Source organism: Benincasa hispida, chromosome 5 (genome assembly GCF_027475165.1).
Source record: "Benincasa hispida cultivar pf3 chromosome 5, pf3_genome.v1.1, whole genome shotgun sequence".
NCBI classification, from domain to species: domain Eukaryota; kingdom Viridiplantae; phylum Streptophyta; class Magnoliopsida; order Cucurbitales; family Cucurbitaceae; genus Benincasa; species Benincasa hispida.
This window is the reverse complement of record NC_143482.1, coordinates 68,205,165-68,277,253: the sequence shown is the minus strand read 5'-3', so window position 1 is coordinate 68,277,253 and position 72,089 is coordinate 68,205,165. Positions and strand designations below refer to the sequence as shown.

The 72,089-nt window shown below is 33.6% G+C and overlaps 5 protein-coding genes across 6 annotated transcripts; 1 reads left to right on the top strand and 4 right to left on the bottom strand.

Moving 5' to 3' along the window:
- Positions 1 to 10,261: 10,261 nt before the first annotated feature.
- On the bottom strand, positions 10,262 to 10,621 carry LOC150036375 (uncharacterized). Its single transcript, XM_090313652.1, has one exon. It carries the CDS (start codon positions 10,619 to 10,621, stop codon positions 10,262 to 10,264), a length of 360 nt encoding a protein of 119 aa, XP_090169778.1.
- Positions 10,622 to 12,911: 2,290 nt separating this feature from the next.
- On the bottom strand, positions 12,912 to 15,264 carry LOC150036374 (uncharacterized). Its single transcript, XM_090313651.1, has 2 exons — positions 14,469 to 15,264; positions 12,912 to 14,341 (listed from the first exon to the last, which is right to left on the bottom strand). Exons 1-2 carry the CDS (start codon positions 15,262 to 15,264, stop codon positions 12,912 to 12,914), a joined length of 2,226 nt encoding a protein of 741 aa, XP_090169777.1.
- Positions 15,265 to 18,426: 3,162 nt separating this feature from the next.
- Positions 18,427 to 25,417, bottom strand: LOC120077690 (protein MEI2-like 5). Its single transcript, XM_039031649.2, has 13 exons — positions 24,982 to 25,417; positions 23,811 to 23,851; positions 23,584 to 23,727; positions 23,042 to 23,496; positions 22,066 to 22,224; positions 21,842 to 21,958; positions 21,498 to 21,649; positions 21,170 to 21,261; positions 20,091 to 21,027; positions 19,903 to 19,987; positions 19,750 to 19,818; positions 19,335 to 19,514; positions 18,427 to 19,165 (listed from the first exon to the last, which is right to left on the bottom strand). Exons 2-13 carry the CDS (start codon positions 23,839 to 23,841, stop codon positions 19,052 to 19,054), a joined length of 2,535 nt encoding a protein of 844 aa, XP_038887577.1. The 5' UTR covers positions 23,842 to 23,851; positions 24,982 to 25,417; the 3' UTR covers positions 18,427 to 19,051.
- A 25,872-nt stretch (positions 25,418 to 51,289) lies between these two features.
- On the top strand, positions 51,290 to 55,575 carry MPK20 (MAP kinase 20). 2 transcript variants are annotated; one of them, XM_039032052.2, is made up of 11 exons: positions 51,290 to 51,999; positions 52,455 to 52,863; positions 53,146 to 53,273; positions 53,375 to 53,434; positions 53,634 to 53,783; positions 53,891 to 54,046; positions 54,239 to 54,450; positions 54,552 to 54,653; positions 54,755 to 54,894; positions 54,981 to 55,235; positions 55,316 to 55,575. In XM_039032052.2, the coding sequence occupies exons 1-11, from the start codon at positions 51,976 to 51,978 to the stop codon at positions 55,330 to 55,332; spliced, it is 1,653 nt and encodes a 550-aa protein (XP_038887980.1). In that variant the 5' UTR covers positions 51,290 to 51,975; the 3' UTR covers positions 55,333 to 55,575. The 2 variants fall into 2 exon arrangements, with proteins under 2 accessions (XP_038887980.1, XP_038887979.1); XM_039032051.2 differs by having other exon boundaries at positions 54,981 to 55,575.
- A 978-nt stretch (positions 55,576 to 56,553) lies between these two features.
- LOC120077934 (uncharacterized) lies at positions 56,554 to 57,481 on the bottom strand. The gene has a single exon (XM_039032054.2). The coding sequence runs from the start codon at positions 57,463 to 57,465 to the stop codon at positions 56,857 to 56,859; it is 609 nt and encodes a 202-aa protein (XP_038887982.2). The 5' UTR covers positions 57,466 to 57,481; the 3' UTR covers positions 56,554 to 56,856.
- Positions 57,482 to 72,089: the final 14,608 nt, after the last annotated feature.

Below are 72,089 nucleotides of genomic sequence, written 5' to 3'. Positions count from 1 at the left end.
TTATCCAACAATCCCACATAATTTATGATTTTCAAAATATATCAAATTCTTCCAACAAAAAGATGTAAGCATTTTTTCTATCCAATAGGTGTAGGTAGCTTTTGGGTTTATGAATCTTCACTTAGTGAAAATAAGTATCCATTTGAGGAGCCATTGTAAATATAGTATTGAACTAGATCCTTTAAATCAAGCTTCCACTTACCCTACATAGTATAAGCCAATTTAGAAGTTCTGGTCCATTTTCATAAATGTTTTAAAGGAGTAGCCCAATTCCCTATTGTAACGACTATATGCCTTGGTTTCAATAAGGGGATGTTTGGTTCAAGAAGTTGGTTATTATAGTCCTAGATTATTATAGCTAGGTTATAATAGTTCATGTTTGGAGTGTATATTATTTTAGTTTGAGTTATAATAATATATGTTTGAGGTATAAACTATTTTAACATAGTAAACACCGTAGCAAAGAATAAAAAAATAATGAATGTAAAATAGTAAAAATTGTAGCAAATAGTGAATACTATAGTAAATGAGAGTTTTGAAATATGGTTGACTGTAGCTAATTGGGGAATACAAAATAGTATTTAGTATAGCAAGATGTGATTATTATAGTTTTAGGATAGTTCTCGCCCAAAAACATTCAGAGTTTAACTCTTCCTAATCGTCACATTATGAGTACTACCACCTTAGGAATGGGACAAAAATTATTTTATTTAATGTTCTCATAGTCCCACTCCAATTTCATTGTTATCCATTAAACCTCTTTTCATGGGAACTTCAATCTTTGAGGTTGGGTGCTACTGTGGTGACTATATTGTGGACTTTAGTCCAATTCCCGTTGATGATTCGGAAATTTGCTTAAGCACGCTAAGCCTTTTGTGAATGGATGCACTGACTTCTCTTTAGACCTGACCAAGAGAGATGAGATAATAATTGCCTAGTAGAATTATATATAATTCTTATATGCTTACTTTTTATATTTTATTGCCAGCCCTAGCTAAAGTAGCTTGACTATCATAGTGTGAATACATAGGAGGATTACCAATTAAGAAAATAGGGATATCAACAATTAGACATCTTAATCATTCTGTCTCCTTACTAGTTAAATGTAAGGCAATAAACTCAACTTCCATAGTGGATCTAAAAATTAATGTTTGTTTAATAGATTTCCAAGATACAAACCACCACCCAAAGTAAAAATATAACCCCTAGTTACTTCGGATTCAACTATCCACTTGGTCATTACTAAAACCTTTTATTAGTGAAGGAAATCCACAGTGACAAATAGCAAGATTAGGGGTACCCTTAGTATCTATACAATCTTTCTATTGCACATATTCATTTGGGTTACAAGTATATCTATTTAACCGATTCACAACATATGCAATGTCAAGCCTAGTGTAATTAGCAAGATACATTAATGAACCAATTATTTGAGAAAATTTATGCTATGAAATTAGTTCTCCTATATTCTAACTTCAAATTATTTGGATAAAAGGAGTAGATATAGGACTCAAATCCCAAATTTTTCCAGATGTTTTACATAATATGACTGAGTCAACAAAAAAAAATTATCCCTTTTAATCAATTTGACACCTAAAATAATATTAGCAGGACCCCAAATCTTTTATATCAAAATTATTTAATAAAAATTGTTTGGTTTCATTAATAATTTTCATGCTAGTACCAAAGATAAGGATATCTACATACAAGTATAAAATAACACATGTATTTTCCATTTTCCACCATTTTAATGTATACACATTTATCAGAATCATTAATTATAGAATCATAAAAAATTATGACACTATCAAATTTTGCATGTCATTGTTTAGGGGTCTGTTTTAAACCGTAGACTTAACCAGATTACACACTTTATTTTTCTGGCCTGGTTTTATAAACTAGTTGTTCTATGTAAATCTCTTCTAATTTACCATTTAAGAAAGCAGTTCTAATGTCCCAACAATTAAAACTCTAATAGTAGTCATTCTAGAGACGGAAATGTAAGTCCAACACCTTCTTTTAACTAAATCTTTTTGCAACTAATATAGCTTTAAACTTATGTATGGAGTAGCGTTATATTTTTAAAACTAAGAATCCATTTACATCCCATGGCTTTGCAACCATTTAGTCAAAATCCAAGTAATATTAGACAAAATTGATTCCATTTCATATTAATGATTTCTTTTCAAAAATATGAATCGAATGATTTCATTGCTTTTTAATATGTGTTGGAGTCATTTTTAACTAAATATATGTAAAAGTCATCCCAAAACTTTTATTAATTCTATTTCTTTTACTCTTTCTTGGTTTTAATTGTTCTGAATTACAAGACAATTCTTTATTATGGAAACTTTCACCAATTCTTTATTCAAAATGTTTTTCATAGGAAAAACATTTTCAAACAAACTAGCATCACAAGTTCAATAATAGTATTTTGTATAGTCCCGAATATCAGAGTTTAGAACTAAGAACCTATAAATAGTGTTGTTCAAAGAATATTCAACCAATCATCAATGGTTTTAGGTCCTAATTTTATCTTTGTACTAAAAGAAATATTAACTTTAGTCGAACACACCACACTTAAATTTTAAGTTCGGAATTTATTTTTTCATATTTCATGGGGGGTTTTATCAGAATTTTTGTGAAGATATCTATTCCAAATTAAATAGTAGAATATAAAGCTTCACCCTAGAATTAATCGGCATGTTGGAACGTAACAACATAATATTTATCATATCTAATAAAGTTATATTTTTACTTCAAGCACACAATTTGATTGGGGTGCACAAGGGGATTAACTTGATGAATCAAGCCATGCATACTACAAAACTCATTCATCTCATTTGAAGAGTACTCTCCACCCCTATCACATCTTGGTACTTTAATTTTTCTTCCCAACTGATTTTCTACTTCAGCTTTGTAGATTTTAAAAGTATTAAATACTTCATCTTTGGAGTTAAGTAAGTAAACAATCATCTATAAAAGTTACAAAATACTTTTTCCACCACAAGTCAGGTTATTATTGCAATCACAAACATCACTATGAATTAATTCTAGCAGATATCTTTATTATTTAGATGATTTAAGAATTAATTTTATATTCATCATTATTTTTATTGAATTGATATTCACATTACCAAGACAATCATGCCACATATCATAACATTCAATATTGGCCACGATAGATGAACATGAAAATTCAGAAATATAAGCATTCACCCGATTCAATTTAAACAATTATTTATCATTCTTCAACATAATTTCTCTTCCCCTATTACATATTGTCATGAATTTGGTCACAAACATACTTATCATCTACGATTTTGAAGATCTAGGGAGAGGCTTGGTTGAAAAGATGGAGAATATGATAAAGTTGAAATTGCTCGAATGGCAGATGAATAACGCTTCAATCAAACGATAAAAAAAGAAACAAAAAAAAGATGGAGTTGCTCAAAGGTCGGGGTTGCAAATGGAGGAGAAGTAATATTATTAGGTCGAGTCAAATGGTAGAGGTTCTTGAATGATGAAGGAGATGTGAAGAAATACAACGAGAAGTATTGAAGGTCGGTTGAAAAAAGTGTAATATCGGGTCTTTTTTTAACTTCACTAGCCTGCCCTAATCTTCGTTTCCCACTTTTCCTTTTCATTTTTTAATAGCTTTTTTATATATAACGTATAAATGTTTTGTTCTTTAGGATAAGTAACATTTTGATGAACCTTAAAGTTTTGTTTTAAAAAATACTCTTGAACTTTCAAAATGTTCAAAAATATTGAATTTAAAAAAAAAAAAAAACTTCAAAAATACCTTTATGATTAGTATATGAATACAAACGATTAATACTTGTTTTAATAAAAAAAAAAAAAATCATTGAGCTTACTAACGTTGTTGCATTAGTACTCTTAAAAGCATGTTTCGATGTATTTCTAAAATGACAAAAATCACTATTTTGATTATATAAAAATTACATTTAAAAGGGATTAAATTAAATATTAAATTAATTTTGTATTTCGAAGTGAATTTAAACATGCCAAAAGTTATTTTAGGAAATCTGAAATCTGAAATTTGAAACAAAGAATTCAATGAAAATAAAATAGGGTTGTATTTCATGTATTCAAATATATGTTTGGTAGTAGATTCATAAATTGTATTTTAATTTAAATAATAGCTTAAAATTTTATTGATATTATATTTATAAATCATAAAACTTATTGTAGTTACTCACTAAATATTAGTTGATAATAAATTATTATTAGTTTATTTATTAACATGTTATATATATATATATATATATTGTAATATTATGTAATTTATAATACATTACAAAATGCATATTTTACTTTTCAAAAAATAAATTGAATTTATAACATGACTGTTCACACGAGGCTTCCGGAGAAACTTGTTTCGTGGAATTGAACTTGAGTTGGTGTTGATATTGAAGTTGATTTGATACAATGTGGTTCGATCTCTAATACTTATCTTGATTCTCTCTCAGTTGGGTGAATGTGTTTGACTTGAAGAAAAAAAGCACCGAACGTTCTTGAGGTAGAATTCTCTGGACTCTCTGAATGTAGAAAATGCTTGTATCCTTCTTACATTAGTCTTCAGGAGTCATGGAGTCTTCTGGTTATAAAGAATTCCCTATAAACTCTCTGGAGTATAGAATTGTTGCCACTCCAAATGAGGAGAGCTTATCTATTTATAGGGTTCACAAGTGGACTTGGGCTTGGTTGATCCATGGGGTCCATGGAGTTGGTCTTTGGACCCAATTAATCGAATTTAGGCCATTTGGTCAAATTCAGCCTATTTTTGGACTTAGTTGGACTTTGATCCAAATAATAATATCAAATTGGGTCAAATTAATCTGATTCAACGGTCTTGATAAAACCACGTGGCGTTATCGAAATTTGTCTTCAACTTCAATTCAGTGTCAACTCCTAATTGAGCCCAAATTTAATGATTTGGAATTTCATCATTAATTTAGTAAATGATGTGGCAACTTGTGATTGGTTTAAAGTTTCTCATTCAACAAATGCCCTCTTTCGAGATTTATGCACATACAAGAGTGGATGAATCTCAAAAAATATAAAGTTGGAATCAAAATCCAAATATATTTATTCTTGAATTTGACTTCAATTGATGTGTCAGTCAAACTATGAATTTGTAAGTTTAACTTGAACTTGGGATAAAATTTGGAATATTACGAAAAATTTTGAGCTTTGTCCCAATTTAATTTGATTTGGATTTAATATAAAATTTGGGATATGCCCAAATTTGAATAAAAGATGATTTTTTTTTCTTATCCACTCAATAGGATACTTGAATTTGGAATATGGCCAAATTTTAATTTAGAATGAATTTTAGATCTTTCTCACAACTTGATTTAGAACCTAAATTTAGATGAATTTGATATAAAATTCGGAAGATGCCCAAATTTTAATTTGAGATTTTATTGTAAATAATTTGGTTTGAGGATAAAAGTTTGATGATTTGGATTTGGGATAAAATTTGGAATATGCCTAAATTTTATTTGACTTAATAATTTGGGATAAAAGTATGATTTGATGATTTAGGTGGGATAAAATTTAGAATATGCCCAAATTTTAATTTGAGATTTTATCCTTCATAATTTGACTTGAGCATAAAAGTCTCATAATTTAGATTTGGAATATGCCCAAATTTTAATTTGAGATTTTATTTGCAATTTAATCTCAATGTTGAACAATTCTGATTTTGAATAAAATTTGGAATATGGTCAGATTTTAATTTATGATTTTATCCACAATTTAAATTTGACTTTGAATAAAATTTGGAATATTTCCAAATCTTAGTTGAAGATAAATTTGAGGACAAAATCTAATAAAATTAAATTAAATAGGAAATTTATTTAATTTAATTTGAAATTGGGATAGAATCAAATTAGGAAATCTGATAAAAAAATCTAATATTTTAAATCAAATCTTTTATTTCATTTGGATTTCCTAGGTTGTTATGGAACTCAAGGAACCTCTATAAATATGACCTCAAACTCTCCATTATTTTCATCCCCTCTTCTTCTTCTAATTTTTCCTTTCTCTCCTTTTTCTCTTCTTCTTTCATTTTTTTTAAAGAAAATTTAGTATTTTTTTCTCTTTTTTTTCCTTCTTTTTTTCTTTCTTTCTTTTTTTTTCTTTTTTCTTTACTTGCCCTTTTTTTTCGTAGGTTTACTAATTTGTCCCCTTTACTCTTTTGTAGAAGCTAAAGTGTAACTCAAGGGAGTACAACCGCGTCTTTTGTAGGATGACCTTAGTATGGTCTTCCTGATCGTCATAGGAGGGGCACTGCAAGGCTTACAACTCTTCCATGCTTTCACCTTAGGGAGGATCCCGATAAAGTCTACCTTGTAGTACCGTTTGCATATCCTGATCGTCATGGGACGGGCTCTGCAAGGCTTACAACTCTCTCATGTTTTCACCCTAGGGAGGATCCCAATAAAATCTACCTTATAGCACCGTTCACATATCCTGATCATCATGGGAGGGGCCCTGCAAGGCTTACAACTCTCCCATGCTTTCACCTTAAGGAGGATCCCAATAAGGTCTACCTTGTAGAACCGTTTGCATATTCTGAACGTCATAGAAGAGGCCCTGCAAGGCTTACAACTCTCACATGCTTTCACCCTATGGAGGATCCCGATATGGTCTTTCGCATATCCTCCTCGTCATGGGAGGGGCCCTGCAAGGCTTACAACTCTCCCATGCTTTCTTGTAGCACCGTTCACATATCCTAATCGTCATAGAAGGGGCCCTGCAAGGCTTACAACTCTTCCATGCTTTCACACTAGGGAGGATCTCAATAAGGTCTACCTTGTAGCACCGTTTACATATACTGAATGTCTTGGGAGGGGCCCTGCAAGGCTTACAACTCTTCCATGCTTTTACCTTAGGGAGGATCCCGATAAGGTCTACCTTGTAGAACCGTTTGCATATCCTGAACGTCATGGGAGAGACCCTGCAAGGCTTACAACTCTCCCATGCTTTCACCCTAGGGAGAATCCCAATAAAGTCTATCTTGTAGTACCGTTTGCATATCTTGATCGTCATGGGAGGGGCCCTGCAAGGCTTACAACTCTTCCATGCTTTCACCCTAGGGAGGATCCCGATAAGGTCTACCTTGTAGCACCGTTTGCATATCCTGAACGTCATGGGAGGGGCCCTGCAAGGCTTACAACTCTTCCATGCTTTCACGCTATGGAGGATCCCGATATGATCTACCTTGTAGCACAGTTCGCATGTCTTGATCGTCATGGGAGGGGCCCTGCAAGGCTTACAACTCTCCCATGCTTTCACCCTAGGGAGGATCCCAATAACGTCTACCTTGTAGAACCGTTTGCATATCCTGAACATCATGGGAGAGGCCCTGCAAGGCTTACAACTCTTCCATGCTTTCACCCTAGGGAGGAACCCAATAAAGTCTACCTTGTAGTACCGTTCGCATATCCTGATCGTCATGGGAAGGGCCTGCAAGGCTTACAACTCTCTCATGCTTTCACCCTAGGAAGGATCCCGATAAGATCTACCTTGTAACACCGTTTGCATATCCTGAACATCATGGGAGGGGCCCTGCAAGGCTTACAACTCTCCCATGCTTTCATCATATGGAGGATCCCGATATGGTCTACCTTGTAGCATCGTTCGCATATCTTGATCGTCATGAGAGGGGCCCTGCAAGGCTTACAACTCTCCCATGCTTTCACCCTAGGGAGGATCTCAATAACGTCTACCTTGTAGCACCGATCACATATCCTGATCGTCATGGGAGGGGCTCTGCAAGGCTTACAACTCTTCCATACTTTCACCCTAGGGAGGATCCCGATAAGGTCTACCTTGTAACACCCTTTGCATATCCTGAACGTCATGGGAGAGGCCCTGCAAGGCTTACAACTCTTCCATGCTTTCACCCTATGGAGGATCCCGATATGATCTACCTTGTAGCACAGTTCGCATATCCTAATCGTCATGGGAGGGGCCCTGCAAGGCTTACAACTTTCCCATGCTTTCACCCTAGGGAGGATCTCAATAACGTCTACCTTGTAGCACCGTTCGCATATCCTGATCGTCATGGGAGAGGCCCTGCAAGGCTTACAACTCTTCCATGCTTTCACCCTAGGGGGATCCCGATAAGGTCTACCTTGTAGCACCGTTTACATATCCTAAATGTTATGGGAGTGGCCCTGCAAGGCTTACAACTCTCCCATGCTTTCACCCTAGGGAGGATCCTGATAAGGTCTACCTTGTAGCATCGTTCGCATATCCTGAACGTCATGGGAGGGGCCCTACAAGGCTTACAACTCTCCCATGCTTTCACCCTAGGGACGATCCCGATAAGGTCTACCTTGTAGCACCGTTCGCATATCCTGAACGTCATGGGAGGGGTCCTGTAAGGCTTACAACTCTCCCATGCTTTCACCCTAGGGAGGATCCAGATAAGGTCTACCATGTAGCACCGTTCGCATATTTTGAACGTCATGGGAGGAGCCCTGCAAAGCTTACAACTCTCCCATGCTTTCACCCTAGGGAGGATCTCGATAAGGTCTACCTTGTTATGTTGCTTCTTGATCAAAATTTGAAGATAAGGGAAATACGCCATTGAGTATTGAGGATTAGGCGGATATGCCATCAAACTTTGAAGATGAAAAGAATATGCCATCAAGCTTTTGAGCGGAGTCATATTGGCTAGAGTCGATCTCGCGTACAAGGCGGAGCCGGATGGACCATAGTTGTCCTCGCATATGAGGTAGAACTTGGTTCTTGATCTCGCATATGAGGTGGAACCACACCCACATTTTTTTAGAGGAAGCGAAGCTACATCAATTTTAGAGAAGGGGTGAAGTTGTACCAACATTTTGGAGAGGAAACGAAACCGCACCATGACTTTGGAGATGAAGCGAAGTCGTGCCATCAGTTTGGAGATGAAGTGAAGCCACGCCACAACTTTGAAGATGAGGCGAACCATGCCAGACTTTGGAGATAAAGCGAAACTACACCAACATTTTGAAGATGAAGCGAAGTTATGCCATCAATTTGGAGATGAAGCGAAGCCACGCCATGACTTTGAAGATGAAGCGAACCACGCTAGACTTTGGAGATGAAGCGAAGCTGCGTCATGATTTTGTAGACTGACTCGTTGAAGATGGAGCCGAGCCATGCACACCGACCATGAACTTAAAGATGAAGCGGAGCCATGCACACCAACCTTGAACTTGAAAATGGAAGTGGAGCCATGCACACCAATCTTAAACTTGAAGATGGAAGCAGAGCCATGCACACTGATCTTGAACTTGAAGATAGAAGTGGGGCCATGTACGTCAATCTTGAACTTGAAGATGGAAGTGGGGTCATGCACGCCAATCTTGGACTTAAAGATGGAGCAGCATCGATGGAGCCTCTAAACTTAAAGATAGAGAAGCATCGACGAGGCCTTTGCGTTTGAGTTTGACAAAGCATCGGTAAATCCTCCGCATTTGAGTTTGATGAAGCATCGGCGAATCCTCTACACTTGAGCTTGAAGAATCGGTGAATCCTCCGCATTTAAGCTTGAAGCATCTGTAAATCCTCCGCACTTGAGTTTGACGAAGCATCAATGAATCTTCACATTGAGCTTGACTTTGCAGCTTTGAGCATGAAGATGCCATTGAAAAGCCTCCAGACTTGAGCATGAAGATGAAGCATCGATGAAACCTCTGAACTTGAAGATGAAAGAGCATTCGAGTTTGATTTCAAAGAGGAAGCGAAGTGCATTCCAAGCATGTGCCTTTTATTTACTGTGCTAGCTCCTTGCGAGGGATGAACTTCTTTAATACATTATGTTGCCCCCAATAGGGATTAACATCTTCAATCTGGAGTGTCATTCTTTAATGGGGATGATCAACATCAATCTTGTAGTATCATATTTGCGTGGTTTTCGTACCTCTTCTGATGGACTAGACTTAAATTTCTTTAAGTTCCCTTCGTACCTTTAAAGAAAGGGATCAAATCATGACGTAGTTCAAGTTTTTTTTTTTCTTTTTTAACTGAACTGAACTTGAAGTTTCTTTCAAGCTGTCTACATACACTTCATAATGATAGGGATCAAGTCATAATGTAGTTCAAGAAGATTTTTTTTTTTTTTTTGTGCGACTGAATTCAAATTTCTTTAAGTTGCCTATATACCCTTTATAATAACAGGGATCAAGTCATAACATAGTTCGTACAATTTTGTTTTTTTTTTTTTTTTTTACGTTTGTTAAGCGTAAAACTTCTTGAGAAACTTGTCGTTGATTGGGCCAATTCTTAGCCCATCTTGATTAACTATCTTGTACGCGCCATTTGTGTAGACTTCTTTGACAACGTAGGGCCCATCCCATTTAGGTGTAAACTTATTCCCCGTATGTCTTGTCGTGATAATTGGTCTCCTTATGGCGAGCACTAGATCACCGACTTGAAAGGACTGAGGCTTTACATGCTTATGGAAGGCTTTAGACATTCGCGCCTGGTAACATTCCAACGCTTGTTGAGCTTCTATTCGTTTTTCATCCAGTGCTTCCAACTCTTGGAGCCGCAGTTTGGTGTTGTCCTCTGTAGTGAGCCCTTCCTGCACCGTCATTCTTAACGATGGAATTTATCTTTCCAAAGGAAGGACAGCTTCTACCTCATAAACAAGAGAGTACGGGGTGACTTCTTTAGGGGTACGATGAGTGGTGAGATAAGCCCACAACACTTCACCGATCTTCTCCTGCCAATCTCTCTTCGACTTGGAAACAATTTTCTTCAGTAGATTGCATAATGTCTTGTTAAATGCCTCAGCCAACACTTTTGCAGCGGCATTATACACGGATGTCTTGTACTGCTTGAATTTGAATTTTTCACACAACCTTTCCATCAAACTGTTGGAGAATTGTCTTTCGTTATCCGTCACGATCCGATGGGGAATACAATACCGATGACTGATATAAATGTGGATAAAATCCACCACGTTTTCTTTCTTAGCTTCCCTTAGCGCGACAGCCTTAACCCATCTTGAGAAGTAGTCAGTGGCTGCGAGAATGTATGATTGCCCTGCTGATGACTTAGGTGTTATAGGGCCGACCAGATCAAGCCTCCATGCTTCGAAAGGCCACGAGGCTATGGTTAGATGTAGAGGCTCGGGCAGTTGATGAATGAAATTCGCGTGATATTGACAAGCTTCACATTTCAAATGTATAATCTATTGAGTCCCGGATCATTCCTGGCCAATAGTAATCCATTCTTTTCAACTGGAATTGTAGCTTTAGTCCAACTTGATACGCGCCGCATACGCCTGAGTGTGCTTCCTCCAAAGCCTTCACTGACTCTTCTTTACTGAGGCATTGAAGGAAAAGTCCTTCAAAGGATAGACGGTATAGGACCCCTTTATAGTAAATGAAATGCGTGGCCCTCCTGCAAACCTCGATTTTACAATGGGGGTCATCCGGGAGCCTTCCATGCTCAAGGTAATTTATGATGGGCTGCCGACAGTCTTCCTCGTCGGTTAGATAGACTGATATCGAATTCGTTTCTCCATATGTAGTCCCAACCAGAGGTACAACCCATCTCCGCCAAAGCGATATATTAAGGGGCACATTATCCAGGTCCGTTAAGGTAGTGGCTAGGTTTTCCAAAGCATCCGCTTTCTTGTTCTCTGACCTCGGGACATGTTCCAACACCACACTTTCGAACTTCTCCATCAACTGGCGAGCGTAATTGAAGTAGGGTTTCAAGTCGTCATGCTTCACCTCATACTGGCATAAGAGTTGATTGATTATCAACTTTGAGTCACCGAAAATTTCTATGCAAGCTACTCTAATCTCTAAAGCCATTTGAAAACCAATTATCAAGGCTTGGTATTCAGCGACGTTGTTTGAGCATAACTCGCCAAGTGCGAAGCTATAAGACAACATGTGCTTTTCTGGCGAGACGAGGACGATACCTACCCCCGCACCACTTTTTCGTGTCGCACCGTCAAAGAACATATCCCACGGCCCTGAGGTTTCTGTGAAGAGAACTTCGTCATCGAGAAAGTCTTCACTTAACTCCCAATTCGATGGAACTGGGTGATCTGCCAGGAAATCAGCCAATGTCTTCCCTTTAACTGCCCTTTACGGTACATAAACAATGTCGTACTGTTGAAGCATGATTGCCCACTTGGCTAAACGTCCCGAGATGATCGGCCTGGACAAGACGTACTTGATGGGATCGGTTTTCCCAATTAACTGGACTGTGAAGGCCTGCATGTAGTGCCTTAACTTATCTATGGCGAAGAAGAGCACAAGGCACGTCTTCTTTATAGGGGAATAATTTCTCTTGGCTCCATTCAGGGTCCTACTTAAGTAATAGAGAATGCGTTCTTTTCCCTTTTCTCTTTCTTGTGCCAATAGTGCCCCCAGTAATCTCTCTTGCACTGCAATGTATAGTATCAACGGTTTGCCCGCTATTGGGGCTCCTAAGACAGGAGAGCTAATCAGGTACCTCTTTATGCTATCGAAAGCATTCTGATAGGCCTCATCCCATTCGAATTTCTCTCCCTTTCTCATCAGTCTTTGAAAGGGCTGACACCGCCCTGCTAGGTTAGAAATAAACCTCCGGATGTAGGTCAGACGTCCCTGTAAACTTCTCAACTCATGTATATTCCTTAGCTTGGCATCTTCTAGATGGCATCGATCTTGGATTAGTCTATCTCTATCCCTCGATGTCTCACAGCGAAGCCCAGAAACTTTCCTGAAGTTACGCCGAACGCACATTTAAGGGGGTTCATCTTCAATTGGTACTTTCGCAGGCGATCGAACACGGTTCTTAGATCTTTCAAATGGTCATGTCGTCGCTTGGTCTTGACCACAAGGTCATCCACATAGCACTCCACGTGTTTATGCAACATATCGTCAAACACCTTCTGCATGGCATGCACGTTGATAAGTAGCGTCGGCGTTCTTTAACCCGAAGGGCATTACCTTGTAACAATATATCCCTTTTGGGGTTCGAAATGCCGTTATTTCCTCGTTTGTGAAGGCCATTCGTATCTGGTTATACTCAGAAGATCCATCCATGGAGGATAAGGCCTCATGTCCCGTTGCCGCATCAACCATGATCTCTGTGATAAGCAATGGAAACTCATCTTTCGGGCATGCGCTATTTAGGTCGCAAAAGTCTACACAAACACGAAGCTGTCCATTCTTTTTTCTAACCAGGACAATGTTTTCTATCCATGTTGGATATTTAACTTCGCAAATGAACCCGACCTTAATCAAATTATTGACCTCAACCTCAATCTGGGGGATAAGTTCTGGCCGAAAGCGTCGTTGAGCCTGCTTAACGGGTCGACACCCCTGTCTGATTGCGAGATGGTGGACTGCTACTTTTGGATCTAGTCCTGACATCTCTTTGTATGACCAGGCAAAAACATCCCTGTATTCGGTGAGCAAACTCATGTACTCGTCCTCTTCCTCTTCCGAGAGGGACGCGCTAATGAAAGTCGGACGCGATTCTTCTGCTGTGCCTAGATTCACCTCTTTTAGCTCGTTCGCCGTGGATTGACCACGGTCCTCTAGACCTTGTGGAGCGTCTTCCACTTCCTCTTTAGTCATACCATCTTCGGATTCTTCGGTGATTGTGATGTGGTGGTACAAAGTTACGCCTTCTTTCTGCTCTAAATTTCCATTCTGAGGATTGGTGAAAACAATGTCGTGCCTCTTTACTTTCAGCGTGCCCTCACTTGTGTTTAGAGTAACGAAGGTCTTTCTCTTCATGCGTGAGGGGACGGTACTAAGGATTTCTCCATCACTTCTTGCCTCTTCTGATGGCTTCTGGTCCGATGACCCTTCAGTGTTTTTAAGGACAATTCGTCGCCAGATGGACGCTCGGGGTATCGGCCCCCTTTTTCTTATGGTCATTTTGGGGGCGTCAGCGCAGGCTTTTACCTTCTTCTTTATCTTACTAGGGACATATTGGTCGAGGGGATCTTCATCCCTCTCGTACTTCAAGCGATCAAAAACAGGAGTGCGGGGTTTTCCTTCATTCTCCGTCGGAATTACGCCTAGTCTCTTGAAGGCTGACGGTCGCTCTACCACCGACGATTGATAGATGATTTCCTCATTTCCTTCATTTGGCAGAGTCAACCTTTGAAAAACTGAACGTCGAGTAACTCTGGGAATAGTATGTGGGCTTTCCCTTTCTGCTTCTGTCATGCTTAACCTCTCGAAGACCAAGACGCGTGCGGCAGATGGTCTAATACGGTCGAAAGCTGAGGCTCTTTTATCTTTGCCCTCCTTTTCTCCTGTATCATCAACTTCTTCCCACTTTTCCCTTCGCCTTTCTGATTATGAGGACTGGATCTAACGGCTCATATTCAAGTCCCGCCCTCAAAATGGGTATAGCGTGTCCTTCTTGCAAAAGATTCTTTTGGGTTGGCGAGAGTCGGGGTTACTCATAAATCTTCAAACTCTTGAACTCAGTATGAGTTATGAAGTCGTAGCCCACCTTCGCCAACAGCTTGTAAGCCTTGGGATCGAATCCATCTTTAGTTTGCCTCTCGAGCAGCTTTAACCCTGTCTCTTTCGCCTCCGGCTTGTGGACTTCCTGCTTCGTTATCGGCGTGACGAAACTCTCCTTTAGAATTTCTATGTCTCCGACCTGCAAACCTTTTGAGCATTCCGTAAAAGATGACTCACCCTTTTTTCGTCTCGACAAAGGGACATAGCGTAGAATCAAAGGTTTTAAGGTTTTTTCACCCCTCACCACGGGTGTTTCTCCAACGCCGAGGGATATTCTACTCTCTTTAGGGTTAGAGGCTTGTACCTTGCTACTCGCCTTTTTCTCTATGTTTATTGGCGACCTTGACCGGGATCCACCTGCTTTCTTTTCCAACAAGTTCTCTGCCGGCATAGTCTCACCGGAAGGCTCACTCTTTAGGTAAAACTTTGCATCTGCGAAGTGAGACTCGGCCTCGAAAAACGGATTAGAATCTGCTCCAACCTTCTTATTCTCATCTTGGTAAAACTTGAAACACTGATGTAATGTCAATGTAATCACACCATTCCCATGAATCCAAAGGCGTCCCAATAGCAGCTTGTAGGTGGTCTTTGAGTCTATCACATGAAACAGCGCGTCGGCCTTCATATCGCCAATGAGGAGCTCCAAGCGTATCATGCCTATCTTCCTTTGGCTGCCTTGATTAAAACCCTGAATTACTAATTTGCTGTTTGATAGCTCTTCCATGATTATTCCCAACTGTTTCATAGTCGTCTTAGGCATTATATTGATGGTGGATCTGTTGTCGATGAGGATTCAACCCACTCTATGTTCTCGAATGTATCCAGAGACGTACAAAGGCCTATTATGCAATTTGGATCCCAGTAGCATATCTTCGTCTGAGAAGCCTATGGATGTGCAACATGATGCATAAGCACGTGTTGTGGAGGTCGATGCACCAGAGGCGTTGGATTCTAACAGTGCCTCAATGAGAGTCGTCTTAGCTTCTTGCGGGAGTGAAAGTAGGTCATCTATGTTGAATGGTGACGAACCTTTTGGTTCTCCTATCGACTTTAATGGGCCTGGAACGGTATCTTCTTCCTCCCTGATATTGACAACATGACATGCAACAACCTCTAGTGTCTCCTCTGAATGCCAATTGCAGAAGTTCTTCAGGAGAAAATCTGCTAACGTCATCTGTCGTCTGGGACGAGTAACATCCTCGTCTCTCTCGTCAACAGCTTTGGGCCTCCGAGCCTTCATTCTACCCTTCCTTTTTTTTTGTCTTGATCCCTCTCTTGTAGCTTCTATGAGAGCCTAGCTCTTTTTGGGTAGAATTCAGTATTCCATTCTTACGGCACGCCACAAGAATCCAGCCTTCGTTATCGTATCGTCAGCGCGCTCTCCTCCGTTTTGAGGATCTGTAGCTTGGACCTCTTGCTGAAACCGCACTACCATAGGTTCAAAGGTCCCAAACTGGACCGAGCTCTCCCTTTCTTCATAATATATGATTGGTGCCGCCACGCTTGGAGCTACAGAAATCGCAATATGATTCGTTTGGACCACCTCTGAATGTAGAAAATGTTTGTATCTTCAAAGGACTTCAGTCTTCAGAATGCTTGTATCTTCAAAGGAATTCAGTCTTCAGAATGCTTGTATCTTCGAAGGACTTCAGTCTTCAGGTGTGATCAGCTTCAAGAGTCAAGGAGTCTTCTAGTTATAGAGAATTCCCTATAAGCTCTCTAGAGTATAGAATTGTTGCCCCTCCAAATGAAGAGAGTTTATCTATTTATAGAGTTCACAGATGGGCTTGGGCTTGGTTGATCCATGGGTCTGGCCTTTGGGCCCAATTAGTTGGACTTGAGCTTAGTTGGTACATGGGGTTGGTCTTTGGGCCCAATTAATCGGATTTAGGCCTGATTTGACATTTGGGTCAAATTCAGCCTATTTTTGGACTTAGTTGGACTTTGACCCAAATAATAATATCAAATTAGGTCAAATTAATTTCATCTGATTCAACGGTTATGATAAAACCGCGTGGCGTTATCGAAATTTGTCTTCAACTTCAATTCAGGACATATGTCAACTCCTAATTGAGCCTAAATTTAATGATTTGGAATTCCATCATTAATTTAGTAAATGACGTGGCAACTTGTGATTGGTCTAAACTTTCTCATTCAACAATGACATATATTGTAGCTGTAAGTGTTTTCATCTTTATTCAATATAATTATGTGCTTTAAAATTCAAAATTTAAAATTTGGATATAATGAAAACATAAAATTGTTGTTTTTAAAATTTGCACTATTTGCATCATAGAATTTTAAAACTGTTTTCAGAAATAGAATCTGGGTTATCTGTCAAAAACATATTTGCTAAACTCAATAAATTTGAAAATATAAAATGGAATTTAGATTCTCTATCAAACATGCTCTTAGCATTTCAACATCACTCCCAAACATGTACTTATCTTTACCCAAAAAAAAAAAAAACAAAATTGAGATAGACAAATGTCAAAGAGATAACAAGGAGAGTAAGAGAGAAGGAAAAAAAATATTATAGGTCAAAAATGAAGTAAGGGAGAAAGTTAAGTTTAGATGTATTTTTCCAACAAAGTATTAATGGTTTCTATTTATATATTAACGGTTAGTAATTAGTAAGGGTATTTTTTAAACTTTTCAAAGTTCGAAGGTATTTTTGGGCAAAACATTAATGATTTTTATCCAAAAACTAATGGCAAGGGCATTTTTTAACTCTCTTTGAAATTTTGAAGGTATTTTTTAAACTTTTGAAAGTTCAAGGGCATTTCGTATAATTTAACCAATGAAAAATGTCTCACAATTTTTAAAGAATGTTAAAGAACCTTCTACTAATGTCATGGATGAATGAAGTTACAGATTTGCCCTTCAATTTTTTTTTTTTTTTTTTTTCTCTCTTTTCTTCTCTTCTTCTTCCTTTTCTTGACTGGGAGACTCCTTTTTTTTTTCCTTCTTCTCCTCTTCTTCGGTGAGTGACCAAACCAGATCCGGTGAGCATCCAAACCAGATCCGGCGAGTCTTCTTATTTTTTCCCAACAGTGAGACCAATGATCATAGACTGACTCCATGAAGATAGTTCATCTCCATAAGAAGATTAGACACAAGAACGATATTGGTGCTATTAGAATGGTGGAGAAGGTACGGATTGGCATATTGTTCAAGTACAGTAGTGTTGGTAGGTTGAGTAATTGTAGGAGTCTCTGGATTAGGGTTAAGAGTAGTCATCAAGGATGGATCAACCGTGGATATAAGTTGAACTCTTAGTTAAGAGTAGTAATTGTAGAGGGAGGAGTGGAAGTTAGGAATTGATACCATATAAAGTCTTGAGATTACTAAATACTTGCATAACTTTATTATGTGCAAAGAGTGGCATATATATAGCCAGACATGAAGAGACTAATAGCAAAAATTTTAGTAACTAAAGAAAAAAAATTCAAGACAGTCAAAGGCATAGCAGATAAAGCTCCTTCTGAAGTTTTTGAGTCTTGCAGGTTCCATTGTTGATGCTTTGGTGATTTGAATTGATAGGCTATTGATGAGACTTCAATTGTGCGAATATGATGCATAACGTTAACAATAATCCACAAGGGGAAAAGAAGCGTCCCCCACACCGTACTGATTCTAATATATGAGTGAATGCTGGATGACATCCTTTTTGGTGAAATTGATAGTCCAATAGTATTGTTTTTGTCATCTTCCGTCCTTTCAAATATTCCTAATCTTCTATATTCCATCTTGTATTATTGTTTAAAAAACAGAGGGTATAGCATAAAACCTGCAAATGCTCAGTGAATATATATATATATATATATATGAATAAACAATGTTCAAAAATAATTCACTGATTCTGAAATGCTGCTTTAAAAGATAGAAGTTACAATCCACACAAAGAGACAGCGAGAGAAGCTTCTTTCAAATGTGCAAGTTTAAGTACAATTCTGATTATTCAAGGATCCAAAAGAGAGACAAGAATATGAATTTACAATAATTTAATTTGATGCAACACCAATTCTGATGACTACATGATATCAACAACTTAACATAGGGAAGAACATCCTGGCGGCCTCCCCATCTGTACACTTCTTGGACAGAACCTAAACCCTATGACCCACAGAAATTACCAATATTAACAGGAACAACTCATATTTGCAAATGGACTTGAAAAGCCCCTATGAACAAAGACAATGCAAACTCCTCTAATATAGACTCCACAGAAGAGATGGTGACAAACAAGCTGGAAGCAACGCACGATGCCGCAGAGAGACTTAGGGCAGTAGCCATGTGATTCTCCTTATTTACCATTGGTTAAATTACAATATGTTCCTCTACCTACAACAAAAAAGAATGCTCTCTGCCTCCTTGTCTGCAATACCCTTCATGAAAAATAATCATCAAGTAATCATCAATCACAAATACCCTCTCAGTTCTCACTTAGTTTTACCATATTAATACCTATCCAACAGTTAGCTTTCCCAGCCTTCTTTAATCTTAAGGCTTAGAAAATGAACCAACATAAGTTAAGTTTCTGGTTTTTCATCTGGGTGGCCCTTTGGGCTGTCCAATGAGTCCCCTGAGTATGATCCATCTGGTTGACGAATGCATATGTTCAAGTTGCTGGAGAGGAGAATATCCTGGATTTGTGACAAACACCACATATTGAATCGGTCAGTGGAAATGATAGGGATTTTTTTTGAATACAAACTATCGGTTAACATGATTCGGTTAAGTCGTATGTACACTTTCAATAGAAGTACAGCACTCTTTGAATAAAAATAACTAAGATTGATCAAAACATGTCACCTGATCACCAATCTCTTGGCCTTCAGATCGAAAGAGAATGGGCCGACATCGCTTGTCCTCATTCATTAGGCTCGAGTTCTGAAAGTGTGTCACTAGAGCAGTCTTGCCCTGAATTCGAGCATAAGCTAGTGAAGCAACCTTCTCACTATTGAACTTTTCCCACTTCTTACCATTGAATGCCTGGTAAACATTTCCATTATAAGCAAGAACTCTAGAGACAAGAATTATTAAGGTTCTTATAATTTGAGCATCAATTTTGACAGATATATCTGTGTGTGTGTGTGTGTATTTGTGTGTGTATATATATATATATATTCAGATGATCAGAAATGAAAACATACCAAAAAAAATGCATTGTACATACCAGATAAATGCATTGTTCAGCCAAAAAAAAATGTAGCGAACCAAGACATACCTCATAGAAGGGAATGATTTGTGAGGGTGACACCATATTGATGAAGGCATAACCGACATTGCACTTATTCTGGAAAAAGAAATTAAACCATGATTGGAAGTCAGTATCATAGGGTCTTCGATCATATAATATATTCTAGAAAACAAATGCTACCTTGAAATCAATGGGCAAGTATAGAAAATCATAAGCACCGCGGTGATTTTCATCAATAGCAGCCAAAAGCATCTTTGACGTGTACCTATATCAACAAATAAATATAGGTTTATGAAAAGAAACACAGGATATAATCAAGGTGAAATTTAAACTGCTAGTCTTAAATAATAAACCAAATAGGTTCTTACTTATTGGGGATGTTTTTTATCATTAGTGTGGTCCTAGTATCTTCCCCACTAACAATTTTTTCTAAATCAAGTTGATACTGCTTCTTGCTCTCAATTTGGTTCCCGACATTCTCAACTCGCCTACTACGACCACGTTCCAGCAATCCATCAGTGCTCACAACACCAGACCCAGGAAAAGAGCCATTACCATAGTAAATAGGGCCTTGCCTGGGCAAAGACATCATTCTAAAGTTGGGAGAGCCATTTTCAACCATATTCGTGGGAAGACCAAGGCCACCAGTCATAGCTGCTCGTGTACTCAAGTTCATAAAATTACCATTGTGGCGACTTAAACTTGTGCTCCCTAGTGCACCTGGACTCATGAAGGATGTTTCTGGTGACTCTGGGAAATAACCAAAAGGCCTATCAAGAGGAACACCAGATGGAGCAGATCCCACGTGATGGTGATGAGAACCAAGCAAAGAACCATGGTGTCTAACATATGGAAAACCTTGTCCTTGCCCATTAGAAGTAAATGGCTGTCCCGCAGATTGTGTCGGCCAAGCTGAAGAATTGGAACGTTCAGCATAGGGGGTTGGGCTTCCCCATAGGAACTGAGGACCAGATAATGTCCCAATACTGGATGAATTGGAATTCAAGTCAGCAACAGAAGATGAAGATCCACCATTTGAGCTAAATTTGTTGTCAGGAAAGGATTGATGATGATGGTAGGGTGTTCCTTGCATCAATGTGGAATTGGTAAGCACTTGGTTGGCATGACTGGCCCTTCCTTGGTCCTTTCCAATTGGTGCTATTCTTGGAGAGTTTGACAGATTGGGAGGAAGAATTGAAGCCAAGCCAGACAAATGACTGCTGTTTATGGGGCTCAGGCTTCCCAAACCAGGGGACTTGCTAAAAGAATTATGTTCCACAGGACTGCCAATATGTGACCAGTTACCTATCATAGAAGTGGTTCTAATGTTAATGAGTAATCAAAATAGATGATGCAGAGACGAAATTCTGTCCAAGGGTTGAGATGTTGTAGGCAATCATAGATTCATAAATATAATCGGGATTCAATAAAAGCTGTACAAGATCACCTGGAGGTGAATTGGTCACTGGCGAAACAACCTGATGACGAAAAGTTCGTGCGTCATCTTGCTCCAGCTCTTGACTTAGTTGCTGCATTAAACTATATGAATGATAAGAACATGTCAGTTTATAAGCAAACATGACATTACATAAAACACATACAAATGCCAAAAGATATAGACTACTAAAATAATCAATGGAAACGATAATAGTATATGATGATGTGCTTTCATCATGATATAATGCACATCATCATATATTTATTATCTTGTGTAAGCCTATAAAAAATCTAGCTCAGATATGTGTGTACAAAAGTGACTGGCCTAAGGAGCTTACTTCCTACGTGCCCCTCCAGGACGGCTTGGTTCAAGCTTTATTCGCTTGCCTGCTATATCACTCCTATTTAATGCCCTTAGAGCAGCCTCTGCTGCTCGAACGTCATAAAATTCTATGAACTTATGATGCCGCTTGTGTGGTGTCTCCCTGATCTGCAGTTTGAGGAAGGGATGTTAATACTTCTAGAAACTTAATTACAGATGTCTGTACTAGAATTCCAGACGAATCATATTTCACATGCATCCTTGCACAGACATGCACAAATCAAAGTGACTGATTGTGCAGGCATTTCTGCATAAGCGTGCCATTTTCAGGTGTGCATATAATGGAAAGTTGGAAAATACCTCCTTTACTTCTCCGTAAGCCCCAAATATTCGACGAAGGTCATCATTTGAAACTGAGGCATCCAGATTGAATACAACAAGAGTTCCCTGGTTAATATCCTTTTCTGAAGGATTATCCTGGAAAATGGCCAAGCAGAGTTAAGGACCTTGGTACCAATGTACTGAAACAAGTTAGAACCAAGAAAGACAAACTGTATAACAAGAATCGCCATCTCAGTTCAAACCTTTGGTATTGAAAAGTGAATGTCAAGTTTCCGTCGTCTCAAAGGCTTGTTTTGCAGCGCACGCATTGCTGTGCGAGCCGCTCGAATGTCATAGTAAGATATCATCACAAAACCTCTATGCTTGCATGCAGTATATAAAGTTCTTATATCTCCATATTGCTGTAGAGATGGGAACAGTTAATGAACTAGAATTTGAAGTGAAATAAATAGAGTTGTTTCCAAACCTTACAGAAATGAAGCAATGCAACAAATAGTACAGAAAGTAGTCTCATATACAGATTTACTAGAAGGAGCTTCATGGTACCAATAACAACAATATACTAGTTTTCAAACAGGACAGTATCAGTCTTAATGCCGCTTACCTGAGCTACCGAGGATTCAATATTATAAACCTCAATAGTTATTGAGAAATCTAAAGATATAAATAAACTCAAGTATATTGAGGCCCCAGTCAGTAACATGCACATCACCAATCTCAAAGCCTGCCAAGTGCATGCTAATCTACACACACAACATGCACCAAGTCCAGGGGCATAGACTACATGCACAATTACAAAAGGAAAGATCAGAATGCATATGAGCAGATAATGCTAATATCCAACCTCATCACATACAACTGAAATTCACGAAAAAGATTTAAGTAGGCTCTTCATCGTTACACATGAGAATTGGAAACAAGACTAAGTACTTATCACAAACATAAAATCTAGAGGGCTGATTTAATCATTTAAGTTTTGAAAAGAAACCTTACTAGGCAGCAAAGTTTCATGGTACCCAAATAAAATTAATGGAAATTTGCACATAATTTTCAGAATAACAAATATAACAAAAACAGATATAAGAAGATGAGGAGCATAAAAGACAAATCTAAGAAAGTAAGCTCAATTAAGATGTTACCTCGCATATATAAGGAAGTAACTTGCCAATGAAAATCTCCCCAGAAAATTTAAGGAAGCAACTCGTTAAATAATATTACCTCAAAGAGGGCTCTTAGCTCAGCATCCTCGACATTACTATTGATATTCCTTACAAACAATGTCCTTGATGGATGTTCCCCATACGGATGCTCTCCAGCCACCGTTCCCACACCATTTGGCAGAGCATAATGACTAACCATGCTTCCAGTAACATTGTCAGACAGGTTCAATTTTGACATACCCATACTCGGGTTTTCTTGAGGATCAAAATCTAGTTCCATTCCCCCTCCACTGCCAAATAGGTCATAGTCTTCCAAATCCTCTAATTGACTGGGCAATCCACTTAAGTCAAAATCATCCATTAAACCACTGAAAAGCTCATCATCATCAGGAAGCAGGTTGCCTATTGCATCTATTTCTACCTCTCCAAGAGGATCCTTGATGTCAGTTTTGGGGTCAAGTTCATTGGATAAGTCAGCACCATCAGATTGACAAGGCTCAGAATCAAAATCCACTGCACATTAGCAAGGAAAGACTTACTTCCCACATAAAAACTAAACAGATCGTTGATAAGTATGTTAGAACAAACACTTATACATACATTTCTCATGTGGTAGGACTGGCAACGAACTGGAAAACAAGCTAACATCAGATGAAGTGTGAAAAGAGTCAGATCTGCGAGGAATTCCCCATGCACTACTTCCCACTTTTCGGGGAACAGTAACTAATAAGTTTTTAGGTGGGCCTGCAAAAGCAATGATCGTTAAGTATTCAAAAGGCACTTGAATGCTCTTAACCAATTTCTCTTGGTTGAATGAAAAAAATTACCTGATAGAGAATCTTTAGATTGTTGCTCCATTACGCACTTTCTGCCAAAGACGAAAAAGTAAAACAGGCATAAATATAGTCATCAAATACTTAGAAGCTTGTAAGCCAATTACACATATATCTACATGCATAGATAGATACAGTATGCATATTGCAAAACCGTTGAAGGGCTAACAGTCAGATTTCAATAATCATTCTTCCAAGTGCACGACAATATCTCTAATGACAGGGCACTGAGACAGAATTCAATTTTGGAAGAGCAGAATTACCAAATCAGTATGCCATGTCATTAAATATTGTCAAAATATTAGATATTAAACATTAAAAACCTAAACGAATTTTCATGGTCAACAAATATGCAAACTAGCAACATAATAGGTGCACAACATCAAAACATTTTACTTTTTTCTTTTTATGGTAACCCGTGAAACAAATCTAGACCAGCCCTTGTCTGGAAATGAAAATGAAAGGTTTTGCTCTCACCTAATAAACCAGAGAAGAAATCAAGCGCTTGACACGGACCTTACTCAATAATGGAAAAACCACTCTATTATATCTCTCTTTTTTCTATAGGTATACATCACAAAATTAGTATGGTGAAAACATAACTAGAGAAAAGACTTGGAATGATGCAAGTTAAAATTCTCCATAAACTACCAATAACACATCCATATCAGTAACAAAACATTATGCATGTTCTCTCAGAGGCATAAAGAAATCCATAATCTCACATAGTCTTGGCAACAATCAATGGGTCCGTACAAAGTTGCCCCAAAATGTTCCATGGAAAAATTAATACGCGATTAGATAAACATTGAGGACAAAGTATCAAGTAAAATCAAACAGAAATGCTCCTGAGCTCGTAAATTCCACTATTTTCCAGTCAAAGAAGTACCAAACTGAAATTCATCATATGTAACCATCAAAAGGAGTAAATTTGAGCATACCCAAAGACACCCAAATAACTCCAATACCGTTTTTCATCAATATCATGCACTATTAAAAGCTTATTTCTAACCAATTTCCCAAATAGCACCAGCTAGAGTAGCCGATCAAATGCAAAGGGAAACAAAATTGAATGATATACAGTACAACCAGATTCATAAAAACAAAACCCAAATAAAATATGCAGAGCTTTCGAAGCAAACAAAGAAAGTAAAGCGAGAAGTACCTCGAAACAAAGTACGCTAAAGCGAGGTCATCGAACGATGATTAGTATTTGTTTTGCGAGAGAGAGAGAAGATGAATATTTGGAGAATCGAGACGAGGTTTGGTCTCGATCAAGAAATTAGATTAAAAAAAAAATAGAGAGGAAAAAAATTAAAATAAAAAAAAAATAAAGAAAAGGAGAAGAGTTTCCGTAGAAGCAGAGAAAATTATTTCTTCTACTCTTCTACTTCCTGCAGTCTCGCCGGGAACCCAGATAGAAGAGACAGCGAGAGAAGGAAGCTGGGCAAATTTTAGAAAGAGAAATGAAATGGGGGCGAAAATTAATAATAATAAAAGGAAAAATGAAAAGAAAATTGAAGGAAAATGATTGGAAGAATGGAGGACAAGCACAGGGGAAAAAAAATTAATACCATTTTCCCGATATTTCAGAATTCGTTGAATTTTAATCTATTTATTTTTAATAAATCTTTAAGTTTAATTACTCATGTAAGTTCATTAAAATACTAATAAATAATAAAAAAATTATTGCATGCTTTCCAATATTAAAATATTATAAGAAATTTCAATTTTATAAATATAAAGACAGATGTATCATTAAAATATGATATCGAGGAATATTCATATAAGTTGCAAAATTTATAAAACTTATCTAGATTAATAATTAAGTCGTAGATTTTGTTATTGGTATTTCTATTAATACTTGACTAAATAACTTATATTTTTCTTTTAACATTAGATGTTGTTGGAGTAAAGGATCGTCAATAAGGATATTCTAGTGCATTGATTTTTATTCAAGATTTATATAATTCCGTTTGCAAAAGTGATGTTAGAAATATTAATTGATATTTAATATCATGAATATATCAACATATCAACTCATATTTTCATCTAAATGGATGGTAAAAAATGGTGAACAGAAAAATAAATTACATATTAGAAGCACAAGCTAAATTTAAAATTTATTAAAAATGTAAATTCAACCACCAGTAAATTAAAATGACATATCAACCCCAAAAAATATTTATAAAATCACCTTAGGGGCTTTTTGTTCCTTTGTTTCAATGTGAAACTGAATTCAGCTGAATTTGAATCCTATTTGGCGTCCGTTGACACCAACGAATTTCAATTTCACTGCTTGCCTTGTTCTATGATTCTAAATTTTGCGTTTTTTATTTATTTTTAGTTCTGAAACAAAAAAATAATATTATTATTATTATTTGTTGGATAAATTCCCGCTGTTTTCTCTGACCTTGATTATGGATTAAATTTCGGGGGTGCCATAAGTTTGGATCCATTATGGGACACGTGGCGGAATATAATTGGATTTAACAAATGAGTGGACTCTTCTTTAGTTATCGACGAGTTCACGTGGGACTGGATATAGCTGATTATCAGTTCCCATTGCGTTTTTGAGGAGTGACGTGATCTTGCGTCGGTGGAAACGTGGGGAATCAGGAAATCACCTGCTTCTGTTCGCAGGATTATACATTACCAACGGACCATTTAGATGCTGCCACGTAATGTCTGATCAACTTTTGGAGTCTTGGGGGATCATCATTCATCAAAAGTTTGTGGCGGGCCCTCCCTTGCTCTAAAACATACAAATATCTCATCGTGCATGGGGCCCACTAGAAGAAAAATCTATGAATCAGCCCATCCTTTCTTTTTGGCAAAATTAAAAATATATACATCTGCTCGTTAAATTGCAAATTTCTTTAGGAGGCAGAGAAAGTTAAAATGTTGTTAATGTGGTTTTAAAGGTTAAAATCGAGTGATTTGATAATACTTCATAAATAATTCATATAGTTTGCTAAAATTTTTATAAATACTCTATATTAATATAATGACTATTTATAAGAATTTTATCAAATAATATGAACTAAATTATAATTGCAAACTATAAAGATTAGATTCTAATTTTTTCTAAATTATAGGGACTAAGTTTTCAATCTAACCATATATTATTATTGACTTCTTATAAACATTTCAAAATTACATCGAAATATAAATATATTCAAATGTTTGATAGAAGTTAGGACTTAAAATAACGTAGGAGTGGCCTATAACGAAAACATTAACCGGAATACTGTCTCACTTATTTGAATTCTCAATCATGGAAAATTTTAACGAAAATTTTACTCTATATATAATAATAAAATATTCAGTGACAATACTGTAATTTTCAGAATGATAAGAGCATTAGCATTTATCATTTGTTAGACAAAAACCAACAAGAGAGGGAGAAAAAAGTGGACTGAAATAAAATAAGAAAGAAATGTGAAAGTAAAATAAAAGTAAAGCAATAAATTACCTTTTTCCTTTAGTTTTTCTTTATGTACGGATTTTGAAGCAAAATATGAAATTATAAAAAATCCATCAATCTTTTTAAATATGATTTATGTTGTAATTATTTGTGTATGGTCGTATATAATTGAACAAGAGCACGTGTAATTGCTTTAATGAGCCTAATGGGCTGGCCCACTGGGTGAAATCATAAATTTGACCAACTTTGAGTTGGGCCTTTTTGTGGGCTGGAAAGTAAAACAAAGGTTGTCCAGTAACAAAAGGAAAGGCCCACATGGTTCTGTAAACTTGGCCCACACTCTCCGAGATTTCGGACGGTCAGTCCCACTCTTTAGTTCATAGATCGCCACGTCAGCGAGTTACGTCGACACCAGAGTTTGTCCGCGGTTTGAAAATGACAGCTGTGGGGCCCATTAAGAAGAGATTAGGGCCCACGTAACAAAAATATCTAAATTGAGAAAACATTTGAATAAATTCAGGGCGTTGGAGACTTGGTGTGGTCTTTTGGACTCCCAAATTTAGGTAAATATATTAGATTTCCCTTTTTCTCAATCATTTATTTGAAAAATAGAGAATGTTGTGCAATAATTTATATGAATTGTAAGGTGAAATTCGTTGAGATTGAAATAAATAACATATTTATGAGTTTTGATGTCACTGTGTTGTGTTCTACATAAGTATTGAAACAAAAGCTTTTTGTACTAAGGGTAATGTAACAAATAAATCTTGTTTTGTCTGTTTAAGTATAACTTATTGAATAAAACATTAATTACAATATCAAAGGTCATAATTTGATTTCTCACCTCTACCATTGTTGAACTAAAATAACAAAAATAGTAAACAACAGTCTTGGTTTTTATTTTCTATTTCTAAAAGTTTATTTTCGCTTTCTTACAACTATTTATTTTCTATCATTTTATAAATTTTAATGAAACATTTGAATTCTCAAATAAATTCAAAATAAAATAACAATAAATTTTTAAAAGCAGTTTTTCATCGATTAGTTTTTTTTTTTTTTTAATTCGGCTTAAATTTTAAAAAACAGTTTTAAAATGGAGATAACAAACCCAATAAATGATTGTATTAATGAAACTAAGACATGTTTGGTCTTTTTATCATGTTCAAAATCAATACGATACATATTTTTAGTTATTTAAAGTCAAATTTTGAATGTATGAAAATCACACTTAAAAGTGTTAAATCAAATACTAAATTGGTTGTGGTTTATTAAAGACATGTATTTGGAAATGATTTAGAATATGATAAAAGTAATTTTAATCATTATGACTCTGCAGTGTTAAGAGTTAGAGAATTAGTATTTAACGAATAAATTCAACTCTACATTAGTTAGATAAGTGGATAAATCATGGATATATAAGGAATGTCAACTATCTCCATTCAGTCCTTTTGAGGTGAAACCAAAAGCAAAATAATGAAGGTTTATGCCTAAACTGGACAATATTATAACAGTGTGTAGAGATATTATGAGGGTCTATGTCACTAACAAGTGGTAACAGAGTTATGACCTTGGTGTAGGGCATACCTGTAGAATCTTCAAGTATCGAATAAAGATATGAAAAAATCTCGAAAGTAGAAATATTTGGAAGATATTGTCGCCAACAAAATAAACATAAATTGAAAAATCAATTTATGCTTTGATGAGTCTAAGCTTTGATTATGGAACTATGACTTCAAGATACCTTCAAACTATATTACTCCCCTAGAAGGTTTCAGGTGTTTTTTCTTAAATGTTATAGGTTGCAGTTTAGGAAGTTGCCATTATCGAATCAATTTATGAAAATAGGAGTTAGAACTCTTCAATTGACCATAAGTTAGTAGGATTTTCAAGGCTAATTAGATTCTCATGCAATTCAATATATAAGATTGTAGGCTTAGAATTATTTAAGATTCACTCGATTGTTCAGGTGTATAGAATGACTTCATCTCATATGAGGAATGAGAAAAAATATTTGAAGATCAAGAATAATCAAGTCAAGTTTGATGACCTTTCGATTTTGACCAAAATGAGCATAGCTTACCTCACATAATACTTATATTATCAACTTCGACGTTAGAGATTTGATTCCTCCACTCCACATATAGTCTAAAAAAATGAATTTTGTGTCGAATTGATATTTGAACTTTATAAAATATCAAAATATATTATTAAACTTGTGTGTTTATTAAATGTCTGAATTTTAAATCGTGTTTCGTACATAATCCACATGTTGAATATTTTTTAAAATTTAGAATCCTATTTAAATGTAGGAACAAAATTTGAACCATAATTTTAAATTTTTATTTTATATACATCCAACAAACTTTCAACCCCATTGTTACAATACACTCAAATACTCGATTAAATTTGTCTGCAACGGGGTTTGGTTAAATTTCAACCCTGTTATTCTTTTTAGGCAAATAGTAATTTTTGCTCTCGAAAGTCATCGAACGTTCACATAAAATTCTGAAAAACACCGATCCTTATAAGAGAAAAAGAAGAAAAAGAAAAAGAAAAACATAAGAATAATATGATATTTAAAATAAAATAAAATAAAAAAAAAAAAAAAAGTTGGGCCTCCAAAGATATCAGAATTCTAAAACGGCGGCCTACCAAAATCAAGCGATACAGTCCAATTTTCCATATTACATCTTCAAAGCCTCCATTTCGTAATTATTATTATTTAGTTTAGGGAGGGTGGTAGTGGAGCTCGAATATCGAATCTAGGGCTAGACAATTCAGACTATCCAAGATGTAAAAATTGAATTGAAATAATTTGATTTCGAGTTGGATTGATTAAATTTTTTTTATTTTTAATAGATTGTATTGAATTACCGGTTGAATAAAAGAAACTTTGAGTTGATATATATATATATATATATATATATATATTGTTTAAAGTTTGATTACTTTTGATGGATGAATTTGTGTAAATTTTTAATATTTTACTTTAGAATTAGTATGATATATGTATTTATTTAAAATTTGTAATAAATATCATAAATATTTGATATTTGACATTATTTGAATTTTATTAAATTTTAGTTATCAATCTTGTATTATAGATAAATTTACGTATTTTAAATTAAAAACAAAAAGTTATAACGCGACAACTCAACTCAACTTAACCCAAATTTTAAAGGTTAGATTTGAGACTTTATTATGGTCTTTTGGGTTGACAATCCAACCGACCGATCGAGTTCATTCAAAAAATAACTCAACCCAATCTATATAGATACCTAAATTCGACCTTTAAAATAATAATTTATGTACGTGGTATGAAATGAAAAAAAAACTGTTGATATTATTATTATTGGTATTATAATTATTGTTGTTTTTAAGGGGAAAAAAAACTTAATCTCGAATCGTTCTAGCGAGATACTTTTCGGCTGAATTCTTTATAGGATATCCAAAAATAGCAATCAATTTTTTAACAAAAGGTTTCTTGTTGATTTGGTTTTTTAAGAAAAAAAAAACAAAAACAAAAAAACTACATTTAGCAGCGCAAGGAAGGTTGGTAGAAGAAGATAACCTAGACTGAAATTGTGTGGTGCAAGAAAATTAAAGTCAATTCAATGAATTTAAGTAGGGAGAGATTAGTAGACAAAATAAGATTATTAAATTAATTTACACTAAATTGTCACACACAGAGTGAGAGTGTAATATAATTAAAGTTAGATGAAACGTCTAAAGTGTGATGGGTGTAGGGTTGGGTTTCATTACCAAAATCTAACAATGCCAACCTCTTCATCACATAATAATCAAAACGCAACATGATGAGACTGACAACCACGATAGAGAGAAATTATATGCTAAATTATGTGGTTTCGAGTTAATTAAGGTCCATGTTAATTGAACTTAAAATTTGTGCCAAATTAGGTAATAAATGACGAATATCAAAGCCAAAAAGTGAACAGAAACCAAAGAGAATATTATAATATTTGATATGCGTCCCTTCATAAAGTGGAAAATACGACGTCACCAAATTATTTTCTAAGTTTAAATTACAAATTTCATCTATAAATTTTATTTTATGATGTAAAGGGAAGCATTTTACATATTATATATTAAGTTTCTGATCTTCTGATTCGTCTTATAAGTAAATGGTTTAATACTCTCTCACTTTCAATCTAGTCTATATAGATTCAATTCTTTTAATCAACCTATCTAATAAATATAAAATTAAATTTTATATCTATCAAACTCTAAACTTTTAAGTTTGTTTATGACATTTTTTAATTAAAAATTCAAGACCTATTAAATTTATACTAAATATAAATTCTGTTATAAGCGAATAATTCTTACATCCCATTTTGCCCTTGCAATTTTTCATAATTCCTATTTTGTTTTTCTTCACAACTATTTGGATTGATGTGATTACATGTAAAATGTTGTATTTTAAGCTATAAATATGAAACATCACGATCTAATGGTAGAGATATGTTTAAATAAACAGTTATGACCTTTCTTAGTTACAACTATTTTGGTCAAAGTGGTAAATGATTTCGTACATGAGTGTAATGTAAACCATAAATAGAATTTTTTTAAATAATGTTATTTTAATAATTATTGACAAAAATAGGGTTGGACTAAAAGAACGGGCAAAAATAGTGTTGGACTAAAAGAATTGACAAAGATAAGGTTGGACTAAAAGAATCGACAAAAATAGGGTAGTGAAATTGTGGACCCAGTACACGATTACTAAGTAAGTAGCTAAATTGTGGAGGGGCCATGACTTCCTTCCGCATCACGTGAATCTGGCACCTAGACGGCCACATGTATGATATGCAACGTTGACTAGGTAATCGTGGACCGGATCCTCGAGTCCCTAACTTGTGTACTAGGTACACATGTTAGTGGTCCCAAATCCCTACCCCATGACTTCTCCTTCACTTTCTTCCCCATCTTCAATATTTTGCTTTTTTGCCTCTCTCTCTCTCCTAGTCGGTCGTTTGCCCAAGTCCACCATCCATCATTGGCTCCATCGTGTGTCGTTCTCCCTACCGCCATTGATCGTAGGTAACTTTTTTTTTTTCAATTTATGAGATTGTGGCTTGAATATCCATAGATATAGTATTTTATTTAGATGTATGCATGAAAAGCTAGAGTTTTGAATGATTTTGGTTAAAAATTTAGGAGATCTAGTGTGTGAAGCTTGTTTCATCTATAATTTGATTTTTTTTTTACTTTAATATTGTAGGTTGAAATGAAGATTTAGACTGATATAAAGAGTCTAAAAAGTGTATTTGATTTATAGTTTATTATTGTTTTGTCTATGATTTGAATTGTATTGGATTAGGCTGTAGTTGGGTTTTAAAAACAAAGAAAAGAAAATAAAATAAAAAATTTGGATTCTTCTTATATTTGAGTTTGGACTTGGGTTGTAGGTTTATTATTTTGGTTTAGAAAAAAAAAAAAACAAACTTTTTGGACGGACTATAAAATAGAGTTTGGATTATCTTTTGGACTGATGTTGGTTTGGGCTATTAGTATTGACGTATTAAGTTAGACTAATTTTTTGTTAACTATAACAATGTTAAAAATTTGAGTAAATATGTTGATGTGTCTGAAGGAACTCTTATAAAATAGTACCTATGAGTGGAAGCTAGATCGTTCCAAATTCATTGTGACGGAAATACAACATTCACTACCATACATACAAGTTATACATTTAACAACAAATTATGACATGCTTTTCAAATTTAAATGCAAAGGAACGAGAGACATACCAGTTGAAGAACTCTTCTTCTCTTTAAATCTCACTCTCGTCAAGCCTACAATTCTCATTGTCGCTGAGATCGTCAAGTCTATCGTCCACCAAATCTCATTATCGTCTACCACCGTACAGACTTCTCACGACCAGACAGAAAGAAGGAGACAACCACTTGGAAACCTTGGTATTCATGGAGTGAGAATCCAGGAGGTGTGAGCTCTGTTGGATTTGATAGAGGTGAGGAGGAAACAACGATCATTCACCACGACTAAGCAAGTGGGAGAAGTATGAAGTCTATCGTATAGACGGGTGCTTGATCATTTTGATCGTTTAGCAAAATGTACACAATCGTGTAGTAAAAAGAGGACGATCGTTTAGTAAAATCGCTCGGACGTGCGATCGACAACTTGAGCTATCGTGTAGGCTCTCGTTTACTAGATGGTGGACAGTGTACTAAATCGTGAAGTGATTGTCTAATCTCTTTGCAAAATGAAAACTATTCATTTTATCCTTCAATTATGAAAACTGATTCCAACCTCTCACTATCTCATTCGGTTATGGAGAAAAACCACCAACAATTATCTTATAATTGTTTAATAAGAAATAAATATAATCATATTATATTTACAACCTATAGTTTAATATCACATCATATGCAACATATAAACCATAGTCATTTTCTCCTCCACTAGATATAAATCATATTTATATTTTTTTCCTCCAATTAATGTATCTCATACATCATGTCAATTGTATCATATATAATCAATTCGTTTAATCATATTATATATAATCAAACTCCCTCTTGTCAATTCGAATATTTCAAATTGACCCAAAAACTGATTCTCAACTTGAATCTATTGAATTACCAAGAGACTTTATGGGCCTGTGGCTCGAAGCTCCTACGGTACGTGAATAGTTGACTAAACTTTTTAGCCACGAGATCCACCATCCGTTAACTGGCAGACATTTCACTAAAGATCGACAGCTGCACTCTTCTCACCATAGATATATTTCTGTGTCTATTGGATATAACCAATCAACAGTATGATAATCCTTCACAGATGCTCGTAAGTACAGCTGACCCAATTTACCGTTTTGCCCCTGTAGTTACATCTAACTCCTTAAGTACCACTGATCCCTCCAATGAATAATACAACATAATCCTACTATGGGTGGACACCTCTCGAGCCATGAGAAAGTGTGTGGCACCACATTGTTCAAGCCCTGGAATCAGCCCTTAAGGGGGCAATCTATCTATTTACCCATGTTTCGGGGAAGGAGTGAATTCCATCTTGTGTAGCTGAGTTCCCAGCTCCCAAATCGGACGAATTCCCAAAGTGTAGGTTTGAGTCGGCAATCTGGCCACTCGGATCCATGTAAATCAAAGGACTACCCTCAAAGGCAGGAGTTCCCAATTCACTCAGGATTGAGGTCATGTTACATATGATCATTCTAATGAAGAGAAGTATCAGTAATGAACGACATTATATAACGAGACTATAACACTCTATGTTCTAGTCTTATACAAACTCCTTTGTATAGGACGCCCCCGCTCGCATGTCTCCATATGAATGATCAAGATCAAACCATCTGTAGCAAGTCACAACACTTGTAACTATTCTACAAAGTGGGCTGCATCCGTAGCGTTACCAGGATAAGGTTTCCCCTCCTATATCCATATACTACAAACCATTTTGGTTATCACTTAAGACATGATCCACCTGTATGTCTCCACATACATACTTAAATTACAATGATAACTAAGGATCTTAATTTATTGGTTTGTGATAAAGCAATTAAAACATCCAATGTTTCATAGACAACAGTGAAGAAAATATCATATATTATTACATCACAAGCATTTGTTCAATACAATGTTTACAAACTACAGAACCCAACGAGAGTTTAAAGTATCATCCCCAACAACGTCCTGAAGATTTAGTCATTCTTGAACCTATAACTGTTGGGAAAGGTGATATAAATGTAGAACTTGATGAATTATTTAGAAATGATAGAAGTGCAAAATATGATCTTGAGTTGGTAACGTTAGAGATGTTCACCCAAATAAATTGGGACATTACTAATTCAACCTGTGAACAAGGGTCGACATTGGAGGAAAGGAGTAGATGTGTAGATAATTGTAGTTTAATATAAAAAGGAATGTTATTTGACACTAAAGAAGATATATAACTGGTCGTAAAAAAATTGTAAACCCTTGAACTTGGTTTCCTAAATAGCATGCTTGAAAATTCATGATGTTATGTTGTTATGGTTGTGGTTGTAAATTGTTTTAAAGAATGCTAGTGGAGTTAGTTTTTATTTGGTTAAAATTGAAGTTAGTAAGTAAGGTAATAGAAGAAGAAATTTTTTTGAAGTGTTCGTCCTCATGAAGAATGAAATAAGTTTTAGTTCAAAAATATTCTAAGTATAATAAAAGGAGCTATCGGGTCTAAATACAAATTTTAACACTTCGTCAAATTTTAATGTCTTGAGAAGAATGAGGCTAGGCATGAAAACTTGGTGTTGGCAAACTCTAGGCGATGACTTTGGTAGGCAAGCCATGGGGAGCTTACCAAGGTACAAGAAAGATCGCAAGAAAGGCCTAGGCAAGGAAGAGTTAGGCGATGGCCAAGGGAGGAAGGTTGGAAGTTGTAGCCGATGGTTAAGATGGAAGTTTGGGCAGTGAAGTAAGCCTATGGCCGAGAAAGTGAAGAGTGTGAAAGTAAGCTACTTTAGATGTTGATATGCTAAGGAAACCAATTTATTCAGCCTAATTAGTGGGCTAAGTGGCATAATTAGAAGCCTAAGACAAAGGTTAGTGGCATAAGTTGTCACTTAATTAGGCAAATAGCCTTACAAGAGTAAGTATAAATAGAGGCTAGAAAGATGAAGTCGGTTTTATCAATTCTCTCATGCAAAGGAAGAGCTTCACCAACCAAATTAAGGCTTGGTCAGTCTACTTGATGATCTAGGGCTGCTGTGAAGAAATTTGCACGGATTGATGCTGAAATCTTAATGAAATTGAAGAGGTTCTAATTTTTTACCATCTTGAGAAAGCTGTGAAGATTGGTAGTTCCTGAGCTCTTTAAGAGAAATTGAAAGCTCAAATAGTGAGACGAGATAGTTTAAAGGATGTATAAGACGTTCACAAAAGAGAGTTTTGAGTTTTGGTGAATAGATTTTAAGTTATAAGTTCTAAAAGCTGAAACGGGAACTTGGTTGAATAAGTAGGCAGCTGCATAGGTTGAATAAGCAAGCAACTGATCGAGGCATGTAGAAACAAGCGATCAACTAGGGCTATTGTTCGGGGTTTCTTACGTGCGCGCCCATCGCATGCCTCAAGCCTACTAGGCGAGCAACCGCGCCATTCGCTCAGCAAGATAGTTGGTCGTTGTCTAGTCCGTTCACCCCTAATGCCCAACCTGTATGCCCTGTTTCTGATCATGCTGCTCACTCGAGCGACTGTGTGCATGACTACCGCCCATGAGGGGACATTCGACTATCTTGTGCGTGTGATTGGAGGCCAAGTGTGCGTGTCTCAGCCCCTATACCCAGTGTCAGTGTGTGTGCGCCTGTTTCATCCAGCCTGTTGGTGTGCCTAAGTTGCGTAAGCTTGGCATCGGCCTAGTTTTGAAATTTTGGTGTTGGTAAGCCATTGTTGAGTTCCTTAAGCTATGTTATGGATGTTAATCAATTACGATACATAAATAAGGAATCTAAGAAGGATATAATGCCTACTTAAGTTAAAGGAAAAAATGACCTAAAAGGTTGAGTTAGTTAAAGGCATTTAAGCTCAAAGGTGAGTAAGTGTCATTGACCAAACGTTATTTATTTATTGTTGGGATTGGTGTCCTAATTCTCCCGGAGTCTTAATGTTTGTAATTATACACATTGTTTTATGAATCAGATTGTCAACTCAACATGCCTACCTTTTTGGGGACTTGTCTGATTTGGGAGCTGGGAACTCACTTACACAAGATGGAATTCACTTTTTCCCCGAAGCAGGGGTAAGTAGATAGATTGGTTGATTCCGAGGCTTGAACATAGTAGCCACAGCTTCTCTTTGGAAGAGAGGACTCAGTCATAGTAAGACTATGGTTTATGTTCATTAGAGAATTCAATGGTACTTAAGGAGTTAGATGTAACTACAGGGGCATAACGGTTATTGGTCGAGTTGTACTTATGAGCGATCTATGAAAGGTTGTCACACTGGTTCTTGGTTAAGATGGACACATAATATATCTGTGGTAAGGAGAATTTAACTGTCGGTCTTTAGTGGAGTGCCTGGTAGTTAATGGATGGTGGATTCCGTGACTAAAGAGTTTAGTCAGTTATTCACGTACCATCGGAGCTTCGAGCTACAAGTCCATAAGGTCCCCTTGGTAGCTTAATGGATTCAAGTTGAAGATCAGTTCTTGGTGTTGATTTGAAATGTTCAAACTGACAAAAGGTAGTTCAATTATATATGATATGATCGGTATAGTGCATGAGATACATCGAGTGGAGGGTTAATGTAAATGAGATTTACATTAAGTGCCATGGAATAGAAAAAGAGTTATGGTTTATATGTTTCATGAGATGAAATATTAAAACTATAGGTTATAAATATATTATGGTAAGTTAGTTGTCATTTATATTTATAATAATATTAATTATTGGATAATTATCTCTTTTTATCTAATAACCAATTGAGTGAGAGGTTATTGGTGGTTTCATGGTAACAGTGAGGTAAAAGAAAAAATGTTTTCCTAATTTTAGTAAGGAAAAAGAGAAAAAAAAATCTTGTTTTTGAGATTTTCACTCTTGAAAAATTCTCACGGGAAGTTGTCAAGTAAATCAGATTTACTAAGCGACAACTTGAAGTTAGCTAAACGATCGTAGATGTTCTTACACGATAGACACTTAGCTAAACGATGAGCTAAATGATCGCTTAGCTTTTGCTAGACGATCGCATAGCTTTTCCTAAATGATTGGGCATCGACCTATACGATAGGTTGTTCCATCTCCCACTTGCTCAATTAGTTACACAATTGTGGTTCCTTCGGTTTTCTGCCTCAAACCAAGTTCACACAGAGCCCACCTTCTGGATTCTCACACCGAGAATACCAAGGTAACTTTTTTAATGGTGTCATACTCAACTCGACACTGTCGAGGTTCTGTGGAGGCCATTCACGGTGTTCGTGACCTTAGCGATCGCTTAGTTCGAGTGCACGGTGATCGTGCAGTGTAGCGGTTGTGTTGAACGAACGTTCGTGTGTTGTCGTGTTGCTGTGATTGAGCGTTCATGATCAAGGAACTTGAAGATGAGTCTGCAAAGGTTTGTTGATTCTTCCCTTGATGTGTAGTAAAGCATGCTGTAATTTCTATTTTATGCATAACCGCATGTTTCCGTTTGTGATTGTAATTGTAAAGTTTATATACGATTAAAATTTGGAAAGATCCTTCCGCTGCTTATGGAAATCCTCGTGTTCAATTTCCTTCATTTATGCAACAGGCTAAACAGAGATTGGAAGGGCCTATAACCCTTTGAGGAGCTAGCCTAGTGACAATGAGTGACAGGTTTTATAAATGCTAGTCTTAAATTGTTTTTTAATTCTAAGCCTTATGAATCTTTTATTTCAAGTGCTTTCAACGCATGATTTATGTTGAATAAATGATTTATCTAGCATGAGTTCTAAAATATGAAAAGCATGAATTCCTCTTGGAAAACTATAAGCCCCAATGTCTTCTTTTAGAACATGAATTTCTTATAAAGAAAAGTTGTATGCTATGTTTTATATGATGTCACAAGTATAGTCAAGATAAGTATTCATGAAAGCTTTATACAATGTTATTTATCTTTGATACCATGTTTTCAAAGGAATGTTATACCATGATTTAAAGCATGATTTATGTACCCTACTTATGAACTCCAGATACTGAAGGAGATGAAGGTATTTGGGACCCTAATACTGAAGGAGACGAAGGCATTCAGGCCATACATTATACCTTGATGCTGAAGGAGAGGAAGGTATCCAGGGAAGGTCTTTGGGGCCCACTCTAGCACACATGAAGGCTTTGGCCCGTGTATTAAGGTGTTATTAGCCTTTAAGGTATCTCTACGTGCGCGTATGATTATTATCGACGATGATGGTGATGTAGTAATTCCACCTCAGCTAAGATTATCGACGTTGGGAGTGTGAACAAAAGGGGCTCTACCCAACTAAGGTTTAAGGGTACAAAGTTGAGCATGAATGTTTTATATGATATGTGAAAGATGTGATATGTTTTTAGGGTTTTCCAATATACTTATGAAATGTTCTAATGTTTAAATATCTATGAGTTCCAAGTTAAGTAAAACCAAAACTATGAAAGCATTTCCAGTTGTCAGTTATTTTATATATTTTCAATGTGATTATATTGATGATCATTTGTTTTAAAATAGTCACTCATCGGGCATCCCAACTCACTTTTCCTAAAATATTTTTCTCCATAGGTAGCAGTCGAAGTCCCAAAACCTAGCTTAGAGCCGCCAATCTGCCAAGATCCCTAATAGGCCATGAAGTTACGTAGGTCTTGGCTATGTCTTTAATAATTTTGGAAACTCATGCACATGTAGTTGAAAGAGGGTAGAACCCTAAGCTTGTAATTATGTTCTGGACCCTATGTTGTAAACTTTGGTTGTAAATTTTGTTAGAGTTAGAAAACACGCAGCGGAAGAAAAACGGATCATTAAGCATTCTAATTCATTAATTTTGGCTTTAAATTAAGCATGCTCATAAACTAATAAGAGGGTTTCATGACATACCTTTAAAGAACCACTTGAAACTCGATTCTAGCTGCAAATCTCCTCCAAATCTACTGTGAACCACCTCAAGGTCTTCCCTATTATCCTCTTGGTGCCTTAGATTGAGTTGTGGGACTCAAAATAAGCTTGGATTAAGGGAATTTGGAGAAGAAAATCTCTGGTTTTAAGACAGTGTGAAGAACACTTCTTCACAACAGTTTTTCAGCCAAATGCAACCCTTTACATGCTCGAATTGTTGGGTTTTATGTCCTAAAACTCGTGGTTTGTAAACAATAGAACTTATTTTAAAAATTCAATAAGTTGTTATTGAATAGATGTTTTGCTTATTAGAAATCCAATAAACCTAAAAGTCCCTTGACTATTACATGAGTACTTGAACTTTATGTGGAGACATAAAATTGGATTAGGTTCGAATATATAGTCAAAATGATTAATAGTATATGAATAAGGTTGGGTGCCTTATTTTGCTAACACTATTGGATGCGGCCTGCTCTATAGTTGTTACAAAGAATTGTAAAGTGCTAAAAACGAAGTGATCCTAATTTGTTCATGTTATGACATGAGTAGTGGGAGTGTCCTTGTGCAAAAGGGTTTGTACAAGATCGAACCACAAAATCAGTCACTCTTATTTTATAATGTTGTTTACCGTTTAAGACTGACTATTTCAAAACGATAACCTAGGTAACTTGAACCTTAATCCTTAGCTAATTATGAACTCTTATTTATTCGGGATTATCCTTTGATCTGCAAACGGTGAGAGTAGTTCAACAGCACGACTCAATAAACCTCCCATTTTGGAGATAAAATCGGATAAATGGCTGAGGACATAGCCTTGCAAGATGGAATTCACCCCTACCTAATTAGGGTTAATAGAGAGGTCGTTCCCTTTTAAGTGCTGATTTTGGGTCTTGAACAAGAGGCCCCACCCTCTTATTGGTTCAAGAGAGACTCGATTTTGCTGATTGGATCACAAATCAATTGTTTATTAGAGGATCAGTGGGACTTAAGGAACAAGAGGTAATTTCAGGGGTAAAATAGAGATTTGACCTAGCAGTTATTACGAACAACCTGTGAAGGATTAACTTATTAATCGTGGTTATATCGAGTGGACATAATATATCTGCAATGAGGGGAGTTCAACTATGGGCTTTAGTGGAGTGACTTATTAGTTAACGAATGGGGGTTAATTCGGTCTAATGAGTTTAGCCAAAATCTCGGATCGTTGGAGCCCATGATCTGTAGCTTTGCGAGGTCCCCCTACTAGCTTGAAAATGGATTAGCTCTAGAATAGCATGATAAGTTAATTTAAAACATTCAAATTAGAATTAAACGAAATTGCAGAATTAGTATTTAAATATGATTTAAATATATGAAGGTGAAATTGTGTAAAATTAATTTAATATTTGATATTAAATTAATTAGAATTATTTAAATTGTTTAAATAATTATTTATTAATTTTATTAGATAAATTAATTAATGAAATTAATTTAATAAAATTAATAATATTTTCAATTTTAGAAAATAAATTGATTTATGAAATCAATTTAAAAAATAAATTGGGATTTTCCATTTATCATCTTCAAGTAGCTCATCCATATCCCACCATCTTCAAGCATCAATACCTCCAAGCATGAGCTGCATCTCATGCAGCTATCTTCCTTGCATGATGATCTGCAATATATTAAAGAGATTGGAGTAAATTTGAGGCAATGCAATCGATAAAATTTTTCTGAAAAATTCGGTTGAAGAAGGTGTTCTTCAAAGTGGATTGTTGTTGTGAGTTCTCCTAATTCCCTTAATTCAAGCTTATTTTGAGTCCCACAACTCAATCTAGAGCACCAAGAGAATAGTAGGAAAAATCTTGGGGTAGTCTACAACAAGATTCGAAGAGATTTACAGGTAGAAATCGAGATTTTAAAGGTTCTACAAAGGTATGACTTGAAACCCATTTATTTCTACAAAAGCATGCTTTAGTTTCTACCAAAATTAATGAATTAGCGTGTTTAATGATCCTTGTAACTTTCGCTGCGTGATGATACAATCCAACAAGAATTCCACTTCAATCTTCAGTATTTATTGCATGATTATCATGCAAACAACATTGCTGCATGAATTGCAGCTTATGCTTGGAAGATTGACTCAAAACAATAGTGGAGAATGTGTGAGCAAGTTGGTTGAAAGTGGAAAAATCTCACTTTTGGATTTTTTTCATTTTCCATCTTTTTTTCAATTTTGATTTACTAATTGATTTCTAAAATCAATTTTTGTTTTCAAAAATGAAATCTTTATTAATTTTACAAAATTAATTCATTAATTAATTTTCTAATAAAATTAATAATTAATAATTAATAAATAATTTAACTAATTCTAGTTATTCAATATCAAATATTAAATTAATTTAACACAAATTCCACAATCATGAATCCCTATTCATGAATTTAATATTTAAATCATATTTAAATATGAATTGATTATCCAATTTTATTTAATTCTGTAATTATATCATATATAATTACTAATTCCCTTAATTCTAATTCGTATGTTTCAAATTAACTTATCGTGCTACTCTAAGGCTAATCCATTTGTGAATTAGTAGGGGACCTCATGGACCTACAGATCATGGGCTCTAACGATCTAAGATTAATTGACTAAACTCTTTACACCACCCTCATTCGTTAACTATTGGGTCACTCCACTAAAGCCTAAAATTGCAATCCCTGTAGATATATTATGTCCACTCGATATAATCATAATTAGTAAGTTTACCCTTCATAGTTTTTTCATAATAGTGGTTGGGTCAAATGATTGTTTTACCCTCGAGATTACCTCATGTTCTCCGTTGATCCTCAAATGAACAATTGATTTGTGATCCGATCAACAAATTGAGTCCTTCTCGAGCCAATGAGAGGGTGAGACTCGTTGTTCAAGATCCGGAGTCAGCATTTAAGGGAACAACCTCTCTACTATCCTTGAAAGCGAGTAGGAGTGAATTCCATCTTGCACTCTATATCCCCAGCTATCTATCCAGTCTTACCCTGAAATTGAGGTTTATTGAGCTGGAGCTGTTGAGCCAACTCTCATCTATGCAAATCTAAGGATAATCTTGAATAAACAGGAGTTCATAGTTAGTTCAGGATTAAGGTCAAGTTACCTAGGTCATCGCTTTAAAATAGTCAATCTTAAACAATAAACAGCGTTATAAAGAAAGAGTAACTTATTTCGTGGTTCGATCTTGTACAAACCCATTGCACAAGATGCTCTCACTCCTCATGTCATAACATGTACGAATTAGGATCACATCGTCTATAGCACTTTACAACTCCTTGTAACAACTACAGAGTGGGCCGCATCCGATAGTGTTACCAGAATAAGGCACCCAACCTTATTCATACACTATAGATCATTTTGACTATTTACTTGAACTTGGTCCACTTTTATGCCTCAACATAAATTTCAAGTACTCATGTAATAGTCATGGAACTTTTAGTTTATTAGATTTATTTCTAAAACTAAATAAGCAATTCATATATTCAATAACAACTTATTGAATTTTCATAATAAGTTTAATTGTTTACAAACCACGGATTTTAGGACATAAAACCTAACAAATGTGTATATAGGTTGGTTATGTTTTAGCCACTTGTTATGAAAAGTTCTATGTTTACCTTAGAAGTTTAAGTAGGAATGCATGAACTATACCTATATATGCATGTCTATTAGGTGATCCAAGAGCGAGGAAACAGGTTATAGGTCTTAGTTGGGCATAGGTGTCATAAGAGAGTTGGCATATGTTGTTTTCACATCTCTTTTCAAGTTAAAAAGATAGTTTGGGAGGGGGTGTGACAAAATTATTGCTTGACAGAACACTATGAAACTTTCGTAGTAGAATCGAACAAAGATATTTGGTATGTGAGATGCAAACAATGGAAGAATGATTGTGATGGAGGTTGTGGGCTTGTTAGCATAAAACTCATGGGATGTTTGAAATTACTAGACTTGAAGGGGAGCGCTCATGTTTGTACTCAGAATTGACATGGGATCATTCACAGCTTAATTCGAATTTTATGATTATTGAAATCCAAAATATGGTTAGAGCTGATCAGGTTCTTGTGGCTTTACTCTAATAAGCAATTAAAAAATAATATGGGTAAATGTTAATTATAAACGTGTGTAGCAAGCAAAGAGAAAAGTATTGATTGTTGTGTTTGGTGACTGGGAGAAATCATATTCACATCTTCCGTATTAGTTGAGTGCTATTGTACATTAAAATTCTAGAACACGATCATATTGGTATTTTCTTCCGTCTGATATGCCAGGCACGACTATTCTTTGTCAAATTTTTTGGTTCTTTTGTCCTGCAAGAGAAAGGTTCAAATATTGTAAGCCATTAATTCAGATTGATGAAACTCATCTCTATAGAAAGTATAAGAGAAAATTATTGGTCGTCGTATCTATATAAATCGAAGCAAGATTTTGTGTGTAAGGAAGGAAATCAACACCAAAGGCGCAAGTTCATTAGATGCACGAAGGAGTTAAGCAAATAAACCTAGAATGCCTTGAATATTTTTCTAATATTGACTTGAAAAAATGGACACAATCATATAATGATGGGTACCACTACGAGTGCATGAAAAGCAATGCAGCTGAATGTATGAATGAGATTTTCAAAGGTGCTAGACTGTTACCGATTACTTATTTGGTTAGGCTAATATTCTATCGCATAATACTATATTTTGAACGTCAAAGACAAGAGATAAGTGAAGTACTCAATCATGGGGACATATATATATATAATATGCCATGAGAAAGCTTACAAGGTGGGAAAAACGAGCATGTGCACATACAATAACATGTATTGACAGGGAAACCCAAACTTTTGAAGTACAAAATGACATAAGTATGATTTCTCCCTATAAAGGCCAACATACACAAGTTGTGAGCTTGAAAGAAGGGGCTTGTTCTTGTAGTAAATGATAGTCATTCAAGATTCTATCTTCTATTTTGTAATTACATGCATTTGATATACCTACCTCTTATAGATAAATGCTACAAATTGTCCTATTTCAAGCGATGATATGAAGTCACTTTCATCTAATACAATACCCATTTTATTGGCCATAATTATCATTTACAGTAGTTTGTCCAAATGTGGACTTACTAAGAGAATAGGGTCACCTAAAAATGTACGCAAATTTGTAATGAAATGGATTGGAGAGAGGCTGGCCAAAAAAGTTCGATATATAATTTGTAAGGGAGAAGGACATAACAAGTATACTTGTCCACAACGTACATTAGGTGCTTCTCTTTGGGCCATTGATGACTTTATTATGTAATGGACTTTTTTATGTAATGGATTTTGTAATGTAATTGAATTTTCTATGTAATGCACCTTTTTATGTAATTGACATGTTATGTAATGGATATTATTATGTAATTGAATTTGTTAGGCATTATTTTGTTTATATATTTATTCAGTCATCATTTTGTGTAATAAAATAAATTAATTTCTTCTTTTTTAGATGGAGTGTTGTATTAGCTACCTCTGAACAATTTGTAAATATGTTGTTAATATACTGAAAAATATTTGTCCAATTAATGCATAATCGGGCAACGAATGAATACATAAATGAATATTTCATACTTTTTGGGTGTCTTATTATTCTCTTTTTTTCAGATTAATTAAACGTTATGCACACAAGATATTTGGTCATTACTACCTGATTACGGTCGTGATGGTCAAGACATTTGGTTTATGTTAGCCTTCTTATATACTTCTATATAGTAGAGTGGCATAAACTAGATAATGTGTTGAGACAGTTCGGTCTGTGACAAATGGTATCATTGTTGTGCTATACACTCCTGAGTACACTATGCTAGATTGATTTGAGAGGTAAGCACGAACAAGACTAACGCCGAATTCATGTAGGATAGATATCGTACTGGCATACACGTCATGATTGTTGTGCACGAGGAGAAATAACAAATAGACTGACTGTATTAGATGACCATTTTTCCTTGTATGATTCAATCACAAGACGATTTATCACACTTGATGGTGCTTACTATTACTACATGGTAAGAGTTATATTGTCTTACACTTTTCAAATATATGATATGAACATTATTTAGTATTAGTTTTTATATTATATAGAATAATTTTGTATAAGATATACAACAGTATTCGGTACAACACAATTTACCAGAGTTAGGTTCAATGTGTAATCAAACCTTGGTCAATGTAGAAAGTATTATTCAGTAGACAAGACGACTCAATGGTGTTGATACTAATCGAAGACGTATTCGTCGTAGACAATGGCAACAAGGCGAAGCTAATCTAGAGGCATACGAAGACGATCACCATGTGGAAAATTGAGTGACTTGTAATTCAAACTTTTAGCTTCATGTGAACTTCTATCTTGAAATTAAAGAACTAATAAAATTACATTTTATCATGAGACACTAAATCTAGTGAATGAGTATGATATAAAAGATCAAGAACAAAACAAGTAAGGAAGAAAATTTTAAAGAAAACATTCAAAATTTAAAAATTTAAAAAAAAAAATACTAAAATTATGGATGAGGTCTATTAGTTTGGTAAAAAAAAAAATACTAAACATATGGATGAGGTCTATTAGTTTGGTCCTTTGACCAAGTCCACATGGCTGACAGGCAACCATCTAGCGTCTACGATATGCTGATTGGATAAAATCATAATCATGTATAGGGCACATGATTTTTTTCGCCCACAAAAAACTACCCTATTTTTGTCAATATCTTTCCTTTAACCCTACTTTCGAAATTTCATTCCCATGTACTCCATTTTTGTTGTTACTTTTAAAAATCACATTATTCTTGAACCTAACCCCCTTAAATATGATTAGAGATATATTTGAACAAAAAATCACATACTTTATCATGTTACAATTATTCAGGTTAAAGTGATATATCCCATGTATAAGTATGATTTAAACTATTAAGATGAAACATGAACATCTAACACTGGAAGTATATTTAAACGGATGATCACATTTTTTACCTTTTCAAATCTCATAAATTCTTATTCTGTCTTTTCCGTTCAATGATGGATTAGTAATTAAAAGTAGATAGACGTATTATTTAATATGTATTTAATATTTTTGAAAAAGATGAAAGCTAATTATTGAGTGGGAAAAGTGAGAAAAGCTTTTTGTAAAGTGTCCCACCGTATCATCCACATTGTTGATTGCCAAGTTGCTCACATGCCATGTCGATTAGTCTTCTAAATCAATACCTCCCCGGCTCCACTAACTAAACTTTAGATGATTTAAATCACATTATAAATAGCTAATCCGAACATAACTCGAGTGTTAATCAAGTTTGATTATTAATAGAATTTTTCAAATTTTAAACGAGTAATAGTTACAATGTTATGTGTGAATTATAAAGGAGCAATAGAACATCAAGTTTGATTTTTAGATTTTTTTTTTAATCTCACTACGATAACAAAAAAAACTAGAAGTTAAACAAGAAGAAAAACTTTCGTAATGTTAGATTATTGGTATATTAATTAATTGAGATGTTTAATTTATGTAGACATGTCAATTTATGATTTTTTTTTTTTTATTTTAGGTGTGTTTGATATTGATTTTAAAACTTAATCTAAATCATATTTTTCAATTATAGGTTGGTGAGATAGGCAAAGGTGGGTTTGGTGAACATCCCACATGTCCATGTTGCCGTCGTTCGATCGAGCACACATGGAAAATATTTTTATTAAAAAATTATTTATTATTTATTAAAAAATATTTATTATTGATTATTTATTATTTATTATAACTAAAGATAAAAACATACTGTTGAGGAATCATCACTCAACGAAAGTTGCTGGAACTGGCAAAGTGAACCTAGAGTTTACCTCCATAAAGACTCTCATGCTGAAGGAAGTCCACACTCCAGAGATAAGGAAGAATCTGGTATTGGGCTATCTTCTCAACAAGGTGGCTTAACTCAGACAATAGGGGTAGACTTATATACTCTTACGAAGAATAATGTTTTCATGGGAAAAGGCTATGCAACCGATAACATGTTTAAACTTAACCTTGAAATTGATAAGATGAAATCTTCTGTTTATATATTGTGTTCATTTAATATTTAGCATGCTAGATTCTGTCATGTACATAAACGGATAATTAGTAACCTTAGTAGGTTAGAAATGATTCCTAAGCTATCCATGCATGAATTTGATAAATGCAAATATTATAGTCAGGCTAAAATAACTAAGCTCCAATCGTACGTGAATAATTAATTAAACTCTTTAATTAAATTATTCATCATCCATTAACTGCCGGGCACTCCACCAAAGACCGACAGCTACACTCTTTGCATTACAGATATATTTTTGTATCCATTGGATATAACAAATCAACAATATAATGACCAATCACATCAGTTCTGTGCAACTGTTGGCCTTCATCGCCACGTTCACATCAGTATAATGAACAGTATAATTGAATATGACCATTCACATCAGTATAATGACCTTCGCACACGTTCTGTGGTTGCGTGTGTTCCTCTCCCATCAGTTCTATGCAACTATTGGCCTCCAAGGCTTATAAATTGAAGTTTCTTCACATTTTCACACAATAATAATTTTCTTCTTCTCTTTCCTCTCCCCATCAGTTTTGCACAACCGTTGGCCTCTAAAGCCTATAAATTGAGCAGAGTTCCTTCACATTTTTACTCAACAACAATTTTCTTCTTCTCTTCTCCTTACAGATGTTATCTCTACTATTTTCTCGAGTTTTACAATTTTCGAGCAACTTATATTGATCTAAAAGCAACTCCGATTGAGATAGATTTATTTCTTCTAGGCTTTTTTATCCTAAGGACGGTGTGACAATTTTGTAAAACTGCTTGCACATTTGGACAGAGTCGCGAAACCTGTTAAATAGAGCAAGATCCGCGACTTGGCCTGTAACGAGTTTCTTTTTTGCAGGTTCTATTTTTTGACGACTTTCGTTTGTGACCGTTTGTTGCTGTCATCTTTTGTCCATCAGAGGGTAGCCGTTCCAACAATGTAAGTTTCGTTGGATAACAATTTCACTTGTAGAAAGTGGATAACAAAACATACAAACTTTTGGTGGGAGTAGTGTTTATGGCTTAATTTAATTATAAAAAAAAACGTGGTAATCAAACATAATGTAATCTTCCAAATTTATATTACAAAAACATTACATTGCCAAAAGTGACCTTAAGTTAAAAAAGTTATATGTTCGATCTCTCATCTTATCGTTAAAAAAAAAAAAAAAAAAAAAATCTCATTCAAGGGTTTGTTGATTATGTACACATTCACAGTGTTAGATATGAAATGTGGTATTTCAATAACAACATTCAAGTTTGGTAAACAACTATTAAGGCATAAAAGATGATAATCAACCTTTCCTTTCAAACATCCAAAAAGTAACTGGTTAAATTTTACAAAAAAATCTTAATTTTCACCCCTTGATTTTGAGATTATATCAATTTAAACCCTGAATTAATAATGGTCTTAATTCAAACAATAAATTTTGTAAGTCTATTAATTGACATCATCTACTATATTCTGTTTGGATAAACACTGTATGAGAATTATAATTTTACCAGTTTAACCCTTAAAATTTTATTAGTGAATTAATTTAAACTCTTCATTAAAATTTCTTTTGAAATTTATCAAAATATCAATTTTAATCGTCCATTTTATTAATCCAACACTTGAAAAAGCCTATATACATGTAAAATGTAATCTTATAAAGGGTCAAAATCGATTCATTTATAACAATTTAGAAGTTTAATTGAAACAGCTCTATGTTTCACACGATACTTCTCGAACTAAGTTTGAATGAGGGTGTTAATTGATACACGTATGAAAGTTTAAAATTTAAATCGATACAATTATTAATTCATAGTTTAAATTGATACAATTTAAAAAATTTAGAGGTGTAAATTGAAAATTTTCCTAAATTTTAAATGAACATGAAACTACAATTATAGCATAAGCTAAAATTAAATTAAAGTGTAAATATTCAATTATATGATGGTCTATATAAACACACGAAATTATAAAGTTCATACATTTGTAAAAAATAAATTACAACTATAGTCATTAGAGTAATCGTAGTTCAACGATAATATGTATGTACTATCTCTTAAAGTCGAAAGTTCAAATCTCTCTACTACATTTTTTACTCTAACCTACTTGTCAAAACCTCGTAAATTTGAACAAAGCATATACCCAATCTGATAAAGCTATATTCAAATTAGCACAAAATAAACGCTCTAAATTCAACTATTTAAGTAGAGGGTTAACCTACCAAAAGTTGAATTATTGTTTCAAGTTTAATCCTAATAAATAAATAAATAAAAGTAGAAATGTATTATTTAATAAGGTAAGTCGAAGTAATAAATGTTTTTTAGTATCACCATTTCGGATTCTGTTTAGTGAAGATTGCTTATGTTTGCCGATTTCTCTGATCTCTCTGTTCCCAAAAATACAGTCCTACTGGGTATTACCACCGTCCTATCCACACGTTTTGGGCTCTACGAAAGTATGAATCTACGCTGCCGAAAGAAATAATAATAATAATAATAATAAAGAAATCAGAAATTAAAATAATAATAATAATAATACTATTTAGTTTGCCTAACTTTGATTTATTTTGCCCCATTGTTAACTTTCATATTTTAGTTTATTATCTCCAAAAGTTCATTTTGATTACTTCAAAAGGTCATCCTTTTAATCTGTCCAATTAATAGATGTAATTTTAACAAATCTTAAATTCAAAATTTATATTTTCAATAAATTTAAATCTAGTACCATTTTGTTTATCAAAATAGATTAAAAACAAGAATAATTGTCATGAAATAAAAGATTGTGTGAATATAAACTTATAATTTATGAAGGGAAAGTTCGTATAGGCTAAAATTTTTGGGAAAAAACAATTAGAAATTAAGGACTTATTTGGTAGACAATTCACAATATTTTTTGAATTCACTAATTTCAACAAATATTCTTTTGATGGACCGTTTGAATTTATTTTCCAAAACTGTTTCTAGATTCTATAATCCAAACCGTGCAGATTCGGATAAAAATAAAAAAAATATAAAATTGGATATATTGGTTTGTATTTGGAGAAAACAAAAAAATATTGGTATTGGTTCGCACAAAAACCAATCAAAACCGAACCGAACTAATTATTATGGTGCACATATATTTGATGTTCAAATAAAAGATTAATTATTATGGAGTGTGTGTGTGTTTTTTTTTTATAAGTTGCACAAGAAAAAAAATATCAAGTTTCAATTTATTAAAAAAAAAAAAACAAATTTTAATTTATAGTTAGCAAAAAGGTCCGCTTCAAAACAAGGTGGGAATATAAATAAAAATTAAAAGAAAATGAAAAAATGCCAAGAACTAAGGACCAATTCGATAATAAAACCCATATGAATCTCTTTCTCTTAAAATGGAATAATTTAGCTTGGTTATTGATGGACCGAAAATCGAACCAATTATCACTTCTAACCAATAATAAAATAATATTTTAACCTAAAGGGAAAAAAAAGATGCCCATGGAAAGAAAAAAGGATTGGAAAAGCAAAAAGAAGCAAGAGGGTCTCCTAGATTTCTGCTCTTTCACTTCAAATTATCTTTGTTTATATATCCACTCTCAAGCCGTCGCCGCTCCTTCCTTCTTTCTCCCCAACTCTCCTTTTCCTTCTTCCTCTTCTCCTATAACCCGCCTGTAGATCTCCGATTCTGTTCTTCCCGTCTTTTTTATCCGCTTATTCATCGTTGAGCAATTGGGTTCAGGGCATTCATCGAGTAGGAATGCAAAAAGTCTCTATCCTCGATCTGATTCTGGTTACTTTATGGTAGCTGGTGGTGTCGGTTGTTCTGGTTTGGTGATTGAGTTTTTGGTTCAGGTTTTGGGATTGCAGGTGGGCAAGTGTATGAGGGATTTGATTTGTGTAATTTTATTATGTTCCGTGGAGGATTCGGGAAGGAGCATAAGGAGGGATTGTGGGTTTGTGATCCGGAGCAGGGGTAGATGGGGCAAATGTGGTTGAGTCTTCTTTTAGTCAATTAAGAATTGAAGTTTTCTATTTTGTGCTCAACTGGATTTCAGATTATTTCGTCTTCACTGTTCTCCAAGCTGGGTTTGAGAGTTTAAGGAAATGCAGACTGATCATCGTAAGAAGGTGAAGTTTTATCTCTCGTTGTTATTATCTTATTCAGAACCTTCTCTAATACCTTAGATTTTTGTTTTCTTCCCCTAAAAGTTATATGAGAGTGTTCTTGTCTGATACAAAATTTATGTCAAATACCTTCAATATGGGCATAGTGGTGGAAGTTTATGACAATTTAGACGTTAATACGAATAGAAAATTGCGGATTATTAGAGTTGATATATTGGGCTTTGATCAATTTGCAGCTGTAGATGTCTTTTCTATTGCCATAAAGTACTCTTGTGCAAAATTCACTTTGATGACTATTTAATTCATTTAGATGTCATTTCTTCATTCTTAATCTGGATTGTACTGAATCCCAAATTCAAATCAATTTTTTTTAAGTCTCTTGGCTGTTGGGTTGTTCTTTTTCTTGTATGTAGCCGCAGTGACATGTATCTTAATGTAGATGGGTTTTTGTGTGACAGAATTCTGCAGAATTGGACTTTTTCTCTGAATACGGTGATGCCAATAGATTCAAAGTCCGGGAAGTTATTGGAAAGGGGAGTTATGGTGTGGTTTGTTCAGCTGTTGACACTCTCACTAATGAAAAAGTGGCAATAAAGAAGATACATGATATTTTTGAACATGTATCTGATGCTGCCCGGATTCTTCGTGAGATAAAGTTGCTCAGGCTTCTACGTCATCCCGATATTGTGGAAATTAAACACATTATGTTACCACCTTCTCGTAGGGGGTTCAAAGATATTTTTGTTGTGTTTGAGTTGATGGAATCAGATTTGCATCAAGTCATCAAGGCCAATGATGATTTAACAAAAGAGCACTATCAATTTTTCCTCTACCAGTTACTTCGTGCACTGAAATATATTCACACAGGTGCTTGGATATTGCATTGCACCAGTACTTTACCTGAGTATAGAATTTTTGGGGAGCTGGATTGCTTTTGTAATCCTGGTTACTTTCTGGCCCACTCTCCTTTTGGCTGGATGGAGTGTTTTGTGTTTCTCATATTATAAATTTATGCTACTGATAGTTACCTTTTCTCTTTTGCCATATTCTTTTTGTAATGTTTTTGGTGGAGGTATACTGTCTGGAGTAAGTATGGTACAAGTTGAATATAATGTATGAACTACCTGATTTTGATCTACATTGCTGCAGCAAATGTCTACCATCGGGATTTAAAACCAAAGAATATATTGGCAAATGCCAATTGCAAACTCAAAATCTGTGATTTTGGATTGGCTAGAGTTGCTTTCAGCGACACCCCAACAACAATATTTTGGACGGTAGGCCAGTCAATATACATTATATTCATGTTTGATACAATAAAAATTCTGAATGTATATGTAGCGAGAGGAAAGCTCATTGTATGAGATTGTACTTGCAGGACTATGTTGCTACTAGATGGTATAGGGCTCCAGAGCTATGTGGTTCTTTCTTCTCTAAGGTTAGTTTTGATGACATTTCTCGAACATACTCTACAGAACATTCTTACAATCTTAACTTCGCTAGCTTCATATGAAATAAATAGAACTTTAGTTATAACCCTGTTGTAGAGATATGAGTAATTGATCACTTTTCTCAGAAGTTCCCAATTTGTGACTGATTTTTTTCTCTCTCTAATTTCTATTTTTTTCTGGATATAGTATACTCCTGCCATTGACATTTGGAGTATTGGCTGCATATTTGCTGAAGTACTGACCGGAAAACCACTATTTCCCGGTAAAAATATTGTTCATCAGCTTGATTTGATGACAGATCTCCTTGGAACGCCTTCCTTAGATACCATTTCTCGGGTAAGTGACATTTTGTTATGTGTAGTATAGTTGTGGAGAAGTTTGATCTTTTGAATATTTTGAGATAAAATTTTCTTTACCATCAACTTTGAAATGTGTTGCCTTAGGTAAGAAATGAAAAGGCCAGGAGGTACTTAACTAGTATGAGGAAGAAGCAGCCCATACCCTTTTCACAGAAGTTCCCTAATGCTGATCCTTTAGCCCTGCAATTACTACAACGATTGCTTGCCTTTGATCCAAAGGATCGACCTACTGCTGAAGAGGTCTGCTGCTATATGCTTGATTAGCTATATTACCTTTGTTGTGTCTATTTACATTTATTTATCTAGTTTTTGGTTTAAGAACTCAATCATAGTATGATATAGAGCAAATCTATAAATTTTCGTTCTTCCAATGCACTTTAAAATTTAAAATTAATCACATGTGCCAACATGTTGAAACCCATTTGTCCTCAGGCATTGACAGATCCTTACTTTAAGGGGCTGGCAAAAGTTGAGAGGGAACCTTCTTGCCAGCCAATCTCAAAGGTGGAGTTTGAATTTGAGAGGAGAAAGGTCACAAAGGATGACATTCGTGAGCTGATATTCCTCGAGATACTCGAATACCATCCTCAACTGCTGAAAGACTACTTAAATGGAACTGAGAGATCGAATTTTCTTTATCCAAGGTCCTTAATTGCCTTTTCTTTTTCATTATCCAAATGATGAATTTGATTTGGTAAGTGGATGCTCCTGACACTGATCTTCTGGTCCATGTTTTTGCTTGCAGTGTACTAGATCAGTTCAAAAAGCAATTTGCTCATCTTGAAGATAATGGAGGGAAAAGTGGACCAGTTTATCCTCTAGAGAGAAAACATGCATCTCTTCCTAGGTAAACAACACATTTAATTGCTCAATGGCTTCAAAAGTAATCTGTCATAGAGTGAATCTCCAATTATGATAATTATATTTTCAATCTGTTGGTGCTACCAGGTCTTCAGTACAGTCAAATACCATTCCTCCTAAAGCAACATCAAATATTGTTCCCTTTAACGACCGATATGCGCCAACAGGTTCGTTCAGCAGTCAGCATTACAGAGATCCAGCAGCACAGAGGATTTCTGCTGCTCAAGGTCTTTTCCGAGTACCATCCTATCATTTGTTTTGCCTACTTTCTAACAGCCCGATCTCTGCCTTCTAACTTAGCTTCTCTGTTTAGCCAAGCCTGGAAGAATTTCAGGCCCAGTCATGCCATATGACAGTGGAAGTATCGTTAAAGATGCCTACGACCCAAGAATGTTAATTAGAAGTGCCCTTCCTTCTCATGCTATCCATCCAACATATTATTACCAGCAATCTTGCGGCCAAAATGAAAGATCAGCAACGGGGGCTGAGCAAGACACGTCCATGCAATGTAAACAATCCCCTCCATGTGGAATGGCTGCCAAAATAGCAGGAGATACAGCTGCTACTGGTGCTTTCTCAAATCCTTTCTTTATGGCGCGTGTAGGCATGCCCAAGATGGGAAACAATGACCGTGCTGCACGTTTGCAGGTAAGCGCTCAATATGATGCTGGAGCTGTTGCTACTGCAACTACCACCGCCCATCGAAACACTGGCACGGTCGAGTATGGCATGACAAGAATGTGTTAGAGAAGCAATTTGATCGAACTATCCAGGAATCTAGTCCTTGGATTTTTGACAAAGCTTTTTAGATGAGTTTGTTTGGATGGACTAAAAGACAGATGTTTGGCGATTTGAATTTGCCCGAATAGTAAAAAAAGAAGAATAAGAAAAAAAAAACTTTTTGTCGATATGGTGATGCCCATTCCATCCAAATAACTCATTTGTCTCAAAATAGTTAATTGGCGGGATCCATGCTTCTGATTGCTTCAGTTTTCAACCTTGGCCATTATTTGCACTATAGTAGAAGAAATATGATGGTTCATTTATTGGTTCTCTTTGTAAGCTTTTTCAACTGACTGGCTTTTGTTACATAACTGAGCTGTGTGTTTCAGACATTGAAACTCACTATCACCATATTGGCCATTGAAGAGGAAGCTGAGCTTATTGAATGATGGCTTAAAACAGTAAAATACGGGCCCACAATCACTTCAAAATTAAGAATAAACCCATGTAAAATTTTCTTACAAGAACTGGTTGGTTTTATACATCAACAGATTGGTTTAAGCATTGTTAATACAGTTTTGATTGGCATTAATGTTTTGTTTTTATTCCTTTATGAAGAAAAATCTCATCGAAATTTGAGATTAATTTTTGGCATGATAAAATATTACAATCGTCCAAAAATGTAATCGAAAGCAGTAATATAATTACCCAAAATAGGAAACAAACTTTTTTTAAAAAAAATAGCGAATCCTGAGTCAATTAGCTTAGCTGGATAACGCAATTTATACAATATATATAAACTATAAACTGCACCAAGGATTGATTGCTGTTATTTTCAATGTATGTTACAAAAAAAATTGATAATTAATATACTGAAGAAAATGATTTGCCAATAGATAGTTTACCTAAAAGAGTAAATTATTTTTAAAACAATGATTTATCCAAAAGTTTAGGCGTAAATCATGACTTAATCTAGATTTTGAATTATTTTCAAATCCACTTTTAAATACAAAATTTAGAAAGTAAAAACTGAATCAAGGCTTTGTTCAAATCTTTCCAATGTCAATGTTGGATTTTCTACAAAAAAAAAAAATCCATATAATATTAAATTTCTCGAAGACGACGAACTGCTATGCAATTAATGATACTGCAGCATAAACACATTGTTGAACTCTCACCCCAATCTGTTATTACTATCCATGTCGATTTTGATTTGCTATCCATTAAAAAGCTACACAGATTTACCAGCAAGTAGTATAGAAGATGAAGAAGATGAAGAAGATGATGGTGATGATCATAAACAGGAAAAAGGATTCGAAATCCTGCTCCCAACTAACAGAGAAAAAGATGGGGCGACTGAGAATTCAAACGCTCGATCGATCTTTTCTCACATGAAAAAGAGAAAAAAAAAATAATAAACCGAATGAAAAAAAAAAAAAATCAAAATCAGAAGTAACTCATCTTCTTCAACCTCCGCACTCGGATTTCTCCTTCTCCAAGCTCTCGAAAAAGCTCGAGAGTGCTCTCATGGCCTTCACTTGATGCTGCAAATTCATTATATACTCCGCCGTCTGTTCAAACAGCTTGTCGACTCCAAGCGATTCCCCTCCCGGAACGATGCTCTGCAAGGCACGAATCTTGCGTTCGACGGCTTCCTTCTCATCGGCTTCTTCGGAGGCGTAAACAGCGTCGTTTCGGTGAATCTTCTCGGCAATGCGGGTGGTCGGTACTCTTCTCCGGCTCCGACGGCGAAGGTGAGAGGATTTGTGCAATGCGTTGAGGATTAGGGTTTTTTGGCGAGACGTAGTTGTTGGTTTGAGAGTTTGAATTTGAGATTTGTCCATGGCCGAAAGTAGAGAGAGAGAGAGAGAGAAGGCAGGCGTGTGAATGGGTACGAATAAGGGGAAGGAGGAGGGAGTTAAATTATTGTTGAGCTCTGAAAATGTCAATGCCAACGAAGCTGTGGCCCACCATTTTTGGGCTTCTCTCAAGTCCTCTGGTTTTTGGATTTTATGTTTGGCCTTCAAACGCCGCCGTACGCGACTGAGCTTTCTTCCACCTGATGGGGGATGCATATTTCCCGGAACCCGAATCCCATTTTCTTATTTCAAATCATTCGCAACCAAATCTTTACCCTGTCTATGAATCATAATTCAAAACTATTCCTAATTTTATTAACACCCTTCTCACCAAAAATTACATATATACACCCAATCACATAGTTTATTGTAGATTAGATTTCTACTGCTTCTTACACTTTTTGCTCAACTCTATTTTAGTTTATATACTTTTACTTTTTTTTTTTTCATTTTCAGTCTCTATATTTTTAAAATGATATTTTCAAAATAATATTGATAAAAACAAACAAAGTTAAAAATATAAAATAAAATAGATCAAAGATAAGAATAGAGACCGAAGCTCATTTTTATTTAAACATTCTTAACAAAAATGATTGAAAATACTCTTCAAAAACTATTTTGAGTGATTGTCAAATTCTCCAATCTTTTTAAATGATTTATTTTTTTAGTTAAATACTTATAACTGTATTCCAAATGTACTTCAAGTATAATAAATACTATTTCAACTCTTTGTTACATATTTATTATTTCTCATTTATTCTTCTTATTTAAAATTACCATGGGTCTTTCCTTTATAAGCCAAAAACTATATGATAAATAGGCTCTAAATTTTCAAAAAGCTTATAACTGTTAAATGTTAAAACATTGGAATTTTTTTTATAAATAGAAAAATTCCAAAAAAAAATTTTGAATTTTTTGCTATAAAATGTAAATATTTTTAAATATTCCTTTACATTTAAAAAGTCCCTTAAAAAAAATATATTTTTGTTCCTATTTCTTTTAGATTGTTAGCATGTTGGTCCTTCGTATATTATTTAGTCAATAACAATTTTTTTCTTTTAAATATATAGTTTCTCTTAATATTTAAGGAATCGTTTGGTTTAAGATTTTATAAATGTCTAACAATAAAACATATCCGAAAATAAGATATCCAAAAATAGGATGTCTAGAAATCTTTTGAAAATAAAAAATTATTGTATTTTTTTTATTTATGTGAATAGAAATAGGATGTGGATTCTATTATATTTTATGTCATTATAAAATATAAAATTAGTCAAAATTAATTTCAATAATTAATTTTTTTTTAATTTACTTTTATTATATTAAATTATTAAATTAATTTTAAGCCATTAAAATAATTAAATTTACTCACTCATCTTCCAGTTTAATATATTTATTATCAATTAGATTTTTTATACAACACATTTATATTATCAATTTTTTTTTATTAAAAATGTTAGTATTCATTTTTTATTTTTATTATTATTATTATTATTATTATTATTATTATTATTATTATTATTATTATTATTATTTGTAGTTTTGTTAATTTAAGAGTTAACTAACTAATTGTTTAATATCAATTATAAGCCTTATATATATACAAAAGAAATTGATATAAACTAATTGATTTTAAATCATCAAATAATGGTTTTAATTTGAAAAATAATTATAATTATAGATTAAAACTAGAAGTACAAGTGTACAAGATTGTTTAATTGAAAAAACTAACTTATTTTATTATTAGTTAATTAATTAATTTTTTCTAAAGACTAATTAGTAATTCTAATAAATAATTTATGATGCCAATATATATTACCAACAAAAAGAAATATAAGAAAGTATTATTATGGTAATTCATATACATTTTAAAAGATTGTAGTTTTTCCTATTAATTCATAATAACCGAATAAATTATTATATTAGTATTAATAATAATAATAAAATCAATTATATATGTCAATTATAAATTTAATTTAAATGTATTTATAAAAACTAAATAAATTAAACAATATACAAAATGAAGTAAAACAAATAAAATGAAAAGATAAAAAATAAGAGAGAAAAAAAAAAACAATTGGAAATGAGGAAAATCCACCTATTTAGGTGGTTATTAAAAACCTCGGGTGAGAATATGACTTATAACAAACATGGTGATAAAATCTCATTTCCCATTCTCACCTATTATTCCCGTGAACGAAACGGGCATAAGTATTTCCAAATGAATGTGGTTTTGATGTATTTTTTATGTTAACACATTATCCCTACTCAAAATTATATTATCAAATATTTAGTACTATAATAAGAATTTGATTCGAATATTATAGTTTTGTGGATTAAAATAAACATTTCAAAAGTATAGGTACTAAAAGATTAAATGTTCAAAATAAACATATTTAAAGTCTAGAGATCAAGATATAATCATTTGGAAGGTTATAAAGATAAAATTAAATTTTTTTAATTGATATTTGATGTTCGATGTTCGATGTTCGAATTCTCAGCCTACAAATATGTTATAAACTTGTTAAATTGAAAGTTTGATTTTTATAGTTCGGAAAAATTAGAATTGAGTTCATATGATTTATAATTAAAATTTAGTTTCGATAGTTGATAAAACTTTCATAAATAATCTTCAAAGATAGATTATTTATGAAAATTCTCCGGATCGTATAAACTATTTATGATATTTTATCATGCGACTAAATTTTAATTTTCTGGACATTATAAAAGCTAAATTTATGATTTAATCAAAGTAGCGAGAATGTCGTGATAAATGTAAAAGAAAGAGCAACGCGCAGTGAGGAAGAAGTGAGGAGCGTGGAAATAATTAGATGTTAGAGAGAGAAAGAAAGTGGGCCCACCAAAAGAAGGGGAAAGAAGAGAGAGAAAGAGAAAGCACATGTGATCACATGATTTTCTTGAAGCCAACACCGCCCATGTGCCTCCCCACTCTCTTCATCCTATGATCTATATCACTAGCCTTGGCATGGTCGCCACGTGGCGTTAATCAGTAGCCCCACCACCTTGAGCCCCCAAGATTCAAATTTTCAAATCTTTAATTAATTATTGATCCCAAATTGATACAACATTACTCCAAATAAATAAATAAATAAATACAATCTCTCTCTCTCTCTCTCTTTTTTTTTTAAAGGTTGATTGTAGTTTCAATTTCACCGTAAAGTTTTGTGATTTTTTTTAATCTATTTATTATGTTTTACTCACTTAAAACTTTAATATATTAAAATTAAAATTTCTAATTTATAATTAATAATACCTAAATTGAGCATAACTTAATTAATATACATGTGTACGGATAACCACGAGATTTATGATTTGAATCCATCTACTCTGAATTATATTTTTTTAAAAATCGACTTAATACCACCTACGAATTAGGAATGTTGTAAAAACTCTAATCAAACTAAAAATAGCCCAAATTAAGGTGTAATTTGAAACTTATAAAACTATATAAAAAAAACAAACAAAATTTAGAATAAAATAATAATTTGAAACTTTTAAAACTATATGAGTGGAAAACCATTAGAAATTCATTATTCATTTTGTAGAGCTTAAGCATAGAAATTAAAGTGAGACAATTCTTAAAATTTTGTGGATAAGTTTATGAATAAATTTTCAATATAAGTAAATAAAGAAATAAGATTAAAATACTATATTGATCTTTTATACTCTAAACTTTGTTCAATTTTAGCTCCTATATTTTCAATTATCTAATATTCGTCCATATACTTTCAATCAATTTTAAATTTAGTCTCTCAAAATTAATTATTAAAAAAATAGAATATGTAAAAGTATTTTCAAAATTTATTACATAATTTTTTTTTAAAAAAATCAACAATAAACTAAAAATGTGAATTAAATTGAAGATTAATTAGAAATAAAGAGAATAAAATGAGGAAATTTTAACAAAAGTATATGAAAAGAGTGATATTTAAAGCAAGAAATAAAGGATATAGAGTTAGAATAATGAAAGAATTAAGATGGTTATGATATGGTGGTGGTGATGCTTCCAAGAAGGAAACCAAAAAAAGGAGTATTTGGTCATTGGGATTGGGAGAGAGATTTGGTTGTGTTGGGCATATGGGGCTCCATGTGATCAGAGTCACCTCATGTCCCACTTTCCTTTTTTTTTTTTTCTTCCTTTCCCCCCCATTTTCTAGCCTTCTTTCTCTATTTTTATAACCTTCTCCATATATTTCTTTTTTATTATTTTACCCATCCACCCACCATCCGTACTCATTATTTGTACCCATTTTATTTATTTTTTTCATCATATACACACACACCCCCAAAGATCTCCAATTTTTTTTTTTTTTTTTTCTTTTTACCTTTTAAGTCAAACGATGATACAACTTCCCTTATTATATTTATGAGCAATATGTAACAACAATTACCTCTAAAGTATAACGAGTAGTTATGATTACATCTTCAAACTATTCATTATAAAAATTGTGACCTGTAATTTGTATAAGTGTTAAAATTGGATTTCCAATCTTATAATATTTATCGAAATTGGATACCTAAATGATAAAAATTGAATCATTAAACTTATACAATTGTTACAATTTCTATTTTTATGTAAGTTTGTTGGTCCAATTTTAATATCCGTATAAATTTGAGGGTTGAATTTTTTAAGATATAATTGCAATTATTACCATATTTTAGGAGTGATTTTTACAATTTATCCAATATTTAATTTTTGATGTGAAATTATTTGTGATCTTGATAAATTTTTCATCAACCCATCCTTTTTGTTGTTTCTGTCCCTTTGAAAATTTACCTTTCAATTAATTATTTCGTTTTCAAAATGAGCCATATACCCCTTAGTAATGATTGTTTTTTATGGGAAAAAAAAAGGTGAGAGGAAGAAGAGAATTATAAGGGAAATAACTAACTTTTGGACTTTATATATAGTTTTTTTTTTGGTGTACTTATATATATATATATATATATATATATATATATATATATATACTACTTTAAGATAACTTGTTTGTTTGTTTTTGTTTTTTTAAAGCTTATTAATTACGATTTATTTATTTAAGTAAATATGAAAATGTATTTTTTTAAAAATAAAAATTGATGATTTTTTAAAGTTGTTTGGAAAGTGAAAACAAATATCAAATCCCCATATAAGAAATATTTACGGGTGAAAAAAATGTCAAATTATTACAGGAATAACAAAAAAAAAAACCCTGATAAACACTCAAAACTTCTAACAGCGTCTATTAATGCTAGAAACTAATAGAAGTCTAAAACAATTAAATTTTGTTATTTTGGATAAATAATTTTACTTATTTTTTATTTTTGAAAATCTCTCCACTAAAAAATCTAAACAAAATCAAACCGCATATATTTCAATTGTCATTTAATTGTGTTAGAAACCAAGAGATTTGTGGTTTTAGGTTTGATTCTCCATACATCCAATTGTAGTAAAAAAAAAAATAATAATAAAATTAAAAAGTATTATTATTTTTCAAAACAAAAGGACAGATTACTGAAAAACAATTAAATTTATATATCTATAAAACTGTTAAGTTGAATCAATTAAAAATTTAAATTAATAATTGAATACCCTAGACTTATATAAGTGAGTCAACTGGTTCATTAAATATTTTCACTTGATTCCTTTGAAAATCAACTATTAGCAAATAAGTAAGCACAAATATTATCATATAATTCTTCTTAAATGGTATAGAAAAATAGAACAAGAAGAAAATACAAAAAAACCACGTATATTAATAAAAGTTATCCATTTGATACTACCATTTCTCTCCAATATTATATTAGTCCATGCATTCAGAGAAATATTGCACACTAAAATCTATTCATTATGATTTTAAAACAAATCCTAAATGATACAATTATTGGTTTGGATTTTGGAGTGTTAAACAATTCAACCTCTAAAGTGTAAGGTTATAATTTTCTTTTCCAAGGTAAAAAGTTTCATCCTCCTTAGTGATTAAAATGTGTTTTTGTGAATGTTTCTTTAAAAGAGGTAACAAAATTATAGTAAAATTGTGAAATCACAAATAAATTAAAAAAAGAGAAGATTAAAAATGTAGTAGTCATGGAAAAGACCTTAATAAATTAATATATATATATATATATATATATATATATATAAAGAAAACGAATAATAACTTGGATTTATTTGCTCGTTATCATCAAGGGCGACAAGATTTGCTTTATTTGTTTAAAGAAGTGGAATAATTATTTAAAACTTTTGACTGCCAAAACTTTGGATTCAACTTTTACTCTTTCATTTTAGTGCAACATGTTTCCCCCTTTTTTCTTGTCGCAGGTCCTCAAAACCATTAATAAAGCCCTTTTGATTATAAATTAAGAATGCCCCATTCGCTGCCTAAAATACCCAAGTTGTTAGCCCTTTTTAATGATGTGTTTAATAAGCACCTTTAATAAGTACCTAAATCGAATATAATCAGTTGAATTCTAAAAAATGTCTAATAAATTTTTTATCAATTAGACACTTTTTAAAATCAAGGAGTTTAGTAAATGTAAAATTAAAATTCAAAGAGCTTTACTAGTTGATGAGAGTTTAGAATTATGCTAAACCTAACATTGAAAAGTTTAGAAATGAACCGACAATACTTGGGATTATATATATCTTTTTGTAGTCTACTCTAACTATACAAATGACACTAAAAAATATTTAAGAAAAAACATTTCTCTACCCGATAAACTGTAGTTGGACATCTGTGGCAACTTAGGTTGTAAAGAAATTTGTAGCGTTCAATGCCCCGAATTTGGACAACGATTCATAATTTGAATTCGACAACTAATGACTCCAACATTCTTCTACATCTCCTACGTCCTAATAATGTCATTCTTACTTGTCTTAAACCATTTCTATTTTTAACAGTAAAAACCATCCAAACAAATTAACATGAGTCATTTCAGCATGTTTTTTGTTCTCATTCACACGTACTAAGGAAAATTTTCAAAAGATAACCTAATATAGGATTGCTCAAAATCAAATACATTTAACTTTGAAATTTGTATGATAACATTTTTCGGGAGCTCAATCACAAAAAGTCTATAAACAACCGTGCTTAATTTAAAATAATTCTATATTATTTTGAAATTTGGTCCAAATCACGAATGTCAACCACGTGTAAAAATTCATATGTTTTTACAGCTTTTATCCATTTTTTAAGGAATTAAAACCGACACATCTCTAATGATTTTCAAATATACAATATTCTAAACTTTTTAGAAGTCATCAAAGACCCTCAAAAAATAAAAATAAAAATTGAAGAACCTTTTTCCCGGGGGTTGTATGAATGATTGAGCAGAAAGAAAAAGACATCATCAGACCCAGACGGATTTTAGCCAAAGCAACGGTGTCTGTTGCCGCTGATCTAAGATTAGAAAAAGCCATCCCTGTAATCCTGGATGGATTATAAATAATTATTAATTTAGATATTTTTATTTACAAGCTACTCAATTATAAATTTAATCTAGACGAAAGTTAGATTTAATCCCTATAATTTTAATGGCTTGCGATTACTTTTGAAATCCTTAAAAGCTATTTTAGGACCATCATAATCGTCTAGGTTGTTTGGTAGAACAACTTATTAATCTATATAGAATCACTTTTAAAATTGTTCTATGGAGCTCTTAGATTTTAGTTTTCCTACAAATTTGTTATCTTCTCTTATTCATCTCAAATTTTCATTTCATTAATTTATTTTCTCACATTTATTCCAAATTTTAATTGGTTCGAATTCTTATAACAATTATCTTTAAAAAAAAAAAAAAATTATTTCATTAATTTTTTTGATTAAACAAAAATGGTTGCAGTTCAAATCATATATATTTTCAAATAATTATATAACTAAATTACACTAATTTAGTATTAATTTACCAAACACTCTAACTAGTTTTTTTCTAGTTTAAAATTAAAATTTACCAAACACTCCTTTACTCCTATCCATTTTTCTAGAAGCATAACTACAAATAATTATTTTAAAAGCTACAACAATTCCATACAAAACCTAAATTTAATTTTAGAGTTTGATAAAATGTCATAAATAGTTATTATGGTTTGATAAAAATACTCATAAATAGTTCATACTTAGAGGATTTTATTAAATCATAAGAACTAAAATCTAATTATAAATCAAGAGTCTACTAGGCAAGATGCCTACAGTTAAAATGCATTGACATCAAGATCCAAATTTGAATTGGTTCGTGGTCCTAGTTAGAGAAACACTAAGGTCGTGCTAGAGGTCCAACAAAGAAATAAAGTAGTGGTCTCTTTCTTTCCATTACGAATGACAAACTTCGCTTGCTCTCTCTTCGTGTCCACTAGTCCTCCCATCTAAAGCGAAGCAGCATGAGCAAGCTTTTATTGCTATGCAACAATAGATCATAATAGCATTTTACATCCACGTATATTTTGAATTTAAGGGTAAAAAAACTAACTTATTATTCAAGATTCAAAGGACTAATGCCATGTTTACCCTAAGATAATCTGAAAAGTGAATTTAAGTTGATTGTGTTTGTTGTTTGTTCATATATGTTCCGTACTCGTATTGACATGTGGGGTCTACTTTCAAATCTATAATAAAAATACAAATTGATTGACGAACAAAATGTGATAAATCCAATTATGTTTCAAAATTATACGTTTTGCATTTGTACTAACAAGTGGGTCACACTTTCGAATTTGTAATAAAAAAGTAGAAACTGATTAATGAGCAAAGGGTGATCAATCCAATTTGTTTGAAAATTATGTGTTTCACTGACATGTGAGACCCAATTCTCAATCTATAATAAAAAATGCAAACTGATTAACGAATAGAGAGAGCGATCAATTCAATAGTGTTTAAAAATTACGTGGGATCAATAGACCGATATCGCTACCATTAGAAAGAGTCTTGCTAGTTTTACAATGTGGGGATTATGAATTTGTGAACATTTAAACGAGTTTTAATCCCGGATGGCATTTGCATGTAAATGGGGCCAAGAGTGGGTTTTGTTTATGGAAGTGGGAGAGAAAAGTATGCGTGTTTGAAGGGGCAAAGAAGTAAGGAGAAAAATTGAATGATGATGGGCAGTGGTACACATGCAATGCATTTATGTTCCCACCCGCACCCAATTAATAATCCCATTCGCTTCGTCTTCAGGAATTGTCGCTCTGTTCACCGTCTTCTTGGTCGACATGTCGTCGCTGACTGCCAAACCCAACTCCCCATTTTTCACTTTCCACCATTCTCTCGATTCTGCACTTGTCTCTCTATGTGCCTTCCATCCGGAAACCAAACCCCAACACAAAATCAAACCAAAACTAAATATCAAAATAAAAACACAAGTACTTTTCCCCGCCCTCATATTTTGTGATTCTTGTTTCGCAATGTACGAAAATTAAAGGGAAATGGTACGGTTGAAAAATGGCTATTGGATTATACTGTTTTTTTTTTTTAAAAAAATTAAAATAAAAAACTCATTATTGTTATTATTATTATTATTATTATTTATTCATTTCCATCTATGCTACATTGGAGATGGAATCTTCAACTTTTAGGGTGAAAGACTATGCCAATTACTATTTGACTAATCTCAATTTAGATATACTAACTTATCTAATAAATGTCATGTTTAAAATAATTTAAAATGATCTTCTAAATCCAAAATATGCAACTACTTATTCCTAATCAATTTAATGTTTGAACTTTGATTATACATTTTTAATATTATTTTTATACCATCAAAATTGATTTTGAGAAATTTTTTGTGTAAGTTTGAGAGTGATTATGAAATTATTAAAATTATTTTTGTCATGTTCTTAATCGCTTCAAAGTATATCTTTAATCGTTTAAAATTAATTTAATGTTTAATTTTCACTTTTTAATACAATTTATATTTCATCAAAATTAGTTTCTAATTATTAAAAATATGTTTCAGAATGATTTTGAAAATGATAAAAGTAATTTTAATCATTTCATGTTCACTCTCCAACATCCTTTTAAAACATGTTTTAGAGTGATTTTCAACTGAACAATGTTGAAATGAGCATAACTCAATAGGCATAAAGATTGTATTGTCGACCTTAATGTCAAAAGTTCATGTGACGACTCGACTTTAAAACCAATACTAGTTGACCATTTAGACTCAAAAAAATCTAAACAAATAAATATTCCAAGACACAATCTAAAGATTTATAAAATAAGATTTAGTTCGGGATAAAAGAAATGAATAGATAAATAGATAAATAAATAAATAGAATTAAACATTTAAATCTAAAACTACTAAACTTGATTGTTCTCAAATAAAAATTTGAAACTTCTTAAAAACTTGACACTGAGTAGAAGTATTGCCTATAGTCCCATGACACCGTCAATAGACTCCCTCGTCATTCACCTGATACGTTCTTTCCTTTACCTGAAAGAAATATTATATGAAAAGATGAGTATATAAAATACTCAGTAAGTAACTTCACTATTGGGGTCAGGCTATGCAATCACATGCAGGCATGAACTGAATGTTCTAAAGTTGGTGGGACCTAAAACTTTGCTTTTCCGATATTCACTCCATTTCTTTTCTCCTAGATGTGCATTAATTTCATACACATCAGCTCAATGTAAATCAATTTCATGTACATTGAACCTGAACATGAGTATGCATCAATTCCATACACACTAAGATCTATCTAAGTACATCAATCTCATGTAACTTAAAATTGTTGGAGTGGGTGTGCATTAATTTCATACACACTAAAATCTGTCTAAGAACATCAATTTCATGTAACTTAGAATTCTTAGACTTGCATCAATTTCATGCCGTCAATAACTATGTTAAAGGAAAGGAGAATTAAAATTTTGATTTTACTATGCCATGTAACATGCACATATGCATAAGGTCCCACATAATTCCATACAAAGTGATAACATGGAACTTACGAATTGCTTATAAATTTTGTGATAAATATATATAATGTCACACTGATCATAACTCAAAGTATCAATTTAATTAGCAAAGTAAAAAATCACTAAATAAAATTTTGCAAGGCAAACAAGACAGTTTCAGTGGTATAGTCACTTTCCTCAAATTTAAATCAAATATTTTTATTTAAGCTTTTAGAATTCTTGCCTAAAACGGCGAATCTAGCGAAGAGCGGTGAACGTTGGATGGTGTAGAGGCCTGATGTTGCGAGCTATCATTCGTGAGTGGTGGCTAGCTATTTCGGTGGGGTTGGTCAGATTGTGTATCACAAAGGAAAAAGAGACGACTTGAGAGATGGGTGGGGGGAGGGTCTTTTCATGGTCCGTAGGTAAGGCTTAATTTAAATAAAAGAATTCTGATATTCATTCCAAAAATTTCAAATCTTTTATCAATTTAAATCCAAAATTTTGAAGCCCCTTATCAAATTAATTATAATATCCAACTATCTCAATTCCACTCTAATTTCTATTTTTTTTTCAGAAACTAAAACCCATTACTAAAACTCGGAATGTTACAGATTTTCTCACTCTACCTATTATTCAAAAAAAAAAAAAATAATAGTAATAATGATTTTAATTGGTTCAAAATTACCTTCTATTTGAAAATTATTTTAAACATGATAATAAGAATTTTTATTATTTTATAATCACTTTTGAAACTGTTTTAAATAATTCAAAACTAATTTTGATACAATAAAAAATTGTGTTAAAACAATGTAAAATCAATCTTTTAAGTTGATTTAGAATGGTTTGATCCTTTTTCCTGCTGATAGCAGGATCCAATTGGGCTCCATTTTGGGTTTCTTTCTCAAGTTTCTAGCCCATTTAAAGCCCAACATTAATCTTTGAAATGTTTAAGGAATTACCTTACATTTTGATTTGGGGACATTTTTAACTCAGAGATTCTCTCTCATCTTTTAATTTTGTAATTTTTTTTAAAAATCATTTTCAGATTTAGTATTAATTATATTAAAATTTTGTTTTTAGAAATATTTTAAAGTAAAAATATATTATTTTCGAATTTAGTATTAATTATATAAAAATTTTCTTTTTAAACAATATTATCAATTACATTATTTCTCATCAATAAAATTTCAAAATATATAATTCTTTTCCAAATAAAATCATTTTCAAATTTTGAATTTTCTTTTTATTATTTCTTAATTTCAGTTGATATTCATTTAATGCCGGAAATATTAAAAATTAATGTTTCCTTCATTTTATTAAATTTCATTTATTTTCTTTCATATTCCTAGCTGAGAATTGATCCCTCTCCATTAAAATTTCAAGTGTATGTCAAATATACTAAAAAATGTAAATATATATCCCATATCTTGTTCAATATAACTGACAATACATTGTACAAACTGTCTCGTTCATGCACTTATCAAGTATACCTTGATTTATTTCGAGAAAATTCAAATATATAGTGATGTATATATCAAATATACCTTATTTTCTCATTTGAAGTTGATTGTTATTTTCATTTATGAGGGTAACAATTTTCGAACTTTATAGAAACTTTTTTTGTTTGTGTAAGTTTTGGAAAAAAAAAAAACCCGATTTTGGAAGTTCAAAACCACAAGAAACTTTCCTTATATACTTTTGTGGTGTTGATATTATTATACATATATTGGTAAGAAGAGTTGAAAAGGTAAACTAGGGCAAGCATGTGAGTAAAATAATAACCTATTAAGCTATTCCTATAAAAATAAGAAAGTTCAGACAATTGTATAATTAGACATATTTATTTGGGTTATATCTGCATAAAGCTTTTAATGTTTATTGGGTGCAAGGGAATAACTAAAAAACATAGCCACATATATAAATCAAATTGTATAAATAATTCTAAAATTTATAACACAAGTATACTTTGCTCATGCAGTCATTGAAAGATGGTATGATATTACCAACATGAGCATAGCTCAACTGATATAAGATCGTATTATCATATATATATATATATATATATATATATATATATATATATATATATATATATATTGTCAAAGTCAGTTTCAACCCCTAGAGAGGAAGATATGCTAGTTACCGTTGATCTAAACTTACTTTGTCAATTTTAAATAAATTATTGAAGTCCCACTTGGTAACGATTTAGTTTTTGAGGTTTTTTTATTTTTTAAATTAAGCTTAAAGACACTACTTTTACCTTCAAATTTTTTCCTTTATTATATACTTTTTATCAATAGTTTAAAAAATCAAGCCAAATTTTGAAAATTAAAATAGTAACGTTTGAAAACTTGTTTTTGTTTTTAGAATCTGGCTAAGAATTCAACCATTGTACTTAATAAAGATGCAAATCATGATAAGAAGTGGGAAAGCAATAGGCTTAATTTTCAAAAACCAAAAACAAAAAATGAAATGATTACTAAACAAGGCCTAAGTTGTGTTAAAACTATACCTATTTATTTTTCCTTATTATTTTGGTAACCAACTTACAAAATCAAAATGTGGGGATGTAGCTCATAAGGTAGAGCGCTCGTTTAGTGTCAGATCATGCTTGTCTAGAGCGTGTTGCCCATGGCCGCACGTCTGCCTTCATCTCTTTTTACCATGCTTTCATCCTATGTATTTCATTTTGCTAGTCAGTTTACTTTCTATGTACTTTTCTTAGTGTATGACCGCTCGCCCATTTCCTTTTGCAAGGATGGTAGATGTCTTTTTGTTCGAATACACTATGTGGGGGTATGACTAATTGCCCTATCTTCACATCCGAGAGTTGTATGCTATAAAGCGTTGTTGACCATTTTATTGCTTTCTTGTTGTACAACTAATCTTCATTGCTCAATCATACTTTCAAAGGTTTGAAAAAACCTTTTTCTCTAAACCCGTTTTCTAAAATATTTTTTCAAGAATGGGGATAGAGGTTGTAAGAAACGCCCTTTGTGCCATCAGCTATTTGAATTTGGATCGGCTAACTTGTTCGAGGACGAGAACAAGTGTTGCACAATCGCCTTGAGACTCTTACGAGAGTGTAGTTGTGACAATTGGTATAAGAGCCAAGTCGGCTCGTGAAATGCTGAAGCTGTGATCATGTCTTCTACGAAACAATTGGGCAAGTCCCATATTGATCAGTTGGTTAGAGCAAATGCTCTAGCTAATAGAAGTCCCCAATCAGGTTCGGTTCCTAGAAACTCAGTTACAAGAAGTTTTTGACAAGGCTGATGAAATCGACGTGGTGGCTAGCTACTTGGACAGAATGCCCGTCAAGGAATTGTTAACAAGGGTTGAAACCCTGGAAGTAAAAACTATGAGGACTGGTATTTTCGAGCATGGGGATGGCTCGACTGACTCTGTTGCCCCCATGGAAGAGCATGTCGAAAAACTGCATAACTCGTAGAAAGCGATAATTCAGATGGTGACTGAGTTATCCGAAGACTTTCGAGCCACTCTTGATGTCATTCAAGTAGAGATTGTTGATATGAATGCAAGAGTTAACCTCACTATGAGAGCGGTGAGAAACCAAGCCTAAACTTAGGGTGCAGTTCAATTCAACAGGGTAAAAGTACCCAAGCCTAAGCCCTTCTGTGGGGTTCGTGACGCGAAACTAAGATACAAATCGATCAATACATTGTGCTTTTGGTATGTTAATGAACCTTTCATCTTTGTTATCTAAGCACAACAATCTTTTACCTTGATGACATAAAATATGGTAGCAATTGGAAAGTTGTTCAAGTAGTCCAAAATAAGCGAATATGAGATGTACTAGAAGTAGATGATGTTGAAATCGAACAATTAGATTTACTAGAATTCGTAGGTAGAGTTCGAGTGGATGAAACCATTGAAAAGGTTACTTTATGTAGAGCTGACGTTGATCCTACAGTTTTGGATCGACCA

Coding starts and splice junctions, on each gene's coding strand:
- LOC150036375 (XM_090313652.1), bottom strand. CDS start 10,621: ATGACGGTGCAGGAAGGGCTCACTACAGAGGACAACACCAAACTGCGG.
- LOC150036374 (XM_090313651.1), bottom strand. CDS start 15,264: ATGAAACAGTTGGGAATAATCATGGAAGAGCTATCAAACAGCAAATTA. Junction 14,342..14,468: donor AACTCATACTGAGTTCAAGA/GTTTGAAGATTT, acceptor CCTCATAATCAG/AAAGGCGAAGGGAAAAGTGG.
- LOC120077690 (XM_039031649.2), bottom strand. CDS start 23,841: ATGGAGCAACAATCTAAAGATTCTCTATCAG. Junction 23,497..23,583: donor AGTCCTACCACATGAGAAAT/GTATGTATAAGT, acceptor GCTAATGTGCAG/TGGATTTTGATTCTGAGCCT. Junction 21,262..21,497: donor CCTGGAGGGGCACGTAGGAA/GTAAGCTCCTTA, acceptor TCATTCATATAG/TTTAATGCAGCAACTAAGTC.
- MPK20 (XM_039032051.2), top strand. CDS start 51,976: ATGCAGACTGATCATCGTAAGAAG. Junction 53,274..53,374: donor CAACAACAATATTTTGGACG/GTAGGCCAGTCA, acceptor TTGTACTTGCAG/GACTATGTTGCTACTAGATG. Junction 54,451..54,551: donor TCGAATTTTCTTTATCCAAG/GTCCTTAATTGC, acceptor TTTTGCTTGCAG/TGTACTAGATCAGTTCAAAA.
- LOC120077934 (XM_039032054.2), bottom strand. CDS start 57,465: ATGCATCCCCCATCAGGTGGAAGAAAGCTCAGTCGCGTACGGCGGCGT.